At 41.1% G+C, this 72089-nt stretch overlaps 1 pseudogene; it reads right to left on the bottom strand.

Moving 5' to 3' along the window:
* Window positions 1–27151: 27151 nt before the first annotated feature.
* Window positions 27152–69625, bottom strand: LOC149258503 (uncharacterized; annotated as a pseudogene).
* Between the last annotated feature and the right edge of the window lie 2464 nt (window positions 69626–72089).

Raw genomic sequence — 72089 nt, 5'->3', positions numbered from 1 at the left:
GGCTTGGCTATTGAAGCCTAGGATAGCAGAGGTATTTGCGAGTTCCTGTTGATCGATGTTCCATCCAAAGACTTCACTTTTCCTTTCATTTATGGAGGCTCCCGTGGCCCTGCAGTAACTTTTTAGGACTTCATCAAAAGCTTTAGAAATTCTAGGAGAAGCTCCTCCGAGAAGGAGAGAGTTGTCTGCAAAGAGAGCATGATTCTGGGCAGGGGAGTGAATGGAAGGTTTAAGGCCTGGGAGAGAGCCTGCCTCTTTTTCTGCTGAGAGAGTCCACCATCAAAATGTAGAGGAAGGGAGAGAGAGGGCATCCCTGCCTAAGACCTCTCTGGGCTTGGATAAAGGAGGTGGGGCGGCCATTGACGAGGGGGGCAATCCAAGGGGAGTCAGTGCAGGCTTTGATGAGAGCAACAAAGAGGGGGGAGAAACCATAGGCAAGGAGAGCTTTGTAAAGAAAGGCCCGGTTGACTCGGTCAAAGGCGTTGGCCATGTCAATTTTGATCAGCATCCCCTTTTCTTTTCGTTTCTGGCTTGAATGAATGATCTCTTGAACTTGTATGACATTGTCCAGGATGTGCCTACCTTCAATGAATCTGCCTTGATTGCTGGAGATAAGTCTGTTTAAGAGAGGCTTGATCCTGTTTGCAAGGAGCTTTGCAAGGATTTTGTACGAGGCGTTGCACAACGAGATTGGCCTGAATCTGGCAAAGGTTTCAGGGTTTGATTCTTTTGGGATGAGGGCCAGATATGTCGACTTGGTTCCTCCCCCTACCTTGGCTTTATTCCTGAATCCTTTAATCATCTTTAGCAGATCTGCTTTAATAATGTCCCAGCACATTTTGTAGAAATGGATGGTAAATCCATCGGGCCCAGGGGCCTTATCTGGGTCCATAGACCAGATCACTTTTATGACTTCTTCCTCCGCAAAGGGCCTGTTGAGATCGAAGTTGTCTTCAGATCTGACCAGAGGGGGGATATTGGAGAGGAAGTCTGCCATGTCCTCCTCATTACCTTGGATTCCAGCAGTGAAAAGCTGACTATAGTGATTTACAGCTGCCTCTTTGATCTGACTGAACCCTTTGCAGGTCTGCCCTTCAGCTGTTGTTATTTTAGAGATGTGATTTCTACAGAGTCTTTCCCGATATTGGCGATGGAAGAAGGTGGTATTCCTATCACCCGCCTTCAACCAAAGGCTTCTAGATTTGATTCTCCAGTACTCCTCCTCCAGCCAAAAGGATTGAAAGGTCGATCGTTGGATTTTGACTTCTTTAACCAGCAGTGCTGGAGTGACATCTCTGTTTTCCATATCTGTTTGCAGCTCCTCAAGGGTCTGCACCATTTCTTTTCGGAGACTAGTTGGATTTGGAGCAGGTTTTTTGATCCACTCCTTCAGAGCGTGCTTTGTGGCTTTGAGTTTTTTCTCCCACACGTAGCTGGGGGACCCTGAGAAGGATTTGCTCCAAGCTGCTTTCACTGTGTCAAAGAAACCTTCTCTTTCTGTCCATAGAGGGCTGAAGCGAAAAGGGATGGGACCCAAATCTTCTTCGTCTTCTAGAGAGAGCTGGATGGGCTTATGATCTGAAGTAAGTTTGGGAAGGATTTTGGTATTGATGATCTTTTTGGTTGTCATCAGAGCACCCTGAACCAAGAATCTATCCAGTCGAGCAGAGATATGTTCCACTCCCACCCTGTTATTGGTCCAGGTGAAGAGCCCTTTCGCTGGAATGAAATCGATGAGGTCCCAATCCTGAATGAGTCCTTCGACCATAGGAAGGAACGGATCTCTGCTGTGAGTGCCTCCCCTTTTTTCCTTATATTTTAAAACGATGTTTAAATCCCCAGCCAAAATGATATTTTTGGGGGAGTGATGCTCAAGGAAGGCTATGAGGGAGGTCCAGCAATCTCTTTTTTCAGAGTATAAAACAGGGACATAAAGGTTGAAAAGGGAGAAGGATAACTTACTTGGACTGTGCATTAACTCTGTGTAGATCCAATGTTGAGTTTCTTGAGAATTTTTCAGCTGGAAGAGATCCTCTGACCAGAGAGTTGCGAGACCTCCAAAAGAGCCTCTTGAGCTGACTGCTTTTCCTACATTTTTCTTCCATTTCTTTTGGCTGATATCCAAGAGGGCTTTCCCCTCTATCTTTATCTCTTGGAGCAAGAGGATTTCTGTGGGCTCCATCTTGAGAAGATCTTTAATCGCTTCAGCTTTCGCGGGATTACCCAGTCCTCTGCAGTTCCAAGAGACGAGACGCATTATTTACCTGGGAAGTGGAGGGAGCCTCCCTTAGGAGACCTGTTCCTTGTATTTCTTCCGATAGACATCTCAATAGTAGGCTGGCTACCTTGAGTTTTTAGCCTTTCGGCCTCCTCTTCCCTTTCTTCTCTGCGAGATTTCCTGCCTACTTTTTTGATGGTTGCTCGAAGGTCTCATCCTCTGATGACCCTGAACTATCAATAGGCTTTTTCCTTGTGATATCTGCGTAAGTGGGGTTTGAAGGGCTTCCTTGGGTGGCCTCAGGAAGTGTCTTTTCCCCTCCCTCTTGTATATTGGTGGGAGATCCAGGCTGTTCCAGGGTTTCCTGGTTTGTTGTAGCTGCCGTTTTCTGACTGTTTTCTTTGCCATTTGGGTTATTGCCTTGGGTGTGTTAGTGTCAGTCTTTCCAGCCTTCCTACAGTGATCAAATATGCTCTTACAAAGTGGTCTCAGAGTGTCAAGGTCAAATTTTGTCATTTCAGTGAGTCTTCAAGCAAAATTTGGTCACTAGGCATTAGGCCTAGGGTTTGCCCAAATGTCAGTCTATGTCAACATTCAGCTGAGTGTATCATCATTCAGAGGGTTGTCATCGTCATGTCAGTATCTAATGGGTCATTTTACATCTTGTTCATGCTTCAGTTGTGCCTAGGCAAGCTCATTTCCCTCTCCTAGGGTTTTGAAAGCTAATTTTTCTTGGATGGTCAAACCACCGGAAAAACTTGTTTCCTGATGTTCATACACCTTCCCCTATCCTTAAAGTACCTTATCAAACACTTCCCATCCCTTAGATCCGCCAAATTCCTCATTTTTGCGCAAACCTTAGTTTCTAGCTACAACCTGGCAATTTTCTAGGTTGGGCCTGTGTTTTGTCCTTTTCGACCCCTTCCCCTCACTCAATCTCTGAGATTCCACTTTCCCCTACTTCCTAACATCCCTCCCCACTCCCAAAAATTTCCCCAAGAATTTAGAATCCCTCTATCCTCTTCATTTCGCTCCATTTCGACAAAATCCCTTGTTTCACACATCGGGACAAGTTTCACTCAAAAGCTGTTTCTGAGCAATCAAAGATGAATTTTGCAAAACTAAGAGAGGTTTTTGTCCACAACATGCCAAAGAATAAAAACCTCCTTCACTTTTTTCACAGGTGTGAGAGAAATGTCAAAAATACCGACGAGAACGAAGGTGCTCCAAGGACGGTTGGCCAAAGCACAAAAACGAAGGAAAACGCCCGATCCACTCCAAATTTTGGCCAAAGCCTCTTTGACTGAGCATGGTACTTGATTGGGGACTCTCAGCCCAAATTTCAAGAAATTTGGAGAAAATTTTGTCATTTGTGAATTTTTTGTACAATTTTACAGGTTTTGGCCATTGGAGTGGTCTCACCCCGCGCGCGACCACTCGTGGGGACAGCTCAGAACGGGGAAAACTCTACATTTTTGGAATTTTCATGCAAAAATACACTTGCCTATGCATGGGGTCAAATTTTTATGGAGATTTGGGCCTCCAAAAGCTCAAAATACATGCAAATTTTGACTTTCTGCCCACTTTTTGAGTTGCAGAAAGCTGTCTTGGGAGAAATGACTTTTGAGGGGTCAAATCAACTCCAAATTCAGAAATTCTAGTTGGGTTGGAAAGTAGACTCATAGACCTTTCCAACAAGCTATCTTGCACCTGATTTGGACACCAGGAAGGCCTTCAAACACAGCTGCCAATGTGCGCGACCACTCAGGGAAATTTTGCCAATTTGACCATTTCGGCCTGCAAAACTCAGTTTTTACTGTGGTTGACTCTTAATGCTTGTAAATGATGGATTTTTGGATAATTTTCATGGCACATGGATACATTTACTCTCCTTTAACCCTTCTAGAAGTTTCCTTGATGTAAATAGTGAATATTAAATGCATGGATGGGTTACCTAAGTTTTAGAGGCAAGTTGTTTTGACTGCCTATTATCTAGTGCTTAGTTTAGAATTAGTTCAAACTGCTCCTAGGAAGCTGAGCTCGACCCCTAGAGGTGGGGAAAGGAGTTAGATGATCTATATTATGCCTTCTCTTCCTCATTTTCATGGTTGGACTCTTGAGGGAGAAGCTCTATTGTATATTTTACTTGTATCTCTGCAATTTGAGGAAAAGGAAGGCCAAGGTTTTGCAGACATCATTGTGGATTCTTGTGGATTATTGTGTTGATGGTGTGTTTCCTACTTGTCATTGTAAGTGTGTTTATGTGTTCCATCTCTTATTCTATTGCTGCTAATTAAACAAAAGAAGTGATAAAGTTTGAATTCATGCATGCCATGCTCAACTTTCAATTTTGTTTAATATTTATGTTTTCCACTGTCTAAAGAGGATTCAAAGTCATTGTTTGCCCTCTTTAGTTCCCTCTCTTTCTTCCTTGATCATCCATCTCAGCTTAAGGCATCAGCACAAACTCCTACCTTGCCCCAAAGACCCACCTGCAAAAACTGAGCTCAATCCCCACACCCTGAATTGCACTCCCTCCAATTGCCACCAAAAACCCCAAAAACCCCCAAATCAACCTTTTAATCAGTTTACTAGCCTAATATCAGTGTTACCTTTGATTGGTCATCTCACCCCATTGAAAAATTTGCCGAGATAGACCGGAGAGAGCCTTCTCATACCCCGTAGGGCTAGCTACGAGGTGAAATGGTTTGATGTTGCCTTGAAGGTTTACCTTCCTCAGCCTAGGGTGAAATCTCGACCATATGGGGAGAACAAACTTGTATGTGGGTTGATGTGTTTGTTTTATAAGCTACAGACGGAGCCTGAAGTTATGCCAGGTAGCCTTCGAAACGCTTTTGCTTTGCATAAGCGGAAGTAGATAAACGCTGCTTCAGTCAATCTCCGGTCTAGCTTGTAAACGTGACATCTAACTTGTTAATTACCCCAGTACATGTATCAAGTTCAGATCTGATTGTTGATAGTGTACAACGATCAGACACTGACAAGGCTGAATCATTCACTGGCGACTCCTTCACTGAAAAATCCAGAGATCAATGCTTCATGGTGACTTCACTGCAGAGAGATCAGTAGCTTTGAGCTTTTCAAGATGGATCGGATTGCAAGAAGATATGCTCCCTTGAGCCGGGATCACATTCCAGGTTTTCCAAATAAAATTCCGAAGGTAGATTGGTCAAGGAATTTGCCTACATTCAATGATGATGGTAAGAAGGACGCTACTTTACATCTAGTTAGATTTCATATGCATATTCGCAAGTTGAAGGTGGATTTTCCTGAAGATTGCTTGATGAAGATATTCTTGGCCACTCTAGAAGGTAAAGCCCAATCATGGTATGAAAGTTTGCCGCCTGCTTGTATTTATTGTTTAAAGGATTTTCATGCTATGTTCATTGAAAGATATAAGGACTCTTATCCATCATTGAATTTAGTTCAAGACTGTTGCAAGCATGCCTATAGTTTTATTGAAAGCCTTGAGAAGTTTTATGAAGATGATAATTTCATGAATGAAGAGATCATGGAAGCCTTGTATGAAAATCCGTTTCAGCAGCACATAGAAATCTTAGAGGATACTTGTCAAGATCAGCAGGTTGAAGATAATATGGCTGAACATGATGAAAGGGAGAATGACATTTCAGATCTGCCCATAGAAGACAGCAGCATGCAAGTAAGTCCAGTGTTGATTGTAGATTGTGATAACCAAGCATATCTTGTGCTGAAGCCCATCAAAGAGAGCTCTACTGTTGAGATCATAGACAGAGTTTTGGATTCAGATGTTCATGAACAGAAAGGTGAGATCTTTGTGCAAGTAAGTGATGAATCTCCTTTCAATAACTCAGTAATAAATGATAGTTTGAATGCCTTGTCATATGAAGATAATTATTGTTTAAGCAGAAGAAAACAAAAGGCATTGTCTCCTTTGTCTGAAGAGGAGATAGATCAGCTTTTGAAAGGTCTGGTTACATCCCAAGCTACAGCAGATTTGCAATGTACACATAGTCAGGAAAGTGTTGGGGAAGCTTCTTCCTCTGTTGAAGAAGATGATTGTCTTGTAGATCAACAAACAGATAATATTTTCTTTCATGAAGATGATAAGGCTGTCATGTTTGATGATCTTGAGGATTGTTTTATGTTTGAGAATGACCTACCATATTGTCAGACTACCGAAGATCATAGCATTCAAGATTACCTTTCAGATTCTTCATATGTCTCATGTGCTGAAATGCTTTTTCAAGAGGAGATCTGCTCATCTACTTGTTCAGAATTTTTTGAAGCCCAGGAACATACTCTTTCTGAAGCACATGATGAAGGCATATCAGAATTTGAAGCAAAAGACACCTTGTTCTTTCAGCAGGAGGTGGCAGTGGCAAATCTTCATGTTTTTCACGATCCTCTAGCAAGTTTGTTGCAGCCAGCAGTGATAGTGTTTATTGCAGTGTTCAGTGATGAAGGAGATCATGGTCAGCTATGTTTTTGGATGCTCAGTTATAGGTTTGTACTGTTGACCAGAAGATCTGATAAGAAGAATCAATCAAGAAGGCATCTGCTTGATTGGTTGCATTGGCATTTTGATATAGTTTGATGTATATTGTCTTGTAAGAAACACAGGTGGTTGTCATCATGATTTCAAATCTTGATGGACTGCTGCCCTTCCATAAGCTTTGTAAGTTCTTGTTTTAGTTAAGTCAGTCATGAGTCATTTGTGTTTGGTCAATTGAGTGAGTTTTTTCAAGTTATTTCAGTTTTCCATCGAGTTGGTTTGAGTCAAGCTTCAGTTAAGTTTCAGTCAGTTTTCAGTCAAGTTTTCATTCAATAAATGTGTCAAAGTCTTGTGTCAAAGGTGTAAATAATGACTCCATTGCCCAATGACTATAAGGCACTGGTCTGCTCTCCCAGAGGTCTGCGGTTCTTGGCACCTCCAAGGAGCTACCATCCCCATTGGAGCCAATGTTAGTGTCAGTCTTTCCAGCCTTCCTACAGTGATCAAATATGCTCTTACAAAGTGGTCTCAGAGTGTCAAGGTCAAATTTTGTCATTTCAGTGAGTCTTCAAGCAAAATTTGGTCACTAGGCATTAGGCCTAGGGTTTGCCCAAATGTCAGTCTATGTCATCATTCAGCTGAGTGTATCATCATTCAGAGGGTTGTCATCGTCATGTCAGTATCTAATGGGTCATTTTACATCTTGTTCATGCTTCAGTTGTGCCTAGGCAAGCTCATTTCCCTCTCCTAGGGTTTTGAAAGCTAATTTTTCTTGGATGGTCAAATCACCGGCAAAACTTGTTTCCTGATGTTCATACACCTTCCCCTATCCTTAAAGTACCTTATCAAACACTTCCCATCCCTTAGATCCGCCAAATTCCTCATTTTTGCGCAAACCCTAGTTTCTAGCTACAACCTGGCAATTTTCTAGGTTGGGCCTGTGTTTTGTCCTTTTCGACCCCTTCCCCTCACTCAATCTCTGAGATTCCACTTTCCCCTGCTTCCTAACATCCCTCCCCACTCCCAAAAATTTCCCCAAGAATTTAGAAGCCCTCTATCCCCTTCATTTCGCTCCATTTCGACAAAATCCCTTGTTTCACACATCGGGACAAGTTTCACTCAAAAGCTGTTTCTGAGCAATCAAAGATGAATTTTGCAAAACTGAGAGAGGTTTTTGTCCACAACATGCCAAAGAAGAAAAACCTCCTTCACTTTTTTCACAGTGTGTGAGAGAAATGTCAAAAATACCGACGAGAACGAAGGTGCTCCAAGGACGGTTGGCCAAAGCACAAAAACGAAGGAAAACGCCCGATCCACTCCAAATTTTGGCCAAAGCCTCTTTGACTGAGCATGGTACTTGATTGGGGACTCCCAGCCCAAATTTCAAGAAATTTGGAGAAAATTTTGTCATTTGTGAATTTTTTGTACAATTTTACAGGTTTTGGCCATTGGAGTGGTCTCACCCCGCGCGCGACCACTCGTGGGGACAGCTCAGAACGGGGAAAACTCTACATTTTTGGAATTTTCATGCAAAAATACACTTGCCTATGCATGGGGTCAAATTTTTATGGAGATTTGGGCCTCCAAAAGCTCAAAATACATGCAAATTTTGACTTTCTGCCCACTTTTTGAGTTGCAGAAAGCTGTCTTGGGAGAAATGACTTTTGAGGGGTCAAATCAACTCCAAATTCAGAAATTCTAGTTGGGTTGGAAAGTAGACTCATAGACCTTTCCAACAAGCTATCTTGCACCTGATTTGGACACCATGAAGGCCTTCAAACACAGCTGCCAATGTGCGCGACCACTCCAAGGGAGGGGCGCGACCACTCAGGGAAATTTTGCCAGTTTGACCATTTCGGCCTGCAAAACTCAGTTTTTACTGTGGTTGACTCTTAATGCTTGTAAATGATGGATTTTTGGATAATTTTCATGGCACATGGATACATTTACTCTCCTTTAACCCTTCTAGAAGTTTCCTTGATGTAAATAGTGAATATTAAATGCATGGATGGGTTACCTAAGTTTTAGAGGCAAGTTGTTTTGATTGCCTATTATCTAGTGCTTAGTTTAGAATTAGTTCAAACTGCTCCTAGGAAGCTGAGCTCGACCCCTAGAGGTGGGGAAAGGAGTTAGATGATCTATATTATGCCTTCTCTTACTCATTTTCATGGTTGGACTCTTGAGGGAGAAGCTCTATTGTATATTTTACTTGTATCTCTGCAATTTGAGGAAAAGGAAGGCCAGGGTTTTGCAGACATCATTGTGGATTCTTGTGGATTATTGTGTTGATGGTGTGTTTCCTACTTGTCATTGTAAGTGTGTTTATGTGTTCCATCTCTTATTCTATTGCTGCTAATTAAACAAAAGAAGTGATAAAGTTTGAATTCATGCATGCCATGCTCAGCTTTCAATTTTGTTTAATATTTATGTTTTCCACTGTCTAAAGAGGATTCAAAGTCATTGTTTTCCCTCTTTAGTTCCCTCTCTTTCTTCCTTGATCATCCATCTCAGCTTAAGGCATCAGCACAAACTCCTACCTTGCCCCAAAGACCCACCTGCAAAAACTGAGCTCAATCCCCACACCCTGAATTGCACTCCCTCCAATTGCCACCAAAAACCCCAAAAACCCCCAAATCAACCTTTTAATCAGTTTACTAGCCTAATATCAGTGTTACCTTTGATTGGTCATCTCACCCCATTGAAAAATTTGTCGAGATAGACCAGAGAGAGCCTTCTCATACCCCGTAGGGCTAGCTACGAGGTGAAATGGTTTGATGTTGCCTTGAAGGTTTACCTTCCTCAGCCTAGGGTGAAATCTCAAGCGCTAACAGGGTGTAATTGGAACTGCTTGGAGCCTCTTTCAGGGGGCCTTTCCCGGTACCCTTCCTATTGGGTTTTTGGATTAGAGTCCACTGCTCTCCGTTTTGTTTCTCTGGAAGATCTTCTTCCTTTTTCTTGCAGTGTTTTGCAAAATGCCCGTAGCCGTGGCAGTGTCTGCATTTGAATGGGATCTGTTCGTAATCGAGCTCTTGGACATGGGTCCATCCTGCTACTGTGGGATTGATGGCTTCCGGTAAGCCCTCCTCTAGGTCTACTTCGACGCAAATACGGGCACAGGAGTATTGATCTTTCCTCGGGGCTTGGTCGATATAATTGCCTAAGGCGTTGCCGATGATCTGGAGGGACTTGGGATTCCAGCAATGGAGAGGAAGGTGGGGGAGGCGTACCAGACCGGGACGGCCGTAGGAACGTCCTGAGTTGGATCAAAATCGGGCGACCATTTATTGAGGTATAGACCTTGCGGCCCCATGAAGTAAGGGTCGTTCCTGAATATCAAGTTTCTGTCCTCTGCACTTTCGAAGACAAAGACGAAGAAACCTTTGCCCACGAAATAGCTTTTGAATCCCTCTTTGATAAGCGGCTTCCAGTTCCTTTGAGTCCACTCCTCCACCGATTTGGGAGAGGGCCAGAGGCCCGTGAACTGGCCAATGAGGCCACGCTCAGCCGGGTTTAGAGCGGCTTTACAGGTTTCTTCCTCGGGGAGGGCGACAGAGGGGATGGTGTCCATCTTCTTCACAAATTTCTGCTGGCTCACAGAAGAAGGGCGCTTATTGCATTGTGCAATCATTTCTTTGAAGGCTGAAACCTCCGGGGGGGAGGCAGATCCGAGCCCCCAGAGGGCTCCATGGCTGCGCGCAGTAGCTGCAGATCAGGGACGAGGCGCGGCGGCCCAAGGGGCGCGCGAATGCTCGAAAGCCCTAGCCCGATTTCTCGTTCACGGGCAGAGCTCTCAGTCCGCAGCGAAAAAAAATTCAAATAAGTCATAGCTATAGGAGAAAGAAAAAGCCTAAAAATAAAAATATATAAATTAATTAATTAATTAGTTAATCAAAATAGAGTCATACAAATAATAATTTAATTAAAATAATGAAAAGAAACCATAAACCATTTTAATTAATTAAATCTAAAATAAGAATAGTATTAAATGTTGGATATTGGATAAACTAACACTCATGTGTTTCGCGACATGGACTAACGCCCCTGGTGGATCCTTATCTCTTGTGATGTGACCGTTGACTAACATTCGCAGGTTTTGGTATAATGACAATCGTGATTCCCAACAAGTGTATCAGAGCGTAGGTCATGAGTTCGGTACACACCTGGCTCGTTCTAGGGGGAGATTGTTGGACATTGGATAAACCAACGCTCCCCATGTGTTTCGAGATATGGACTAATCGCCTCTCATGGATCCTTATCTCTGGCGATGTGATCGTTGACTAACACCTGCGGGTGTGTTTCGAGATATGGACTAACCGCCTCTCATGGATCCTTATCTTTGGCGATGTGATCGTTGACTAACACCTCCGGGTTTTCGTGGAACGACAATCATGATTCCCAACATTAAAAATATACTGAAGGAAAATAGAAAGATATAAGTTAAATAAGTTAAAATAAGGTAAATAACATCAAACAAATAACAATAATAAGAAAAATATTAATAATAATTATTTAGTTAATAAAAAATAAAGGAATAAAATTATAATAACATTAGAACATATAATAATCAATTAATATACAATGGAAAAAAGGAATAAAAGATAAAAGATGAAAAAGGCAAAATATGCGGAAAATAATAATAAGTGGTTAGTTTAATAACTATTAATAACTATAAGGGATTACGATGAATTAATAAGTAAAATTTAACCAATAAAAAATTAATATGAGATATACCAAAATAAGGTAAAAAAATAAAATAATAATAATATTAATATTTAAGAAGAAATGGTAGAAACACAACTTTTACTAATCTTCCACCCTTTATCTCTATTCAAATTGCCAACATGCTTCTCAATTTCTACAACTTCCCTGAACTTCCTATGATGGAAGTGATCAATCCTAGTAATGACTTGGGACTTCTCAATACAAATGTGATGCTTATTCTTTTCAACATGCTTAGCTAACACAAAAGAGTGGGTTCTATTATGCTTGATGTTTGCTGCATGGTCTTGGATTCTCTGCTTAATGGATCGTCCAGTCTATCCAATGTAGGGCATTTTGCACGAGCAGAGGATTAAATAAACACCCTTCATATCCTTAGGGTCCACCTAGTCCTTGACTCATCTAAGGGAGCTACAGAGGGTGAAAAGGGGCTTACAGGTAGTATGAACATTATTCTTTCTAAGAATACAAACAATCTTGTCTCTGGTACCTAGAATGAACAAGGGATGAACACAACCAACCAAATCGAAATGATCCTTCCTTTATCTAGGTCCTATACTTGCCTTATGGAATTGTTGTGGCCATAACCACCACCCTATTAAAACATGCTCTGATAGCAAATTTGAATGGGTCCCCTAGAAGTTTGATCTTTCACTTCTACGAATGATCTGTTTTTATCTCCGGGATTTTAACTCTGTGCCGAGTCAAATCTTCAATTCTTAATGGTCAAGACCCCCCTTGAATAAATCTTTGCTGCATGGTTCATTCATGACCCAGCCTAGCCCTTCATTCATTTCCTTCATCGAAACTTTTCAATCCCCATAAAGCTTCATGGTGCTCTATGCTTACGCATATCGGGTATATGCTTACAGTACATAAAGTATATGGGAATGCTCTCACTGTGCAATTTTGCATTAGACAACGCTTATACGGATTGGGCCTCCACGTACTTTCGGGTATATATGGTAGGACAACACTAGGTTGCATCCATCCTTAGGTAACCGAGTCGGCTGCCTTGTACACTGTGATACACCGAACAAAACATTCAGGGAGATTGCCTGCCCATACTTCTTGGTTTGCCAAGAGGTATTATACAGTTCACAATTGCTTGGTAAACCTTTTGCCTAGCTTACCCCTTTTTGTTTATTTCTTTTTTGTAATAAAATTAATCAGCAATCATGGAGGAACATCAACCCTTACCTCGTCGTTCACAAAGAACAGTGAGTAAACCGCCTTTGCCACCCGAAGCTACACCTATGTAGTCAAAGCGGTCTCTTTTAACTGAGTCAAGTAAATCAAGAACTCTTGGTTATTCATCTGAATTACCAGAATCATCCATTTCGATAAGTATTGAGATTCCATTTACTCCAACTATTTCTAGTACATTCGTTTCTGAAGAAGAAGTTTCACAATTACCTGAGGACATTATTACTGATATTAGTGAAACAGTAACCGAAGTTGTTTAACAACATGTTGATCCACAACTTGAAGTTTCTCAACAAGAAATCACTTTTGAACTTGAATCAGTTCAACCGGAAGTTAATCCAGAACCTATCATAGTTCAAACCAAAGTTACTTCTGAACCTGAATTTGTTCAGGAACCTTTCTCTGAAACTGTTTTTCTTTTACCGCAACATCTGGACTTCGAATTTGAACATTTAAAAGTGTAGAAATTTTGAATGATATAACACTTATTCACAAAGATTATCCTGATTATACACTATTTGTGGAATGCATGCATAATACATAACCTCCTCTATGTTGATCATCAATTTGTGGAATCAAAAACAATCGCATGCGCACATTGAAACATCAATCACACATATCAACACAGTATGTACTGGGGAAACCATACAGATGAAAACCCCCAACTATCTGTATATTATAATGATAGAGAACATGTAACAATACATAGTACAATACTCCTCACAAGTACTCAGTACTATCTCCACCTGCTACACACAAACTAGCTCATATCTGAACAAGTCACGGGTTCAAATCTCCTCCACTGTTTTCCTGCCTCTACTGCGCAATCCAAGTTGAGAATAGATCTGATCCAAGCTCGTTTTCCCTTGGCTTGTACTGCGCAATCCTCATTGGAAATCTCAATCAATGATTGTGCAAATCTCATGCACAACTATAGTCACAACTGATAGTAGTCTCACTCTTTCACCCACCTCTAACACTTGTCTCCATTGAACTGTCCATGCACTGAGTTAAGTGATGTATTCTTTAGTTACTTTATGAGTTAATAATTAGTGAATTAATTAATAATTAATTCACATCACTCATCACTAGTGTATTTGGCAGTTAGACTAAATACAACTAGTTCAACTAAGTCAAACTGAACACAACTCCATCAACTCCTCACTCAACTCCACCAAACTCAATCACTTGAGTTCTAACTGAAGTCCATCATGCAATAGCTCAACAAACCCATAAGAAAAGTGTATTTCCTTCTGGCAGTTGCATGTGCCACATCCGTAGCTCGAACTGAAGTGCTGCAAGAGGATAAGATAATGTTTATAGTCCAAATATTATTAAGAGCTAATAATATTCCACTGTTCTATTTGTAGCCTCGTAGTCTAAAAATAGACTCCGCCCATATGTCTAAAAATAGAAGTCCATCTATTTTTACCAACATGACCAATCATCCACAAATAGCATCCTGCAACTCATAGACCATGATCCATATGTCTAAAAATAGACTTTGCGCCAAAAATAGCATGCGGGCCCACTTAGTGAAGGTGACTTCTTTTCACTAAGCTCCATCATCTTGTTGCATTTTCAACAAAAAGTTGTTACTTTACCAGAATATGATCAACCAGTTAACCCTCAAACATCAGTAACTACAGAAACTTCCACTTTATCAACACCAAAAGTCTATTACGGACCAGACGGTGAAGTTCTTCTACTTGGTTTAATTGTTGTTGAGGAAGAATTAGAAGAAGATACTATACCTGGAACCCCATTCCATTTTTGAACTGGGCTTTATCCCTATCCTTATACTCCCCATTTTACTACTCCTTTTGATCTTGCTTCTTTTCAAGTACCCGTCGATTCTTTAGGACATCTATTGGGTCAGTTAACTATGGTTGAACAACCGTCAACATCCCAGACTAGATCATTTGATGCAACTGTAGTAGAATCTTCTGTTGCAACCTCTTCGATGTTTTCTACTACACCTGAGTCTCACCTATATGTTGAATCGTCCGTTTGGTTTGGTTACCAATCTTTATCTGGAACCCACTCAGGGGTTGCTTCTAAACCATGGTCATCACCCATGTCCTCAACCGGAATTTTACCTGGTTCTTCTTTAACGGGAACTCAATAGTTTGATCCTGCATATCAATATTAAATTGGGCAATCTAGTCAACAATGACCTATGTATCCATTACATACTGGATTGTCGCCATATGGAGAGAAATATGCTTATTCACCTTATCCTCCATATCCTGGAGGACCATCATATGGTAGTATCCCGCAATATTCAGGTCAGCCTAGAATTCAAGTCTGTCAATGGCAACAAACAATGCTAGTTCAAGTATGGGGGATTTACGCAGTGCATTATATTAGATATCATTTTTGGGATTCAACTGCGTTAAGTAAGTCATTCAAACGTATGACCATTTCCATGAGAGGTAGTTGTAACTGACTAATTTCTCATGATTTTTGAATAGTTCACTTAGCACTCATTGCATCGGGTGATGCTCACAGGGGTGAAGAAGTGGGATTGAAACTAGTGAAATGTGGAGAACGAATCACATAGCATGAGGCACAATACTTGCTAAGGTTTTGCAAATGGGGTAGCAAGCTAAGTGGGCTTGATTGTGGGAAAAACTCCACAGTTAAGCGCGCTTGAGCCAGAGGAGTTCTGGGATGGGTGACCTCCTGGGAAGTCCTGGTTACCGGGTGCAAGCCCCGGAAGTGATGATTGATGCTATGTGATTCGTTCTCCACATTTCACTAGTTTCAATCCCACTTCTTCACCCCTGTGAGCATCACCCGATGCAATGAGTGCTAAGTGAACTATTCAAAAATCATGAGAAATTAGTCAGTTACGACTACCTCTCATGGAAATGGTCATACGTTTGAATGACTTACTTAACGCAGTTGAATCCCAAAAATGATATCTAATGCTAGTTCAACCAAGGCTTGTGTACCCAACACGACCAATGCAAACTGTGTCAGCTATTCCTACTACACCTGTTGTTACCATTGTACCACATTCACAAGTTCAAACAGGTATATCTCAACCTATACAAATTGGTCCTTCTACCTCGGAACCACAGGTTTCAGGTCAAGAAGTCCAAGTTTCTCAAGTTGTTATACAACAACTGCTTATGCCTGGGGTCCAACAACCTCAGGTTAGTATACCCTTATCTAGAGTGACTCAGGCTTACATTGGTATAGTTTATTCAAAACCTGGCCAACCTTTCATTGTTGGGCAACAACTACAGTTAAATCAACAATAGTCGTACTAACAAAAACAACAATTGATTCAACAACCATGGCAGCCCCAATATCAACAGCCTCAATTCCAACAATTCCAACCCCAATTTGGACCTACCCAACAGGCTCAACCTGGGTTTGGGCAGTATCAAGCTTACCAAGGTCCTGGTCAACAAGGCTTTGCTGGTTATGGACAACCGCAAATTCAACCTAGTTATCAACAACCGCCTTATGTCGGATTTGTTCAACAACCACCTTATCAAGGTTACCAAGTGCAGATGCCCTATGTTGGTATGCAAAGACCTCTTTCTCAGGCAATTCCATCATATCATGGATATGCTCAACTGACTTGAATTGACAGTTGCCATTCGTAGAAACTCTTGAATTACCATATTTAAACTGGCTCAGTAATGATCCAATATTATATGCACCTTAGTGGTCGGTAATTCCGCATAAGTTACCTTCTAACATTCTGAAATTTAATGGAAATCCTGGAGAAGACCCATCAAATCATGTCATGACCTTTCATTTGTGGTGTTCATCAAACTCCTTAGATGATGACTTGGCTAGACTCCGTCTTTTCCAAAGAACGCTTACTGGTCCAGCTGTGAAGTGGTACATTGAGTTACCACGAGCTTCTTTCGACAACTTTACGACTTTAGCCACCACATTTCTGACCCACTTCTAATTACCCATCAGTCAATACTGGAATGGAACTCCTAACCAACTTTAAACAGACTGCTGCTACTCATATATCAGATCATATTCTTGAGTGGCATCGTCGTCGTCGAATGGTTAAGACATATGTTCCTGATCAGATTTTGGCTGAGTGGTTCATAAAATCCTTGTTGCCATCAATCACTGAGGATGTGGCGAAAGGTGGAGTTGTCATAAAAGAGCAAGTAATTGCTCATGCCCAATATTTGGATTTGATTTATACATAATCCAGCATGCTCTATGACAAGATTCCGAATGCACCCCGACCAACTTTCATTGTTCCTCCTCCTCCACCATTGAGTAAGGACTCTCATTCTAGTGACGGTGTGATTGGTTCTTCGAGCACACAAACGGCAGGGAGACCATCTGGTCAAACTCTTGCCATTTCCAATCAAACTACCAATGCATCAGAAAACACTCTTGCTTCCGAAGTCAATGTCGTCTCATCTAACAAAGGCAAGAATCCAAAACAACCAGGAGGCAAGAAGAAGGGGAAAAACAAGAAAAAACGAGATAATCCCCCTCAAGAGAAATCATCTGATTCCTCTACTTCAGCACGGAAACCTCGTTATCCATGTCTAATCTATAATGACGAGCATTTTAAAAGAGATTGTCCACACCACTTAGAAGTCTCTAAGCTTCTAAAGACTTCTAACACATCTGCAGTGTTGACTAATCCGTTCCCAAACCTAGAGACACATTTGGTTGCGACAAACTATTTTTACACATCCCAAGTACTTATGTTATCCATTAAAAAGCGTCAAAACGAAGTTTTGGTGTCAACGAGAAATAAAGATTATGGAAATCCACCGTCATCGTCGAATAATCAAGCCACTGATCAACCTAATCCTTCGACTTCGACTTCATCTGAAAATATTCCACCACCTATTGTGCCAGAATTGACAATAAAACCACCAAAGGGAGTTGTGCATAAATCAACATTTAACCCTCGAGCTTGAGTAGCTCAGAATTATAACATAGTAGAAGATCTTGCTCAATCACCTTCTGCTATGTCGACACTTGAGGTGTTACAAAATTGTCCCTCCCAGAAGTAGGATTTACTATCAACAATTGGTGGAATAGACCCTACAGATTCCAATCTTGTGGTTTTTAACTGTGCGGGATATACACCACAGTTTCCAGCAAAATTAGCTTTCCTAATTCAAGTAAAGGCTATCACTAAGAATGTTCATCGAACTATTATTGATGAGGGGGCATCTACTTGCATTATGTCAATGAGCTGCTGGAAAACACTTGGTTCACCGCCGTTGTCACAATCACCAACAACATTAAAAGCTTTCGACGGACAAACGTATACGCCTTGTGGGATTTTGAGTAACCTACAAATTGAACTAGGGAGAAAAACAGTTACTGTTGAAGTTGAGGTAGTTGACGAACCCCTCGACTACAACCTTTTACTGGGAAGGCCATGGTTATATGCTATGGCTGCTATGGTTTGCATGTACTTTCGTACAATTATATTCCCTCATAAGGTTGGAATCACAATTATCGATCATCTTGCCTTCTTTGCATCTAGTTCTCAGACTACAGGAAGCGTTCCGTTGGTACATGGACCCCCACTATCACTTCAAAGTGTTGGTGTAGGTATCTTTAAATATCCTTCCCTAATCGGTACTTTTACGCTACTGTCACCATCTGATTTGGCGGAAGTGGCAAGAGTAGAGACTTGCAACATGATTTCCTCCACCTCATCTGATTTAAGGAGGATTACCAACAACTCTGAAGTTGATAGTAATACTAAAGTTATGTCGCTAAGCCCCATTGATCTTGCATAAAAATCAATTTTTCTGGCTTGTGCAACAAACCCAAATCCACTTTCACCAATTGTATGGGTAGACCGTTCATTAGAATATGGTACTTCTCCGGGTCCTTTTTCACGTATATTTTCTACGGATGAGGGAATCGTTCAATCGATGATGATAGGAGAAGAACCTTGGGAATATTATCATCATCGTTCCCATCTTCCAGATGATGTTGAAGATTATTCAAATGAACTTAACCACCCTTCAGTTGTTGATTTCCTTTCAAATTCTGTTTTCATAGACATGATAGATTCCGAGCGAAACCTGTCAAATATTGAAGAAACGATTTCCATTAATATTTCGACCAAACCTGATGTTGTATAAAAAATTCATGTCGGAAAATCATGTTCTCCATCAGAACTTGATAGTTACCATACTCTCTTTCGTGAATTTCAAGATATATTTGAATGGTCATACGAGGAGATGCCAGGTATTGACTCTAGTATTGTTGAACATGAAATCAAAATGTATCCTGATGTCAAACTAGTACGACAGTGGCTTCGACCTGTTCATTCAAAGAAAGCCGCTGCCATTAAAGGAGAAGTTGAAAATATTATGCGTGCCGGATTCATTTACCCTGTACCTCTTACTGACTGGCTTTCCAACATTGTTCCTGTCATGAAGAAACAAGGGAAAATTCGAGTGTGCATCGATTAACACGTTGTAAATCAGGCATGTCCAAAAGACAATTATCCTACTCCTTTTATTGACCATATTATTGATGAATGTGCCGGATGCGAAATATTCTCATTTATGGATGGTTTTTCTGGCTATAACCAAACCATTATCCACCCAAACCAATCTAAAACAACTTTTATTTGTCCATGGGTCACATTCGCATATAGGAAACTCCCATTCGGTTTGAAGAATGCAGGGGCTACATTTCATAGGGCAATGAACTATGCCTTCCATGACATCAAACACATTGTCCAACCTTACCTTGACGATTTACCTGCTCATTCACGAAAGCGGACTAATCACCCGCAACATTTGAGAGCAATATTTTTATGGTGCCGACACTACAAGATACGACTCAATCTGCACAAATGTGTGTTTTGTGTTGGTTCTGGTCGATTGCTTGGATTCATAGTGTCTAGAGATGGAATTTGACTCGATCCATTAAAGGTTCAGGCAATTATTGATTTGCCTCCATCTTCAAATCTTTTATAGTTACAGAGACTCCAATGGAAGGCTAACTTTTTGAGGACGTTCATTCCTAATTACGCTAAAATGGCTAAAGGTTTTACACGTCTTTTGAAAAAGGGGATACCCTTCCATTGGGATCAGGTTGCACAAGCTTCCTTTGATGCTCTTAAAGATACCTTGATTAGAGCGTCATTAATGTATTCTCCAAATTATCAAAATGACTATTACCTGTATCTCGTCACTGTAGATACAACCATTGGCATGGTTTTATTCCAAGAGGAAAATGGGATTGAACACCCGATATATTATTTGAGTCGTAATCTCAATGATACAGAAAGTAAGTACTCTTATGTCGAGAAACTAGCCTTGGTAGCTGTGCAAGATGTTCAGATATTTCGCCACTACATCCTACTCCGGAAGACCATCGTCATTTCAAATTGCAGCCCTATGACATACATTTTGTCACGTCAATTGCTGGGGGGAAAGTACTCAAAATGGATAAAAATTTTGCAGGAGTTTGATCTGGAATTCATCCAAGTCCAAATCAAAGGAATCTCTCGTTTTCGCTGAGCTACTTTGCGACCTTCCCTCGACGTCCATTGATTCAACATCTGAACCATCGATTTTGGATGAGTCTCTGTTTCTAATATCGTCATCTAACTCGTGGTATGGAGATATATTGATCTATCTTTAGACCCAAACTTTTTGGCCTAATACCTCTTGCTCGCAACAGCGACGTATCTGATACCAAGCCAAAGATTATCTAATCATTGGCGAAAACCTTTACTGTCGTGGTATCGATACAATTTTACGAAGGTGCCTCACACATGAGGAAGCCGAGAAAGCTTTAAATGATTGCCATTCAGGTGCCTGTGGTGGACACTTATCTGGATATGCTATCGCATAGAGAATTCTCTGTGCCGGTTACTTCTAGCCAACTATATTCAAAGATTGTATTATTGTTGTCAGAAGTTGTCACGCATGCTAGATCTATGACTGCAAAACTAGATTACCACCTGCACCATTGCATCCAGTCATTGTTGTTGGACCATTTACCAAATGGGGTATTGAATTCATGACATGTAACCCCACCTCAGTCGGGGGGGGGCATGGGTATATTATAGTCGTCATTGACTATTTTACCAAATGAGCCGAGGCGATGCCAACATTAAACAACAGTGGTGAAACGACTGCTCTTCTCTTTTTTAACCATGTGGTTGCTCAGTTTGGTGTACCACAAGCCATAGTTACAGATCATGGGTCACATTTTCGCAATGACATGATGGCTGAGATGACTACTAAGTTAGGACCATCGCATGATAGTTCTACCCCTTATTACCCGCAAGCGAATGGACAAGTTGAGGCCATCAACGAAGTCCTGAAGTGGACGTTGCAAAGAATGATAGGGGTTCATAGACAAAACTGGAATTTAATCCTATACTCTGCCTTGTGGGCATATCGAACCTCGGTGAGAAATGAAACTGGATTCACACCCTTTCAGTTGGTGTATGGTTTGGAAGCAATCTTACCGATATAATGTGAAATTTCATCTCTCAAACTCGCGATTGACCTGTTACCCGACACTTCTGAAGAAGAAACGTGTTTCTTAGAACTAATCCATCTGGATGAAACCCATTGTGATGCCACATTGGCTAACGAAGCACATAAGAAATGAATCAAGGTGCAATATGATAGCAATGTCAAGCCTCGTATCTTCTCGGAAGGAGACCTGGTCTTGCTTTACGATCAGGAAGCCGATAAACTTGAAGCAGGAAAATTTGAACCAATGTGGATGGGTCCTTATATTGTCAAGTGTGTTTTGGCAAAAGGTGCATACGAGTTAGTAGATTATGATGGGATTCCGTTGTTGCAGCCTCGAAATGGGTTGTACCTCAAACGTTACTATGCTTAATTGAGTGTAGTAAAACTCACTATATATATGCTTTCATTGCATGTGTGTATGTTAGTGTGTGTCTTTTAGAGTTTTTATTTGGATAGTAATCCACTTTGCATTTGTTGCAGATGTTGAAATCTTTGGAACCATTTGTTGGTCATGCCGATGGTGCTACTCGTAGTACGTAGAACATATCTTCTGCAACATGGGCTATTTTCGCTCCAAGTGGCGAGTTAGTGAGTTTTCAAGGGATTTGTATCGATCGATCGACGAACAACATCGCTGAGTATAGTGCATTGATCGAACTTCTCTCTGATGCCATTTCACTTGGCGTTCGCTGAATAATTGTTAGGCTAGACTCACAACTCGTCGTACTACAACTTACAAGTGTGTATACTGTCCGAAACCCAACAATTATTCGTATGTTCCTTAGAGTTCATATTTTGGAAAGACATTTTGAATATATTCAATATCAACATATTTCCAAAAACTTTAACACATTAATTGATTCTCTAGTTAATTATGTGTTAAATAGACATTTTCGACACATGTAAAAGTAACATTTTAAATTCACATAATCAGTTGAATAGGATTGCACATAGCCATAGAAAACTATGAAAGTAACATAGATAGGTGTTTTAAATTCTTTTACAAAATTTTTGTCCAGGACATGTTTGGTCATCTGACGCAAAAACTCAAAATGCAGGCAAAAATATCCTAAGTAGACCTAGTGATGCTCATGATAACAAGTCACAACCTGTGCTATCATGCTCAAAAGCCTCATCCAGTGGCTAGGAACACCAATAGTGTGGCACTGCAGCCTCATAGGTAACTCCTCGATCTGGACATCCGGAATACCAAGGGTTAATCCCTCTATGTGATCCTGCAACTCTGCCAAGGTCTCGGCCAAATCTAAGTCCTGGAGAACTGCTCTCCCAATGTTTCTTCGTGTTGGCCCACCTGCACCTTGTTGGTGTCCCATAGGTCGAACAATACCCACATATGCATGCATGAGAATGATTTTAGTTTAGTCTTGGAAACATTAAAAAAACAAAAACATGTAGAAACTTGAAAAATCAAAAAATACTTTGGTCAAACAATTTACCTATAGCACCCCATTGTGCTCCAACTGGTAGAATCAAGTCTAGATCTCCACAGAAATACATCCCTGAGTATGGGTGCTCCTCAATGACAATGTGTTGTCGATTAATCCAACTGAAGAATGCAGTGGAAAAAATGATTATTGACTGACCTGCATGTTGAGCCATCAATTCAACCCACCTCTGCATACGTGGATCTCTAGGACCAACTACACCTAGTGATACATGTTGCGGTTGCATCAATGGAATTCGCTCTAAGGTAAAAACGACTAAGATTGAACCATAGCAGAAATTCTTCGTATTACCACTTTTTACCTTGGTTAGTTGTTATTCCAGTGAAGAAAGCACGTGTTGGGTGAAACTATGTTCGTTTAATCCCGTTGTAGTACTTACCCAACTGTTTAATTTGTCAATCCGAGGTCCGTAGACTTACGAGACACATGCACTATATATGCAGGACTGAAGTGGAACTAATCTAATCTAATCTAAATTACTGAAATCAAATTAAAGCATTGAAACACTAACTAGGAAAGCAGGAAATTGCATAAAGGAAAATAAATACAACATGTGAAGAAGTGAATGGCAAACAACAGATATGAGCTCATAACAATAAAACTATGTCAAATTATATTACAATAACTAAATCACAAATCATGAAAGCATAACAATGAATCAATGTTAATCTCCATTCTCTATTATTCATTCCTCCTTCCAATGAAGAGAGAGCACTCTCTTATATACATGAGGAAGAAAAACTTTCCATAATTACATATCAAATATTCTCTCAAGCACTCTCAACTAGTTTCCCATTATTACAAGATATCATCGCACAAATCTCTCAAACATGATCCCACAAATCTCTCACATATCTTGGATAAGATATGTCTCCATGATTTTCTCCTTAGGATAAGATATGCCTCCATGATTTTCTCGATATGCCTCCATGATCTTCTTCTTAGGATAAGATATGCCTCTATGATTTTCTCGATATGCCTCCATGATTTTCTCCGTAGAAAAAGGCTTGCATAATTATCTCCATGATATGGTGGAGGAGATATTAATTCTTCACATATTTCCTACATCACAAAACTCACATATTCTTGAGATATATATATAAAAATATGCACATTTTCTAATAATTAATCATAAATTCACTTATAATACAAAAATGAATAAAATGGAAAATAAGAAGGTGAAACCCAAGTGTATGTAGGAAAGTGATATGATAACAGGTTAATGGGATGATGAAATGTAAGGAAAAAGGTGGATGAAAATATGACATTTCTGAGTCCCAACATCCTCCCCAACTGAACTTGTTGCATGTCCTCATGCAACCATGCATGGGTATCTTTTAAGAACATTTGGCATATTGAACTTTGGCTTTACATGATGATGTCTTAAATGTTTCCAGGATATGTGAGAGACATCGGTAACAATTTACATTTTCTTATGGTTGGTTCTTGTGTGACAACCATGAATACAAAGAATGTTGGTTCTTGTGTTAACAACATTCATTTCATTTTCTGTTCTCTTTTCTTCAATAATGTAAACATTCACTGGAAATCATAATGTGCATAAGAAAGCCCTTTTTGTAATATTAATAAAGCATGCCAATATTGCGTATGAAACAAAGTGCAACAAAGTATCATTGGAAAATAAATGTTGGTGAATGGTAAATGGAGTGATAGTGGTGAAGAAATGGAATCATGGAAGTGAATATGTAGTGAATGTAGTTCTCCCCCCCCCTCAACTGAATTGGTTGCATGTCCGTATGCAACTTAACATGGCGCATGAAAAGAAATGTAGCATGGTGAGGGAATTTTCCAAAATATTCAAGTTAGCATATAAGGAATTGCATGATTAAAGATTAGACAACAACATACCTCTACTTACCCAAGAATGATGAAGTATGCAATAGGAATGTAGCTGCTGCTGCTGCTGGATCGGGAAAATGTGACTGATGTAACTGGATCCTGGAGAATGAAGGAATCTGAACTGCTGATGCTGAATCATGGAAAAGATAAATGCTGAAAGTGGTACTGTGGTACTCTCATAGATCAGAATGCATGTTGCTGTAATTGCTGAGGGAGTCATGAAAAAGTGTATAGTCTTCACCCGCTACAAACCCGATGGTATAATTCTAAACATGCGAATGAATGTGTCGATGTCAAGCATGAATAGAAATCATTGGATTACCGGCCATTGATGTATGTCGTTAACCAATGCGAGGCAACTCACCATTGATGTCAATGAGTGCCAAGGTACCGGAGTACATCTTGCGAAGTGCGAATGGATGTGTCGAGGTCGAGCCACTTGCAAGATCTGAAGATCAAGGGACATTGATGTATTCCCATGATCGCCAGCGAGAGAGCTTGACATTAAGGCATGCAAGCCTCTAGGTACTCAAAATGAACTCTAGTCTATTTCCCAGATAAGGTGCTGATGTCGATGGGGCAAGACTTGTTGAAAGGTGGGCCTTAAGGAATCCCACATCAGTCAACGCGAGTTTGTACAAAAAGATTTGGTAGGACTATAGATAGAAAGAACTCACGGACAAGCAGTGTGGATCAGCATGGCTAGGAAATCAAGGTAATGTGATCATGGAAAGGGAATGAGTTTTATTCAAAAGGCAAACTAAAAGGTAAAACTAAACTGAAAAGGATAAATGGATGTATGCGATTCAGAAAAATAGGCGTGCATGAAATTGTGAAAGATAAGGAAATGGAAGATGCGCTGCAACACAAGGATGGTCTAGGTATGTGGAAGGAAAAAGGGAAGTAATCATGACGCAAAAGGTGTGTAGTGGAAAATGTCATGATATGTGCAGTGAAGAATTTGTTCCTTCAAGCGTCCAATGATGCATGTTTCATTGTGATTTGGAAAAATCACTTTGCATACTCTGAAAAACTTAGCACCATTCCTGCATAAAAATTGTCATCTTCGTGTGCCATCTCCATCGATCATTCCTGTATGAAGTGACTCAAAAACAAATTAGCGCATTTTCAAGAATTTACAAAATGTCCATTTTTTTTGTTTTTAATTATTTTTCGAAGTTACACTAATTGTGGATGAAAAGGGTGTTGCATTGGAATGTTGAGCTTTCTGCATAAGCTTCTCGTTGACCTACACATAACACCAATCTCATTTCACTTGTTAGTATGTGCATCCTAACTCTTGCCCAAAAATTCACAAAAATATCCAACATACTTTTATTTCCCCCCAACTAAAATTATTGCATGTCCTCATGCAATTTACTCATTGATTGCACAACACGTTTTCAAAATGTTTTTATTGATGTGTAGGAAAGTTGATTGAAAACATTTGAAAAAGCGTTGTATTTGTTAGGGAACAAGTAGTGAGTGTGACAAGTTTTTATTTTTATTTTTTTTATTTTTTATTTTTTTTTATTTTTTTTTTAAGTTTGCCAACTATATACATAACAAACAAAATATAGTGGGAAGATTACATGGGCTATGAAAAACGCTGCCCTTCACTCTCAAGTTCATAGCTATCATCCTTGTATAAACACTATGAATAGGCATAGGCATGGTTGTGACTTTGACAAATAACAAAAAGCCAGCACATAAAAACAAACATACACCAAGTCTTTAGGCAGTTAAGACTAAACTTGGAACCAATCACTTGATTCATAGTATTGAGATAGGTCAAGTTTCATTGATATAAGTCCATCAATTGCTCTCAACAATATTACAAACCTTTCCTAACAAACAAAATGACTTAGTGTGTTGTCCAGCTCTGCGCCACAAGTTCACGAACCCTTCTGTTATATTCCTGCTTATTTTCACCGAACATTCGGGCAGCCTCTGAATGTGCTAGAGAGTTTGGATTTGGTTGCCCATAAGAGTTTGGCTGAGCGTAAGAAGTGCAGGATCCTTTTCAACATCAGGGCCTGCGCTGTGTGGGATTTCAGTTGAGGGACAAAGCGCATTCTTTCTGGTTTTACACTGGGGTGTCTTGGGGGCATTCCAAGAAACTGTCGTTTGAAGGCATGTACTTGCCTGGGAGGCCCCAGAGCAGCGTGAAATTGAGTGCATGAGAAAAATGTAGAGGTTGGGCAGCCATCTCTACACAAAAGAGCTAAAACTGCAGGATCAAATTTGAGACACGAAATATTCAAACTGCTCTTCTTGCCTCTCAGTCAGGTTCTTATTATGATTTATGGGTAGATGGAGAGAAAATAATGTCAGCAGATCCACCAGATGTTGAAAAATTGCTATAAAACCATCAACAATCGACCACCCCTAATTCTCTGTACATTGATTTGAAAACCGTTTTTTACGCAGTTACCAAAACAAGGTCTCGAAGAATCGCGATTCCCTCTCAAACCGTTAGGAATTCAAGCAAACAATTTCTGGGTTTTATAATTCATTCTATTAGGGAAAAAACCCATGTCTTCTTTTTTCTAAATTTGTCCTGGTTTGATCACAAACCGCTTTTGAAAACTGACGTTTGCAGGGATTGCGTATGGATGGCCTGTCAAATCCAACAAAATTCAATTGGCTTTGCCAAGCCTGTGACTTGACTAATCAGAATCAGAAGGTTTTCATTGCCATAAGATTCATGCATTTAACTGGAAAACCCCCCCGATTGGATCCCTGGCATCTTGGGCTTGGGTTCTGGGTGAGGATGATGTGTATTCTTTGGACTTGGTGGATGAGAACTAAATTTAAGAACCAAGAACTTAAAGCAGGGAATAAAAACAAAATACAGTACAACCAAGATGAAGGGCGCTGCAACCAGCCAGCCAAGCATCACGTGAGAGACACTAAGAAGAACATCATGAGAAGCTTGACCAGTTATGACCATCCTTAGTGCATCTGAAGTCAAAGCAAAATGATCCCCGCCAGTAATGACTTCACCAAGACGCAAGAAAGGCACCACCAAACTCAGTTCTATGGGTATGGCAACAAAGTTGGCAAGCATCGGGGTGGGTGTGTGAATATTGGATCCAAGCAAATCAGCAGCAATCCCACATAGTATCACTGTTGTACCGCAATTGGGAAAAATACCCAAGGTAATGCCCACAGTTGAAGACAGGGCTAGTTCTTTGGTTCTGCACCCCTTTTGAGAATTACGAGAAGAGGATCTAGCTTACGATGAGCCCAACCAGATCCCCGGCAACGGCGCCAAAATGTTGGGTGAAACTATGTTCGTTTAATCCCGTTGTAGTACTTACCCAACTGTTTAATTTGTCAATCCGAGGTTCGTAGACTTACGAGACACATGCACTATATATGCAGGACTGAAGTGGAACTAATCTAATCTAATCTAAATTACTGAAATCAAATTAAAGCATTGAAACACTAACTAGGAAAGCAGGAAATTGCATAAAGGAAAATAAATACAACATGTGAAGAAGTGAATGGCAAACAACAGATATGAGCTCATAACAATAAAACTATGTCAAATTATATTACAATAACTAAATCACAAATCATGAAAGCATAACAATGAATCAATGTTAATCTCCATTCTCTATTATTCATTCCTCCTTCCAGTGAAGAGAGAGCACTCTCTTATATACATGAGGAAGATAACCTTTCCATAATTGCATATCAAATATTCTCTCAAGCACTCTCAACTAGTTTCCCATTATTACAAGATATCATCGCACAAATCTCTCAAACATGATCCCACAAATCTCTCACATATCTTGGATAAGATATGTCTCCATGATTTTCTCCTTAGGATAAGATATGCCTCCATGATTTTCTCGATATGCCTCCATGATCTTCTTCTTAGGATAAGATATGCCTCCATGATTTTCTCGATATGCCTCCATGATTTTCTCCGTAGAAAAAGGCTTGCATAATTATCTCCTTGATATGGTGGAGGAGATATTAATTCTTCACATATTTCCTACATCACAAAACTCGCATATTCTTGAGATATATATATAAAAATATGTACATTTTCTAATAATTAATCATAAATTCACTTATAATACAAAAATGAATAAAATGGAAAATAAGAAGGTGAAACCCAAGTGTATGTAGGAAAGTGATATGATAACAGGTTAATGGGATGATGAAATGTAAGGAAAAAGGTGGATGAAAATATGACATTTCTGAGTCCCAACAGCACGTCCTCACACCAGTTGAATATTTTTGGCTCTAGACACTCAAGTGCATATTGCATATATGATCTGTTCGTCAGATGTAGTGTCACACTGCCATCCAACTTTGTGATTGTGAAGAGGATCATTCTCAAAGGAAAATCACCTACATCCCTGATGTTTATTTTCCCATCCTTGCTAGGTTGTGTACCTGGCCGACAAAACTGTCGAATGTAATCTCTCACCGATTCACCTCCACGGGAAAATCCAAAAAGTGAGATGGGGGCACCTCGCCTCGACAGTCCTGTAAGAAAGTAAATATCATCAATGGTAATAGGGACCATCTTGTCCCTTATGTGAAATGTCTGATATGTCGAATCCCATGCATGAACAAGGAACTTCAATAGTTCTTTTTGTTGCCTCATTCTGGACAACTTGAAGTATTTGAGTAACCCACAGTTTTTTAGGGCCTCAACTGTACTCGGATTGTTCAGGGAAACCATATCTTGTTCTTCATGCTCTCTTTCTCGCCATGTAATCGACATTCTGATCCGATGAAAGCTTGAAATACAATCATAAGCTTAGTTAGGATCCTTTCCATGCAAAAAACATGACAAATTTTGGTGCAAACAGCTAAAACAAATTGGGGAAACTCGCCCAGTGCAGCCCAGGCACAAAGAAAATGCGCTGCAGAGCATGCAGCCTTCTATTAGGGTGCTCTTCAGTGTAGTTTTCGATGTGAAAGCGTGCACTGATCCCAGGGAAAAAATCAAATCCTGGAGGCCCCAAAAAACCCTAAAACTTGCTTGAAATAGCAAAAGAATGATCTGAAAAGAAAGAGGAGGTGTAAATCTCCTACCTAGTCCAGACGGCACGAGAAATGGTCCACAGAATCTCTCGCAATCAGCTGGTTAAGTTCGAGGTAAAAAAACTAGCCCAAAGCACAAAACTGAATGGTAAGTCTCAAATGGTAAAAATGTCACAGTAAAAACTTGTTTTATGTTTATTTCATGTTCATTAATTGAGTAAACATTTGTATTTGCCTATTTTTACCTATGAAATAGGTATTTTTAATCCGTTTGGTGGTGTTTTAAGCAGGTTTTATGGCTGACTTACAGAATTTGACGTGCTCGATTGTAAATTGTACCTTTGACCACAGAGCATACTTTTATCTCTTTTTCGAGCTCTGTTAAAAAAAGAAAAAGGAACTCCCCCAGAGTCCTCTTTAAGCCCTTTTCAGACTCTCTAAACATGAAAATATGGCCGAGCGCTTGTCTTTTTCAGCTCATTAACGGATTGGAAATGACATCTACTTAGTATGAGTTTAACCCTTTTTCCGGCTGAGATAGATTAACTATGAAAAAGGAGTTCATTGACCGAACATGGTCAATAGGTTCTCTCTCGTATTGTTTTATGCTTTTTCGGGCTTGAGAGACAAATCAATGAAAAATAACTTGTGGAGTTTTCTTTTTGTCCCTTTTCAAACTCGCTAACATGAAAAGGACTGATTTATCTTTGTCGTTAAACTCGTTAAAACATCTAATAGCGACAAACTTGTCCATCTAGACAAGATCAAGTTTCACCTTCACTAGACTCGTTAAAAAATCACATAGCGATGGATTCACCCAAAGGGTGGAATTATAAAACAAGCATATGTTATCCTCCTCAAGCTTGATAAAAAGTAAAGAGGTACTGGTCAACAATGACGGGGAAAATAAGAAAAAGGGGAAAACCACTTTATGGTAGCAGGTTGCTCTTGAACATGACACTTTCACTCCATCACCATGACTATTTGGGTTGGGTTATCAGCTTGATGGTTATCATACCATTGGTCTCTCATACCATCCATCACTTTGTTTTGGGTCAATGCTACCAATTCATTTAAGTGTCGCCGACATGTTCAAGAGAAGTCATCCAGTCAAAATTCATCCTTTGCAATACCATAAACCTTCATTTTCATGACCACCATTCCTGAACCTTGTGTCATCAGTCAATTTCCATCTCCAAAATCATCACGCTCGTTTCGTGTCATTGATGTGGGATACATCAAGGCCCTCCTATGACGAGTCGCTTCTTGTCGACATCAACATATTATCCAAGAAGTTGACATAGAAACACCCTTCCAGTACCTTGAGGCTTGCATACATCAATGGCGGGTTTCTCGCTTCCGGCGATAGGTTGACATCATTGGCCTTCGACCGAAAGACTTTTTATGGTGTTCAACATCAAAACATCTATTCACACCATGCAGAATGTACTGCAGTACCTTAAGGATCATTATCATTATCGGTGATTTCTCTCGGGTTTGTTAACATCTTACATCATTGGATGGTAATCAGACGATGTCTTCCCATGTTCGACTTTAGATCATATATTCACATGGTTAGACTCGTACTTGAGCGAATGATTGAACGAGATAGAAGACCCTAGATCTAGTTTCATCCATCTGGGCTGCGATTTCAGGAGTACTAAATCATATGTACAATGGCTTTATATTGACGGTCATTCCAACCATGGGTCTATGTCTGTAGACGACTGTCTATGTACATGTAATGAAAGTTTATAAGCTGAGCATGGGTATGCCTTCCCTCAAAAATTCATGTAAAAATAAAAAAATCATGATATATGTATTGGAATTGATGCAGGTCACCTTCCACTTCGAAACCTCCTCATCGCATCGTAAAGCATTTCATTCGACATTTGCATTTTTTGACTTCATGCTTTAGGCAGCAGCTGTTACAAATCCATTTGGGCACATCACTTCCATCATCCAGATCAGTGTTTTAGGGCTCATCAAACCCTAATTTTCGTTGCTACATTCCCTAAACAAGTCACCCTTTTGAATGCCTCCTTCCCAGATAGTTTCATGACTTGAAGGCATCCTGAAATGACCTCTAGAGGGACCAGCGCAGGTAGGCCCATGTAAGGGTGCGATGCAGAGCAGTTGAGTCCATGATAGGGTGCTCTTCAAAGCACTTAGGCCCTCTTTCACCTGTGCTAGGCGAGATTGAGTGGAATTCACATAGGGTTTGGAGAATATTCTTATCTCTTGGAGTCATCTAGAAGTTTCCCTCACTTATCAAATCCTATGAGCTCGAAAATGGATGAGGAATGAGTTAAGATGCATCTTATCCTCTCATCCCTTCCTCCATGGAACTAATTCTAAGTATGGAAGGCCATTCAATAACCCCATTTATGACATAACCTCTTTCATCCTCCTATAAATTGAACACTCATCTAAGTGATCAGGGGCTGGAATATGCTGAATTGTAAGGAGATAATGTTGTTATGAGAATTGACTTTGAGACAAGTATTGTTATGCTACAAGTTTGTCTTGCTTTTGATGTGATGTGGATGGGATCCAAGCTGGAGGAATGACTTTGAATCAGACACGATGGTTGTAATTCCTTCTTCTATTTAATATAGTATTTGAACCTTTTCCCCATATGTTTGTATTGTTATATGATGCTTATATGTGTGAAATGTATCTGATTCCATTCATTTGTATTCAATAGATCTTTTGCTTTGATTGGTTCTTTGTCTTTTGTTGATGTTTATAGGTACTTCTCAAGTGTGTTAAGTACAAGGAGTGACAGGATCGATACAAAGGAGACAAGAGGAAAGCAGAACTACAAGTAGGTCTTCTCATCTTCTTTGTCTTATCTATTGATTATAGGAAAAGGCGAAAGTGCTTTAAACTGTTGTTCTAGATATGGCTACTTATCTAGGGAATTAGTATTTATCCGTAGATACCAAATTCTCCAAAACACTTGGTCTATGACTAGCTCTCTAGGGTACCCAAATTTGTAGAATACATCTCCCATAGCAACTCAACCACCTTCTCTTCTGTTGCTGCCTTAATTGCCTTGGTTTCTGCCCACTTAGTCAAATAATAAGTGCACACAATAATGTATTGTTTTTGCTTTGAAGGAGGGTTGATAGGCCCAATGAATTCCATGCCCCACTTTTTAAATAGCTCGAAAGTCACTTGAGGTTGTAGGGGCATTTCATCTCTTAAAGTAGGATTCCATCCTCTGGCACCGATCACACTGACTAGTGTACTTTTTCACATCTAGATGGAGAGTGGGCCAATAATAGCCTGCTTGTAACACTTTGAATGTTGTCCTCCTTGCTGCAAAGTGACCTCCACAAGGCCCATCATGATAGGTCAGAAGGATGTCAAAAACTTCCTTTTCCTTTACATGTTAGGATATTCCGACACATAGGATATAGTTAAGTTCAACTTGGTCTAGTGTAGAGTTAGGTATAGAGTTAGGTAAAGTGTGTTTCTTTACCGTTGTACATTTTGTAACTTACAATCCGACGGTCACGATATGTAGTGATCCGACGGTTCACTCTCTCATCGGTATTACCGACACTTGATCCGTGGCTTGACACCCGATTGGTCCATGAGTTCTATTTAAAGCGCATGGAGGGTCATTGTTCGGGTAATCCGTGCATGAGAGAAGCTTATGTAAATTTTCATTCTTTGATTAATAAATTGCCTGTAGTAGCCACGTTGGCGCAGGCCGTGGACTGTTTCCCTCTTTGAGGGTTTTAACCACGTCAAAAATACTGGTGTATTGATCTGTGATCTGGTTGTGAGCGGTGTCCTTTTGGTGTTCTTTCTGAGGAACTTACCCTGTAAATTCCTACATGGTATCAGAGCTATTTGAGGGCCGCGTCCGTTGGTGATCCAAATCTGAAGCCGGTAGAACTGCATGCGGCTGTCGTTTCCTAGATCTGTTGTTTCTGACTACTTTCGGGCCGAGAGGACTGGTCTGTTGCGTTCAGAGCATCTGTTCCAGTGAGGAACCCATTTCGTTTCACGCGAAAAGGTTTCCGGTAGCCCTAGCTGCGTCATTTTTCAGATCGGGAGGTATACAGTGTTTTTGCAGTTTACTGTTATTTTCTCTCTGCTTATTTCAGTTTCGGTTTATTTAGCCCTTTTTTTTAACCGGATCTATACCTTTCATTTCTGTGTATGCTCTTTGCCCTGCGACTCTGTGCGATCTGGGCAAATCAGAAACAGAAAGGAAGGATTTTTCTCATGCGTATGCTCTTTTCCCTGCACCTTAGTGTGATCTCGGAAAATCAGAAACATTGAGAAAAATATTTAGTTTTCCGGCTAAAGCTAACTTCGAGCCGCAAGGTTCATTTTTTTAAAATATCTAGTTTTTTGGCTAAAGCTAACTTCGAGCCGAAAGGTTCGTTTTTCTTTGCATATTCGTGTTGGGTTTTGTGTTTTGTGTTTTGTAGGGAAAAAGAGCTTTCTCAAGGCAAGCACGCAAACCAAGGCCCCCCCTCTCTCTCTCTCTCTCTCTCTCTCTCTCTCTCTCTCAATTTTTTTGTATAGATCAATTGGTTCAAAGCTATTTTAAGAGAGTAGAGGTCTTGGGTTCAAGTCTCCATTTTGTGGGGGCGGATTTTTTCATTCCTGCACATTCGCGCACTTTGTCGGCAACTTCAACAAATTTTTTTCAAAAAGCCATAACTTCTTCATCCGGAAGCCTTTTTCAGAGCCGTTTTTTTTAAAACTGCCTATTTTTCGAGATCTATCCATTGGAACACTTACTTTCAGCATCTTCAGCTTCAGTTTTTTTAAAATGGAAAGTCCATGCCAAGTCATTCTTGACAGCACTAACTACTTCCAATGGATATCCTACATCGAAGATTTACTTAGAAGTAAAGGTCTCTACAGAATAGCCACAGACCAAGAGAAGAAACCAAAAGATGAAGACAAGGCTGCAAAATGGGAAAATAGACAAGATCAAGCACGTGGTTTGATAGGGATGTCTATTTCTCCTGATCTTAGATTCCATATTGCAGAACTTGAGACTCCTTATGAAGCATTGGAACAACTCACTAAAGTTTTTGGGATTAAAAATGAAATTAGAGCCCATCAACTTGAAAATGAGTTGCTTACATTGGATCCTAATAATTTTTCTTGCATTGAAGATTTCTTGTCCAAATTCAAGACCCTTAGATATCTCTTGGAAGGTGTTAAGGTTAAGAAAGAAGATAGTAACCTTATTTATTCCATCCTTAATAAGTTGGGACCAGCCTACTCTGTATTTGTTTCCACCTTCCATTCTACAAGGGAAGCTTTCATTTGTTAGGGAAAAGACTACAAGGCCCCTTCCTTTGACTCTTTTTGTGATTCTTTAATAAGAGAACAAGAAAAACTCTTACACCTTGGTCTTCTTAATCTTGGAAACTCTTCCAAGAAAGCGTTAGCCGCCCAGCAGCAACCAAATTCAAAGAATCCTAAGAAGTCATTTCCTAAAAAGAATGGTCCTAAACCAAACAAGGGTCCTAAGCAAACTCGGCCTCAAAATGAAAGATCATTTCAGCAAAATGATAGGACCAATAAAAACAAATGGAAGAAGACTGATAGACATTGTAACTTTTGTAATCGAGATGGCCACTTAGAATCTAAATGCTTTAAGAAGATGGAAGCCTTGGAAGCCGCAATGAAGAAACATAACATCCATGTGGAGCATTCTTCAACTTCAACTTCAACTTCATCTTCAGGAATGGCACTTTCTGCATGTCGTTGTCAATCATCTCAATCTGGTTATGCATTAAATGTATCTTCTTCTTCTCATTCTCATGAGTGGCTCATTGATTCTGGAGCCTCTTATCACATGGCCAAAAACCAAGCCATGTTTTCTTCTTTAAATGATTGTAACACCAAAAATATATATGTTGGTGATGATAGATCTCTTAATGTTGTAGGGACTGGAACTGTTCATCTAGACAATGGTCTGTTTAATGATGTACTATGTGTTCCAACCTTATCCTGCAACCTTCTATCTGTATATCAGATAACTCATTCAGGTGAAGGTAAAATTGTTGAATTTTCACCTCATGATGTTGTAATCAAGGATCTGAAAGATCCTAAACAGATTCTAGCTACTGGTCTTGCTGATGATTCCACAAGGTTGTATAAGTTTCACAACTTTGGGTCATCAAATCTTCCCTCAGTATTTGTTGCTCATAATGATGAAGTGAGCAAACTTTGGCATGAGCGATTTGGTCACTTAAACTATCGCTCCCTTCAGAATCTATGTAAGGAAAATATGGTGACAGGTCTTCTTATGGTATCTTGCAGAGATGGTGTTTGTTCCGGATGTGTACTCGGAAAACATCATCGGGACAATTTTGAAAAACGTGCCTCTTGGCACGCCTCAGCCCCTTTACAGCTTGTGCACAGTGATCTATGTGGTCCACTTCCTGTTGCTTCATTCTCTGGCTGCAAGTATTTCTTAACTTTCATTGATGATTTCTCCAGACGCACTTGGGTATACTTCTTAAAACTCAAGAGCGAAGTATTTAAAACTTTTTTGGCCTTCAAAGCCTTTGTTGAAAAACAATCTGGACATCAAATTCTTAAGCTAAGAACTGATAATGGTGGAGAATATGTTCAAAACACATTCATCAACTTTTGCACCGAAAATGGAATTCAAATGCAACATACTGTTCCATACACTCCACAACAAAATGGTGTAGCTGAAAGGAAAAATCGCACCTTAAAGGAAATGGCTAATTGTATGCTGCAATCTAAAGGACTCAGTATTAGTTTTTGGGCCGAAGCAATTAATTGTGCAAATTATATAATAAATCGCACTCCTACTAAGGTTCTAAAGAATATCACTCCAGAAGAAGCTTGGAGTTCCATTAAACCAGATGTAAGTCACTTTCGTGTTTTTGGAAGTGAAGCATGGGCCCATATTCCAGATGAAAAGCATAAAGCTTTAGAACCTAAGAGTGAGAAATGTACTTTTGTTGGATATTCTGAAGATGTAAAAGGTTATAGACTTATTCCATTTAAGTCCAAAAATGTTATCATTAGAAGAGATGTAAAATTTGATGAAAATAAATCGGCCTGCGAGCCTACTCCGGCGGATGTGCCACCTCTTCCTATCTCTTCTACTTTTGAAAACATTTCTTCTTCAGATGATGAAAGTGAGGATGACAATCCTCCCCCACCTTCTCAGGATCCTCAACTTCCAAGATGGGTCCGTGCTACTCGGGATGCAGCAGGTGATCTTGCCGGTGATCCTACAGATCAGCGACGTACACGTTCTCAGTTTGAAAGAGCCTCTTCTTTACTGGCTCAAGCTCCAGTAAATCATGATCCTGACACTTTTGCAGAAGCTTCAGGCCATCCACATTGGGAAGCAGCTATGAATGAAGAATATCATTCATTGTTAACAAATTATACATGGGATCTTGTTCCTCTACCAAAGGGACGCAAACTTGTTAGATGTAAATGGGTTTACAGAACCAAGTATGGACCAGATGGAAAAGTTGATAAACATAAAGCTCGTCTTGTTGCTAAGGGCTTTTCACAGGTTGAAGGCATTGACTACACTGAAACCTTCTCCCCTGTTGCCAAAATGAACTCTATCCGCCTTGTTCTTTCCCTTGCTGCCTCTTTAAAATGGGAAGTCCATCAGATGGATGTTAAATCTGCCTTCTTGAATGGGGACTTGCATGAAGAAATCTATATGGAACAACCCATTGGCTTCATCCAAACAGACTCCAGCCTTGTATGTCGACTTAAAAAATCTCTTTATGGTCTCAAGCAAGCTCCTCGGGCTTGGTATGCCAAAATGGATAGCTTCCTTTTAGAATCTGGCTTTTCTAGGTGTTATTCTGACAATACTGTCTACACCAAGAAAGTGGGCAGCTCTCTTATCATTCTTGTTCTTTATGTTGATGATCTTATTCTTACTAGTAGTGATCCCAACCTTATAAACCATGTGAAGTCCAGCCTTAAAAAGAAATTTGAAATGACAGACTTAGGACACTTACACTATTTTCTCGGTCTTCAAGTCTTGCAATCCAAGGAGGGTATTTCCCTTTCCCACTCCAAGTATGCTTGTGATATTATTCGTCATTTTCACATGGAAGACTGTAAGCCAGCCCCTTCTCCCTTTCAGTCTGGAGTCAAACTTTCAGTCTCTTGTACTTCTCCTGAAGTTGATGCTACCTTATACCGTCAACTTGTAGGAAAACTCTTGTATTTAACCCATACTCGTCCTGACCTTTCCTTTGTTGTTGGCCTTGTTGCTCGTTTTATGCAAAACCCCCGTGAAAGTCATTGGAAAGCAGCTAAAAGAATACTTCGTTATGTTCGAGGTACAGTACAGTTTGGGATTCATTACAGTGCCAAAGCAGCTCCTCTATTAGTTGGTTTCACTGATTCTAATTGGGCTGGTGACCCTGATGATCGGAAGTCTACTGTCGGTTATGTCTTCACTCTTGGTTCAGGACCTATTATATGGGCTTGTAAGAAACAGGCTGCCATTTCTCTTTCGTCAGCAGAAGCAGAGTATCGTGGTGCCGTGGAAGCTAGTAAGGAAGCCTTGTGGCTTCGTCAGATCCTATCAGAGTTTGGCTTTGAGCAGCAGCATCCAACCACACTTTGGTGTGATAATCAAAGTGCCATTCAGCTATGCAAAGATCCAGTCCAGCATCAGCGCAGCAAACACATTGAACTACACATGCACTTCATCAGAAATCTCATTCATGACCATGTTCTTGAAGTGCAATATTGTTCAACAGATGATCAGGTTGCAGACATCTTCACAAAGGCTCTCACAGAGGCGAAGTTCACTAAACTTCGATATATGCTTGGAGTTCAGGAAGTTGTCACTAAGGGGGGATAGGCTCTAGTGCCTCCTTCCTTCTCCTATTGTGTCATACTTGTAAATCCTTCAATCCTATCCCAAGTTGTTCTTAAGGGGGGATGTTAGGATATTCCGACACATAGGATATAGTTAAGTTCAACTTGGTCTAGTGTAGAGTTAGGTATAGAGTTAGGTAAAGTGTGTTTCTTTACCGTTGTACATTTTGTAACTTACAATCCGACGGTCACGATATGTAGTGATCCGACGGTTCACTCTCTCCTTGGTATTACCGACACTTGATCCGTGGCTTGACACCCGATTGGTCCATGAGTTCTATTTAAAGCGCATGGAGGTTCATTGTTCGGGTAATCCGTGCATGAGAGAAGCTTATGTAAATTTTCATTCTTTGATTAATAAATTGCCTGTAGTAGCCACGTTGGCGCAGGTCGTGGACTGTTTCCCTCTTTGAGGGTTTTAACCACGTCAAAAATACTGGTGTATTGATCTGTGATCTGGTTGTGAGCGGTGTCCTTTTGGTGTTCTTTCTGAGGAACTTACCCTGTAAATTCCTACATTACACACCTTCTCAAGATTTGATTTGGGCCAAGTTTGAAAAGATTGCCCCAATCCAAGTGAAGGGGGCGCTTTTCCTGACTATCTTGCTTTTTTCTTTGAAGGGCAAGTTTGGTGGGAAATGTGATGATACCAAATAGTTTGCTATATCAGCAAACCATGGAGAGAGAACTGAAATAACAAACAAGCGCTCATTTGGTAACTGGTCATCCACCATTGCTTCTTCACCTGCAGGCAGATTCACCCTAGATAAAAAGTCTGCAACAACATTTTCCTTACTAGGCTTATCAACAATGGTTAGATCAAACTGATGTAATAAAAGAAACCATCTTATAATTCGAGCATTCACATCTAGTTTGTTCATTAAATATTTGATTGCAGCATGGTTAATATGCACAAATTTTTGATAGCCTGTAATGTAATCCCTAAATTTTTTTAATGAATGCACAACAGCCAGGAGTTCCTTTTCGGTCACTATATAATTTAGCTCAACCTTTGATAAGTTCTTACTGATAAAATAGATGGCATAAGTAAATTTTTACTCTACCTAACCTAACGCTGCTCCTATGGATTTGTGTGAGGCATCAACATGAATATGAAAGGGGAGGGCCCAGTTCAGACCTTGGAGAATTGGAGCAGTGGTTAACTTACCCTTCAGAATGTCTAAGGCCTCTTGACAACTTTTTGACCATATAAACTCAGAATCTTTGGCCAACAACCCAAAAAAAGGAGAGGCCAAATTGTTGAAGTCCTTTATGAACCTTCGGTAGTATCCATCTAACCCTAAGAAACTCTTGACATATCTTTGCTTTTGTGGAGGTGGGACCCTTTGGATGATCTCTATTTTGTTCGGGTCCACCTGCAGTCCTTGTTGAGATATTGAATGACCTAGCATGGTCCCTTTAGTCATTTCTTCACATTTTTCAAGACTGAGAGACAGGTTCATTTCAATGCATTTGTGTAGTACTTTGCCTAGATTAGTCACGGCTTCTTGAAAATCATAGCCATAAGGTGTAAAATTATCCATATAATTTTCCACCACATCATGTACTAATTCGGCGAAAATACTCAAGACTGCTGCCTGGAAAGTGGTAGGAGCATTGCATAGGCCAAAAGGAAGGACCCTATAGGAAAAAGTACCCCAAGGATAGGTGAATGTGGTCTTATCCTGGTCTTCTGGGTAGATTTTGATTTGGTTGTACCCACTGAATCCATCTAGGAAAGAAAAAAACTTTTTCCCTGCCAGGCCATCTAGCACTTGGTCAATGAAGGGTAGGGGAAAATGATCCTTCTTTGTGGCTTTGTTCAACTCCCTGTAATCGACACAAATCCTCCACTTACCATTTTTCTTGGGAACTAACACTAAAGGAGAGACCCACTCACTGTCAAAGATAGGGTAAATGAATCCTGCATCTAGTAGTTCTTGCAGTTCTTCTTTGACTATACCTTTAAGAGTTGGATTCATCCTCCTTTGTGGTTTTCGGACTGGTTTGCAACCTTCTTTGATGTATATGTGGTGAGTAAACACTAAGGGGAGTACTCCCTTCATTTCCTTATAACTCCAAGTGAAGGATTCTAGGTTTTCTTTTAACGTGTTGCATAGATTTTGATCTTCGAGAGCAGAATGGGATGGATTAATTTTTAAGGTTTTCTCTGGGCTGAATTCTATGGTTTTGACACGGAGTGGGTTGGAATCAGCCAAGCATAAGTCAATTGGATGATTGTTCTAGGTTTCCTTTACTTCTTCTTCTAATGGTGACGAACCAAGAGTTGGACTCTGGAGCAGGTGTTCAATCAAGTCATCCTCATCTTGCTGTCCTCCTCCCATGGTTGCTTCTAAAGCATAAATTTGGGCGGAATAAACCTCATCTTCTTCCTCCTCCTCCAACCATAAGGGTAAATCATGCTATAGAGAAGGTTGAGTAGGAGGGTATAGGACTAATTTCTTGGACATATGCCCATTCTTGATGTTCATATTCCCAGCTCTGCAGCTAATGTAAGCATCGGATGTGGCCAACCATGGCCTCCCAAGGATGAGAGAGTAACCAGTAAGCTTAGCCTTAGGCTGGAGAACTAGAAAATCTGTAGGATACTCCCAGGAGTCAACGGAGGCCATCACATCCTCCACAATTCCCTCGGGGGTGACTGTGGAACAGTCTGCAAGTTGCGGAAATATTTTTGTCTTCCTCAACGACCCTTGGAGGTTGAGCTTGAGCATGGTGTCCTTGGTCATCACATTAATGGCATCCCCAAGATCGGTCAGAGTGTGTGGGACAATGGTGCCATTGATGTGCACATCTACTACAGGGCTTCCAGGGTCCAAATATTTCAGACAGATTACCTGCCCCAACATTAATTCGGACAGCTGCCCAATGACATTAATGGCAGGGGCATCCCTTTTTCTTCTTCCTAGATGCTTGAATCATTTCTCCTTAATCAACTTATTGTAAATGGGAACATCTTTTATTTCCTGGAGAAGGGGGATCTTTACACATATATTTTTCAATTCTCCCAGAAGTTTAGTTTCTTCTAGGGTAGGATGGAGTGGTTGGGCTAATCTCTCAAGAAAGGGTGGATTTACTTTATGGTTTATTTCCTCTCTTTCTTCCTCAACCTCCCTATGTGGAGGGGGAGGTTGGTTATCCGGGAGGACTCTCCCATATCTTAGGTTAATCTCCTGGATTTCCATAACATAAGTTGTATATCATGTCTCTCCACTATATACTTGTTGAGCCTGCCTATTGTTCAGGTTCAGATTTGGCTGGGCAGGCATCTGGGGTTTCTTGGGTGGATCAGAGTGTAGGAGTTGTGGTTGGGCAGGTGGTGGAGGAAATAGAGCTGGAGCATTGTTGTATTGGGCCTCCACCCCTGGAGTGGTGTATTCCACTGAGGTTGTGGTGGAGCGTAAGGTTGAAATGACTGGCTGGCTGGCTAGGAATGATACTGAGATGCATAGGACCAAGGAGGGGGTGTAGACTAGGAAGGATGAGTAGGGGGTCCCCAAGAAGGTATAGTTGTGTTTTGGTTGGGGTTGTAATATGCATGGGATGACCCTTGCATGCCCTGCTGGTATGGTCTAGGCCCAGGAGGCCTCCTTTGGTTAATGTAGCAAAGCTACTCAGTGACCCCTTCAGCTCCTTGATATACAACTTTGAGTCCGGGTAACGAAGGGCACTTATCTGTGGAGTGGTTCTCTTCATAGATTAAGCAAATTTCAATACAGTTCAATGGAAATTCGTTCCTAGGATGCCTCCTGGTGCATCTAGGACAAAAGATGGCCAGGGATCTCTCTACTTCATCTTGCTTTCTTTTGATGTTCATGGTGTCCAATTGAAAGGCAAGGGTTTGCAACATCTCACTCTTGAAATCTTCTAGCATATTTCCAATTTCACCCTTGATGGATTAGTTTGAAGATGATGTACTAGCCATAGGTTGGCTACCCCTACCCTATTTCCTGGCTGCCCTAGAATGGTTTCTAAAGATAGTCTTGATATCCTCAAAGGGTAATTGGTAGATATCTCCTCATGAAAAAAGATGTAAGGTATACAGAAGATCTTCCCTTACTCCTCTGAGCAGGACCAGCTTTAGTGACTCGAGGTCAAGTGTGCAACCGGCCCTTTTGTAACTGAGCTGCAATGTTTCTTCATAGTTTTCTAAGAATTCATCCTGGCCCATGGTCATCCTGAAAGTTTATTCTTTAGTATCCTTTGACCTACAGTAGTCCCAATATTTGTTTTTAAAAGCCTGTTGCATTTGGGCCCAAGTTGTGATGCTATCTCCAGGTAAACCCATGAACCAGTGCAATGCTTCATCCTTGAGGGTAGATGGAAATAATTTTAACTTTTATTCATCATCTCTATAGTCATAGGTTCGAGATATAACATCAAACTCAAATAGGAAAGTGTCGGGGTCCTCTGTAGTCAGGCCATGGAAATGAGGTAGGGAAGAGGGGCTTATATTCTTCATCTTAGTGTCCCCGTTGGTTCCCTGATGGGGAAGGCACCCTCAACTCTCTCTCTATTCCCTCTGTCATTTCAGTTTTTAGCCATTAGTTCAGTAGGAATGGGTTCCACTTCTTCTTCTTCCCCTGTAGTTTCTTCAAATATGTCAGGTTGCTCACCTAAAGGTTCCTCCAATTCACAACCACTGAAGAAGAGAGAAGGTTTGTCGTTGGATGCAATGGTGGTATTTGGCAAAAATTTCCCTAAATTGTCCCTATTCCTACGAGGCATGAAAGGAAATGTCTTTGGGTTGGTTTTTGTAAAATTTTTAAGCTAGAAAGTACTTTGCAGAAATGAAATTAATGATTGAATGAAAATCATTGATAGAATGAAAAAGCTACTTGCTGAATTGAAATTCTACTTGCAGAATGGAAAGGAAAGCAGATAATGACAAATGAAAGAGAGGAAGCTACTAGATTATTTTTGCAGAAATAAACTAAGGGCAGAAAATTGAAGACAAGAAGTAGAAGAAAAGAAAGCAGTAATCACATTCTACTTAGACACCTCCCCGGCAACGGCACCAAAAAGTGATGAATGCCAGTATTGTAGAAAGGATGCTGCAACTCCCGGTCTATCAGCTTTACTTATCAACCCGGGGTTCCTACAAACTTGGAGGTGACAGTGTTATATGCATAAGTAAAAGTGAAGACCCTGCTTGTTGTCACTGTTCATCTGGCTAGAGACCCCAGGGGTTCCAAGCCAGACTTCTACAGAGTCAGAAGAAGCTTGATTCTTTGATGGAAGAAGAGTAAATCTATTCTAAGAGAGCTACACTACTACAATAATGAATAAAACAACACGTAATGCTAAATCACACTAGATCCTAATTAACCAATTAAACAACTGTGCTAAGAAAAATTGCTAAATCATCACTAACCTAATGCTGCTATCTATGCTACATAAGTAAAGAGCATCAAACCATACTAAGGTGTAAGGAAGAAAACTAAACTAAATCTGTTTTCACTTTTTTGGTTTTTTAAGCAAAATCAAGTATGCAAATTAATTGTTCTTGTGGATGTGACAGGTGGATAGAAGGTGATTGAGGATGGCTAAAAGTATTATGGAGTGGTTGGATGGTGTGGAAGGGTCCTAGGAGGCTTTTTGTGACTTCCTAGAGGTTCCCCATCAATTCGGCCTCGAAACAGGCAGTTTCAGGAAAATCTACAAGATGTACTAGAAACTTGAGGAATTACAAGAAACCTACAAGATATGACAAAGAGCTAATTTTGAGGTGTTGGAGGTGTTGGGAATCTTGGAAAAGGTGTGTGATGAGTGGGATGGGGTGTTAGAAGGTCTAGGAACACTTAAGAGTCAATATCCAAGATGAGATATGGCTAGATTCGCTCAATGTATCTAGGGGATTTTTAATGAAAAATGACAAAAAAATAGTGAGGGTGATGGTGGAACAAGAGATGGATAAGGTGGATGAGGTGGAAGGTGGTTGCTGGTGAAGAAGTCTGGATCTCCTCCTGAAGTACCTGCTATGCTTAAAACATGTATGTCTTCCAAGAACTATGCAACAAGATACATCTTCATAAACTAGGAAAGCATGAATCAATTGCCTATATTATGCTTGAAAAAAGTGTTGAAGGGAATGAAAGCATGAGTGAGATATTATTACATAAATAGAGTAATGGAAAAAGATGACAATGAAATGAACAAAATGTTGAATCAAGACAACAAACTCCAAAGCTCATGCAAGAACTAGAAATCTGTGTTTTTGGGGCTGTTGAAGGGTTTGTTCCTCAAGTCATGGTCCTAGAGGAAGGAAGTGAGGCCGAGATAGCTATTGACAAGCTTATGGTGATCCTTTTTCTCCTCGCTAACCTGCTAATTGAAATAAGGCACAAATGGAAGAAAACTAACATACAACCAATCTAATCTACATTGTTGTAATGGAAATGTAACTAATAGTCAAATGAACAATTAAACTATGAATATATTCTAGCATGTATGTAAAATAAAGAGGAGCCTTTGCTGCTAGGGTTGGACCCTAACCCAAGAGCTTCAGCCCTCTAAGTTAACTCAGTGTTGGCTCAAAACAAAACTCATTCTTATTATCAAAACAATGGATTACATAAAAAACTGTCACAAGTCTTGCAGCTCGAAAATAGAATAGAGTTTTACAATAAAAAATCTGAATCTTACTGAGGTCCTAGGCCTCTCTATTTATACATATGAAGTCTCTAGCGGCTTCCTTAAAATTAGGGAGGCTTTGCTCCCAAACTCAAGATAAACGGGTGCTTTGTCTTTCACTTGCTCGACTGCCTTCTAGTACTCATGATTTGGTTGTTTGCACTCTGAGATGATGGAGGAATATTCGAATGGAAGGGTAGTAAATGAGGAGGATTTTCCTCCTAGAATTCCTCTCCCTTGTCCCATTCGAGTTTTGACCAATATCTTTGCCAAAATTCCTTGCTTTTGTCCTTTAATACTACATTAAATGCACATTAGACCACAAAGAAACTCATCTCATAAACAAAATATAATCAAAAGTATGCAATAAGTTGTGAGAATAGTTGGTTTGACTAAGCTCAGAGGTGAATTAAGGCCCATATAATTACCCAATGATGAGGCTCATCATCACCCCCCTACTGAAAGTGTTGCTCATCCTCTGAGCAACTTAGTCAATGTCCATGCTCTTCATGGCTCTGGTAGCCTCTTTGACATCCCATGCCTCTACTGTGGTCTCTTCTTCTTGTTCATAAAAGCCTGCTTTCTTTTCTACCACTTCCCACTACCTCTTTTTTTCTTCTTACTTTTTCCCTTCTAGCATCCCTAGGAGTAGTGGTGGACTGAGTTTTCGGCCTATCCAATTGACCTGCAACCTTTGCATTAATTTCTTATACATAGGCATCCTGTTGAGTGCCTCTCTCAAACTTTGACGGGAGTGATATTCTCTTATCTTCAAGCTGTGTGGTAGTGTGTTCCATCTCCTTACGCGGGCTTGTATACTATCATCTCCTAGCAGTTTAAAAATATCCTCAAAAAGTGAAATTGATTGCTCTTGGGCAACAAGATATCTAGGTGCAAGTTGAGGATCATTTGCAATCAAATTATGGGTGTTTATTAGGGCCATGGGATTTGATTGTTTAGCCCTGATGAAAAGAGGTCCATTTTGCTCTCTGGCCAATATTCTTTCCATCTCTGCAGCTCTTGACTCCTCATGGTTCATCCATGATGCCAAAGCCATTAATTGTAGATCTCCTAGCTTGGCATTAGGGTCCCAAACATTCATGACTGTCAGAGCCACGTTGTGCAAATAAAACTCAACCATTTTGGCCTTATCCTCTAGTATACTTTGATCACAAAGATCAATAAACTGCTTGTAGTCCTAAAATGGCATGGTGCCCCTTTGTTCTAGTGTTTTAATCTGAAACTAAAGCCATTGTTCTTTGAGGTAAAGAGCATAGGATTTAGCTAGAATCCTGCACTGGATGGCCTCCAAGGAGAGGCTGGCCATACATGCTAGTTGGTTCTCCCTTTCTTGCATCTGTCCCCTCAGCCATGCATTTTCCCTCTCAAGTTGATCTCTCATTATTGCTTCTCTGTCCATTAAGCCACTTAGCTCTTTTCCCATTTCTTTGAGCTTCTCTTCCATGTGCCCAATGTCTTCCACCCCTTTTGACTAGGTGATTTACATCCATCAATGGGTTCTGGCCCTCTCATTCTCAAGTTCAAAAAACAATGGGATGGCAAATTTTTGAGGTATTGCCCTGCCTCCTTCAATAAACCGATAATAGGAGTCTAAGTTAGGTTGGGGGATTGGTTCCTTTGTCTCTGGGTCTTCTTCTTTTGTTTCTTACTACTCCCCTACCTCGCTTTCCAATTTATGTGCTTCCTGTAGTTTCAGCAGAGTATCCTGTAGGACTGTTTTTGCTTCCTGTAGGTTTTGTTGTGGATCCTGTAGGATTGCCTTACCCTTTGAGGAAGTTGATTTAGTATTAGGACCCCTTATATATGTGATTGGTGACTTAGGGGAAGGAATTTTGTGTCTTTGTGTAGGGGAATATTGAATCTCAATAGGAATTTTTGTTGATATTTGTGGTTTCCCTTGTTTGATTCTTGTGCTCTTTCTTGTTCTAAAATATAGTGGGGTTTTCCTCCTTTTTTTTCCTTTTTTCTTGACTGGGGTGCTGAGAGCAGTGAGGGCACCTGTTGCCTCTCTCTCAGTGGCCTTTTGAGACACCCTAGTTGACTCCTTCTTGTGTTCTTTCCCTTCTGTTTCAATGCCTTCTTCCTCTTTGTTTTTCTTGTATTCTTCCTCTTTGTTTTGCTTGTTTTCATCCTCTTCTAGTTCTTCCTCATATCCATCAGTGTCTTCCTTAGTTTCCTCCTCTATTTCATCATCATCCTCCTTCTCTTCTCCCTCTTCTTCTTTTGCTTCATCATGTTCCTCTGTGTCAACTTCTTCTTCATCCATCTTATCCTTATCTAGCTCTGTATCTTCTTCTTCCTGTTTTGCCTCCTCCTCACTGAAAGGAGGACTAACATCATAAGTGAGGGTTTTGATGTCATCCTCTACTGGCAAGTCTCTAAAGATTGACCATGTTATATGGATTCTGAGGTTATGGAAGGCATCCTCAATGAGGATCCTAATCAACCCATGGTGAGCCAATTGTTGGGAATTCCCTTCTCTTACTTTGTTGCTGGAGTCTATGAGTGATTGCATCAAGAAATAAGGTATGCTAAATCTTTGGTGAACTGGTGTTTCTACCCCAAATCTTAATTCTTTAAGGATCCTAAAATGATAGCCATAAACAACATTATATCTACCCTCACATGAGATATACTTGATGAGTTGGTAGCCTACCTCACTCCACGGGTATGGCAGACTGTCCCTCCTTACTCCATTTTTGCCCTCAGTGGGTTCTTCACCTTCTAAAAAGAATTTCCTTTTTGCCATCTGACTGTCTCCTTTGTCTTCTTTCTCCATGGAATTCCTAGGGGAAGTGTGGTGACCCTATTGATGAGATTTGGGTGAGATCTTTAATGAGGCCTCTAACTAAAACCGTGGCATGGATTCTGTTGTGTGGAGTGAGGGAATGAGAAAATTCTTGAGGCACCTCATCATCATACCTTGTGAATTTTTCCAAAAACCCCATCCAGTTGTGTCTTGTAAAGATTTCAAACACTTGGGGGTGTTTTTGTATCCTCACAGTGTTTGTGGGCTCTCTCTTATTGAACCCTCCTGTCATCTTGCTTGTGTAGCTTGAGGAAAAAAATGAGAGGGTTGATAATTTTTTATTTATTTATTTTTAATTATTATTATTATTATTTATTTTTATGCAAGAGCAAAACAGAGTTGATTGTGTATGGAATTCACCTCTCACAGTTGCTAAATTCACTAGATCTTAGAGTATTTCGGGTTCATTTTTTTGTAAATGGGGATGGAATTTTAGAGCCTACCTCTTTAGAATGGTGGCGGTGGAAAACTCCCGTGATATCCCTTCTTGAACTCTTCTCTGCCTATCCTGTACACTGCCTCTATGTACCCTGTAGACTGTATCCTGTAGGAATTCCTGTGCATTCTCCTGTAGAAATTCCTGTGTAGAACGATGGATCCTTGCTTCCGGTGGGTGGCCAGAGTTATGAGAGCAACTTGAGTGAGGGATTTTCGAGGAGGTGGAATGCACTAATGCATGTGAATGATGTTTTATTTCCCTTTATGGTGTTTCAGGGTGAGGTGGTGTGCTGAAAACAGAGGTATGTTGCCATTTTTGGACCGTTGGTCCCCACTAGCACCTCATCATTTCCGACTCCTCGTATTCATATCCTCCCTCATAGATCCGTAGTTTAACCACTTCTTGTCCTACTCCTCCTCTGTCTTTGAGTTGACTGCAGCCACGTGTGAGAGGACACCTGGTTTTTCATGTGCTGACTAAATGAAGGTGGCCAAGTTAACTGACCACCTTTTCACTTATAAACCAACTATCTCGTAACCCTTACAACTTTTGATTAAATGATGCATATGAGTGAGTGAGTGAGATACTTACCTGTGGTTTCGATGCCATGCTGTAGTTCTCGAAGATGAGAGGTGTTGCATTGTTTATTTGCTGCATGCCATTCTTCTTCCTCCTTTTGTTTTCTGCTAATGGTTTCTTGGATTTTGCAGGTATCTGTGACTGAAGATCTGATGTTGCTGCTACTATTGAGCTCCTGGATCATCCTAGTGAAGACCTATAGTTGTTGATTGACATTCTGTGGGATAGGCTACTACATGATTTCCTATAGGATGTCCTGTAGCTGCTTCTCCCTCAGAATTCCTTAATCATGTTGCTAGCTGGGGCTGTGAGAATGGTGCAATGAATGCACAGAGCAAGTAGGAGTGTGTGTAGAGCTAAGGACACTCAGGTAATGCTCTTACTCCTCTCTGTTTTTCTTTTTTTTCTTATTTCTATGACTGGTAGAAACTGTTAAAACTGATCTTTTGTTGTTTTGAATGGTGAGTGCAGGGATGATGATGGTGGATGAGGTGAGGTGTTAGATCATGCCTAGGATGAATTTTAGGGACCCAACAAACTTACCATGTGCCTAAAATTTTGAAGCGCGTATACCATAGTCAATCCTTAGCGCTCTATCCTTGAGTAATTCTTCTCAGCCTTTGATAACTCCCTGCTTGTGAAGGCTATAGGGTGGTCCATCTCTCCCTCACCAGCCTATGTTAGCACTACTCCCAATGCAATGCAAGAGGCATTGACATGTACATGGAATTCCTTCTTCCAATCTAGGAAGACCAAAATCAGCACGGTGACCATATTCTCCTTTAAAACATCTAAATTGCGCTGACATTCTTCATCCCAACAGAATGTAGTGTCCTTCTTCAGCAGTTTCTCCATGGGCGTGGTAATCTGAGCATAAGTCTTGATGAAATTTCTGTAATCTCCTTTATGCCCGAGCGTTGCACGCAGTTGTTTGACACTTCTTGGAGCCTCCAAATTCACTATGACCATGATCTTGGCAGGGTCCACCATCAACCCTTGCTTACATACCACATGACCCAACAAGATCCCAAAGGGGACACAGAATAGACACTTCTTTAGGTTTAGCACGATCTAGTATCTGCAGCATGTATCCAACATTAGGCACAAACTTTCTACATGGAGCTTTACTAAACCGAATACCGTCTAGTCATCAAAATACAGCTGTAAGAACTTATGAATAAAGTCCTTAAATTTTGCTATAACTACACGAGAGAATATGGAAGGCACATTCTTAAGTAAAAAAAGCGTGATATTATACTAAAAACAACCCCATTACATCATGAAGGTTGTTTTTCTCCTATACTCTGAGGCGATCTCTATCTGATGGTACCCAAAAAATCCATCAGTGAATGAGTAGGCCTCCTTCCCTCTAACGTTGTCCAATACCTCATCAGTAAACGGTGTCGGAAAAGGATCGTGGATACAAGTATCATTGAACTTCCTTAGGTCTACACAAATCCTTATTTCTCTCTTTTGTTTCTTCTCTTGAACCACCATCGGACTCACCCAATCAGATTCTTCCACAGGTTCGATGATGCCTTCTTTGAGCATCTTATCCAACTCCAAGCAGACCTTTTTCCTTGTATTTGGGATTAAGGCGATATGACCTTTTCTTAATAGGCTTCGCATCTGGTTTCAAAGTGATTTTCATCACACCCAAGTCCCCTATGATGCCCTTCAGATCCGAAAACTTGGTGGGAAAAAGATCTTGGTATTGCGGAGTAGCTCAAAAACTTTATCCATTGTGGCATCATCCCAGTAATCTCCAATCTTCGCAAATTTTGGATCTGCTTCAGTACCAATGTTTACTTGTTTGGTTATCAACAACGCGGTGACGTCGAGGGTTTTCTAATTGCGGTCCTTTGACTTTGCGATGGCCTTCTGCCTCTAGAATATTGATATTTCTTAGATCTTCATCCTCCCCCTTAGCGATCACATTATAGGATTCCAACGCATAGCGCAACTGGGTGCTCCAATCTCGCTTAATCAACTCCAAAGGATCCTGCGATATTCTGAAGATCGATGCCTTAATAACCTGCAGAGCTTCATCAATGCATTCAATCCCATCTTCAAAATTGAAGGTAATTAGGAAGCCTTCCCTTAATATATCCCACTCTGTGGTGCCATGGTGGAGCTCCATTTTCAGATACCAATTCATAGGAATTGTATCTAAAGTATGACATAATAAGTGCACCCACTCTGGCTACGGCTTTGTTCCATAAGCTTTAGTCCACTTTTCTAAATGATCGCGTGGATCATTTCTCCCATCGTACTTCTTAGTCAATCGAATTTTAGGACAACCAAATCGCAACCTCATCATCCTTCTATAATCTCGCCATTCATCGAAGTTGTCCTTGTGCATACCCCACCATCGTATGGGCGTAGTGCGTAGAACCAAATCCAGTGCTTGGAAGCGATGATCCTCAGAGAATTCTCATTCAAAGGCATCCAAAAACTTATCCACATCAGTTAAGCCATCATAAGAGGGTAAATTTCTTACCTACGATGACACACAATGCATCAATTTAGTCATCATGTTACAACGCAACGTAGATACTTCATGCAAACAATTCTGCCAATGCTACAATTCTTCATCTGAATCCGAGGTAGAGGAACTTTCCCAGTCCCATGAAATCCATCCATTAGCTATTGGATTAATCTAGTCATGATATCGCGTAGTTATTTTGTAGATCTAATCCAATTCATCATCAATTTCTTCGTAGTCACGGACCGGTTCAGTCTAGCGCTGTCCTTCTGCAGGGTCTAATGGTACTAAAACCTGAAGTGGTTTCCTCTCAAATGACATCGACCTCTTATTTAAGTTGATGAATCCATTCATATCAATGGCCCAGTAAATTATAAGGAGTGTGGGGTATGGGTTGCTTTCGTCAATAATCTCGATTACTTCAAAATCAACCAGTGTGCTCTCACCTTCTATATCTATGGTGACTCCATGTAGTCATCGCAAAGGGATAATCTTATGTTGGTTTGTCATTCTAAGCTAGATTGGAGACCATTGCAATGTAGGTCTCCCCATTCTCTCCCATGTTTGTTTAGGCAAAACGTTCACGTCACCCTAGATCCAAAATAAGTTGGTCCATCTCATAATCTCTTATCCGCGATGTGAGCCTCATCTCGCGACCTGTTCTTTCCTTATGTTTGCCAATTGTTCTTACTATAAGAACATTTTATTTACCAGCACACTTGTTTATCAATTCTTGCAGACCTTTCATAACCTTGCTATTGCATAGAAGTTTTATGCAGGTTTCCAGGAACGTGGTAAGTACAGAGGGGTCAACCTCTGTAGACACAGTGGTTTCTCGTACTTTGCTCTGGCTTCCTGAGGCAGATGCCTCAGCAAATCTTTTATTGGCTTCCATAAACGTTTCCTTTGTGCACTTTGATCGAACCCAACTTCCTTCTCTGGGGCCTTGTGGACCCATCCATCCTCTTCAGGTTGTTTTCCCTTATCATCCCCAGTTGTTATTCCGCTTCTCAGCACGATATTCACATTTGGATCTTCCTCACGCGGCTCAACTCTCATAATTTGTAAGTTCTACGTAGGTTGCTAAGGTTGCACCTTCTTCTCCTACATCATAGCTATCAGCACAGGGCATTCTTCTATAGTGTGGTCAAACTAGCTACAGTATTGACATGACAGGCGTGTCTGATTTTGACACTCCCGCGCGTAGTGCCCTAGTGTTCCATACTTATAGCAAATAACTTCACCGTGACCTCTCCCAGGTCCTCCTCCTCCACAGCCTTGTCCTCGTCCCTGATATCCTTGGCACGCTCCTCTGGCACCCTGATCCTAAGGCCGAGTCTCTGCTTGCATTCAATAGGTAGGTGTTCTTTCCATCATTAGTTCATAGCTGCGACAGTGGCACTCATCATGGCCCACTGATTTGAAGAAGTTGCAGAACAGTTGTTGTGGAATCTAAACAAACTTTTGAAGTAAATGGAAATTATTCTTTGCGTGTTTTCCATCCACCTGAAAAATAGCGCACCATAGCGTGGGTCTCGCACTTGGTCCTGCTGGAGCTTCCAACCTCAGAGGAATCACCTCCCCCCGTGTAATATAGTTTGTGAAGATAGGAAAGTGGTCTTTATCATGCCCCTAGCTCTTACACTTGAGGCACAAGACTTCCTTGCACACATCTGGCCTAGCCTCCTTCTCTTTTTTCAAGCTCTACAATTCCAAGCAAAGGTTCTGCAACTGTGAGTGAATTCGTTGAACTCCCAAAGTCACGTATTTAATAGGTTGTCTCATGCAGTCTCATGGTGATTTCCAGGGCTTCTTCCTGAGTTCCTATCTTCGGCTACGACAAAGAAATCCTCAGGTGGGGCAGAAGCGACGCTATAAAAAACTCGCGGTGCTGACCATCGGTGAGTTGGATATTAGCTTCGCGGATCACACATTTCAAAATTTGATCTAACTCCCAAGGCGTCTCACCAACCCTCATCGTGATTTCCTTAAATCCAACGACTGACTGCGAATTAGAATTAGGCTTACTAAACTCCTTGTTTAAAGCATCCTTAGTTTCTTATAGCGTTACTAAAGGATTATCAACACAATACTTAATATACCACATCAGCACGTGATCCTGCAAAGCAATAACCAATTGCACCTTCTTTATGTTGTCATCAGTGATCTGCAGCGTAGTCCATACAGCATTCACCACAAACCAGAATTGATCTGTATATTTTCTCCATATACCCTTGAAAATTGGCATCTTTATTGAGTTCGATGTGTTGAGCTACAATGGTGGTGGCGGCGGTGTGGTTGAAGGTGTATGTTGTGGAGGTGAGGGTGGAGATAGAGTGGATGGATGATTTATCTGTGGAAAACCCTATCTTATCAGCTGGACCGCACTCTACGGTGAGGCCTGTGTCGTTCCCTCATCGTCACTCGAAGGAGGTCTAATCAACGGGCTATATTCGGGACCTGTTTTCTCTCGATTTCTGAAGATCTGTCCACTTTGCGTAGATCCAAGCATCAAGGAAACAACATAAACCATTTCTCACACAAGACCATCTTAATCCAGGTATTCAAAGATCTCAAATACTTACCGCGCGGTCCCTTGAAGAAGCGTCGCTCTGCTTCGTTGTAGCTGACTAAGGTATCAACAACGAACTCTGTAACAAATCCTCCTATAATTGAATCGAGCCAGTGGTCAACAATGCATGTGATCTCATCTTTAGAGGCTTCCAACCTTCGCACTAGCTCTGGAGTCCACACTATTGGACTGTCAAGCCTCCACCTTCCTTTGTCGTCTGTCAACTTAGCTATCCACTCATATAGTTCAATCGGGAAGGTGTATAAGAAGATTTCATGTATTTTTGTATATAAATATCTGTCCAACCATTGTTCCTTCGACATGTGTGGATTCCTGCTCTCTTGCACCACAAATTCGTGAATCTTCCTATCCAACCACTTCTCAGTTTCCTTCCTGTTCGGATTCCAGTGATGCGACATCACACATCCCTTTATGTAGATCTTGGTCCTAGTAACATAACCATTTGTTCGCTTAATGGGTCCTGGCCCAGGTTCAGAGTTAATTGCGCCAAACAAAACCCTACACTATTGGCCCTTTCGGCATCAGGCCACGTAGTGCAGACTGAAGTCTCACCTGAAGTAGTATGGGGGGATGTTGGAACCAAGTTTTCGCATCCAGAGATCAATGTGATGTCATGTGTTGACCTAGATTTGCCTTCGCATGGATTTATAATCCCCTAGGTCTTAGTAATGCAAATTCCTTTAAACGGCCTCTAGATCGTCGTGAAGGTCTCTGATAGGTCTTTGCATACCCTTAACAAATGAATCAGACACTTATGTGCACCATAAAGTAACCCTAGATCTGAGTTCACGCAGATCTACTTAAGTACTCAATAAACATAACAAAATGTATTATAATCTTTGCGGAAGTACTTAACAAGCATTGCGTACAGTTAATAAGACTTATCCAATAGGGTCGCGCATCAATAAATCAATATTTCATAAAGACATTATTCCATCACAACATATATCACAAACATAAATAACAGAAGTAAACAGATAAACACATGAATTTCTTCAACAGTCTTCTTTATTGATCTTCAATATGAGGTTACAGACTCAAACTGCCCTGCACACTCAACTGCAGAGGTTCGCGCACTGAGCTGCGGACTCTACTCTAGGCCTCCATGTACTCAGTTGTGGACTCTACTCTAGGCCTCCATGCACTCATCTGCGGAGCCTTTTCCCTTCTATCTACCCGCTGCTTACTTGCCCTTTTTTCTTCTCTCGAACATAGACATATATCTCTACCTTAGACTCTCTAAGACACACCTATTTATAGCTTTTTACATACAATCCCATGGTCTGCAGACTGTGGGTGGATGTCAAAACTGACTCGACTTTCCATAGACATGGGGTTAAACCATCTTTTGACTCCTAATTGGCTATGTGCTCCGCATCCACAAATTATGGAGACTTTACATCTTTTTATGAAAATTTACATCAAAACTTGGGTTTTTAACCCAAAAACTGACGTAGTGGACCCCATCCCAACAATCGGATGCTAAAGATCTGGCCGAACGGAAAAAGTGTGTGGCAAAGATGAGGCGGATAATCCTTGAGGTAGTTCAAGACCACATTGTCTTGAGTCTCCATGGGAAGGAAACTTTGTATGTTATGTGGAAAGAATTGACAGACCTTTTCCAGAACAACATTGACCATAAGAGGTTGGCACTAAAAGATTAACTTCGAAAAATAAATATGGAGAAAGGCGAGACCATTCCAAAATACTTGAACAAGTTCATGACCTATCGTGATGAGCTTGGAAGTGTTGGAATCACTGTTGTCGAGGATGATATGGTGATCCTAGATCTCCTGGGCCTTTTAGGATGTGTTGTGCTCTACAACAACCCCCCATTTCATATCATCTTTACTTATAAATATTAACGTATGAAATGGGTCCCTTAAGAATTTAATTTGGTATCAATGCTATTATAATCCAAAAAAGTCCAATAAATGAATAAATTCACTTTATAAAACTTTTTTGGATAAACCCTTAAAAAGAAATCATGTAATGATTTGTCATTGCGATAAAGCGATCGCAAGATTGCATATCGCAATGACACATGAATTATAATTAAGCACCCCAAAGCTTTCCGCCGATGCGCATTCGGCGCATTCGGCGATCGACGATATTCCATGTACATGTTATAATGCCCCATGCCAATAGTCCCGACGCGATATGCATTCGGCGAATTCGGCGACACGCTACAACAGTTGTGATGTTCCCAAAGACTTGTCCCGATGCGATGCGCAATCGGGAATCGGGTATCGGCGACAATCTCACCCAAGTCTTATTGCGCTCAAAGCTTTTCGCCGATGCGATATCGCATTCGGCGATCGGTGATATCCAATACACACCATTAAAGCGCACTAATCATACCCCCGATTGCGATCCGATAAAGCGCGGTTTTCAACAAAGAGCCGTTAAGTGATGGGATGGCACAATTCATTTGTAATAAAAGCTTGATCGCTCACGCAATCCTTCATCTATGCTCAACCGCCAAAACGTCCATTACATGCTTAAGTGAATCGTTCACCCAAATAACGATATAATGGGCATTTAAGGAATGACAGATTGAAAACGGCTAATTAATAAGATCATGTCCTAAAATCTTTTTACGGATTGTATCCGCGCTCATTTTAAAAGCTAAATCCTTCAGTTACGCATCTATTCATATGTGTTGTATCACTTAAGAGTTTTTAATCGCTATCTCTGTGTATTACGCCCAATTGCCTCTTTGTGCAGAATTCATTCATAGAAGCTAGGCCTGAGAAGATGGGAAAGAAGTCCAAGAAGACTGCAAGTGCTTCCGCAACACCAATTGCAGGACAAGCGGCCGCAAACAAGAAGAAGGGCCTAATATCCGATACTACATGCACGGGGCTCACTAGAGTTACTTGGCAAGGCACTTATAACCTAATTGAAGCTGAGCAACCAGAAAAGACAGTGACAGAAGCTAGTGTGGACTTACTCAAGAAGTCTGATGCAACTCTCAAAGATTTGGCCGACTCTTTCCTTCACAAGATAGCGGCCAGAGAACAGATTCTTCCCTATACAGACGTTGTGCGATGGGCGATTGAAGAAATCCCCATCTTGGACAGAACTTTTAATACCAGAGATGGGAGGATTTTCGGATCATTCAAGCCAGATGACCTAAGGCAAATGTATCATTTGCCCGAGCCAGAGAAAATATATAACAAGGCCTTCCTGGAGAAATTTGCAAGCGAGAATGAGATCGAATCTGAACCTATCAAGGATTGGAGGCAAAATCCCAACAAGCACAAGCACGAATCCTCCGGTAAGTACTCGGTCGATTCTTTGGCTTCCCCTTATTGTTATGCGGGGATTATGATGTGTAGGCTGTGGGGATTGCATGATTCTGCCAATTTTACCATTGAAATGGTTCCTTTAATGGAGGCAGCAGTAAACAGTTGGATTATGGATTGGGCTACTATTCTTTCGGATAAATTAGCAGTAGCTGTTCGTGATTTTAGATCTCAGACTGTTGTTTCAGAAAGGAAAATGCCCCCGTTCTACTATAGTGCATATATCTTAGACACCCTTTGTTTCAATTCCGAATTTCCAATTCTCGGGTGGAGGTGGACTGCACAGGACCCTTCAGCCATTCATATATATCATCAAAAATTGTGGAAGTCTTCTTATAAACACCACCTGTATCAAATCTGTAATGGTTTTATGGTGCCCATTTACTATTCCATTTTTGATAAACCCATTCCAAAAATTTCCTATCAAGCTTCCTTTGATTTACCATCAGTAGCAAGTTGGTTTGGAGAAGAAAATTTCACCTATATCAGAGTTTTCGGCAGTGAAGCCGACCCACATGTTCTTCCTCTATATGTTCTAGATAAGCTGCTAGCAAGGGAAATTGCATATCAAATCATGGCTGAGAGTACTACACAGACTCTCAAAAGAGAAAAGAAGAAGGGATGGCCATCTTTTCCCTTCAGATGTGGTGTTTATACTCTGCATGATCTTAAACACGCAGAAAAGGAAGCCACGAAGCTTCAGTCTTTAACTCTGGCCACGATCCCAAACAGACCATACGACCCAAAAAAGACTGCTTACACTGCATTAGAACAGGCCAAATTAACAAGGTTTGAGCATCAGGAAGATATGTTTGATGACCTATTCATTGCCTCCGAATCAATAGGTCATGCTAAAGAACTCGCTAGGATGCGATATAATGATGAGGGATTAACTGAGTTCAATAAACTCAGAGAACAAAGGTTGCAAACTCTGCCTCTGGATTTACTGGCAACAACCCCAGCGACATCATCAAGCGGACCTGTTCAGGAACAGTTCAAGGAATAGGAGGAGAGGCAGAAAAAACAACAGGCAGAAAGACAGAGAAAAGAACAGGCGGAGAGGCTAAAGAAAGAACAAGTCGAGAAACAGCAGAGAACACAAAGGGAACAAGAAGAGGAACATAAAAAAGAACTGGCAGATAGGCAGAAAAGGGAACAAGAGGAACAACAGAAAAGAGAACAAGAAGAACAGCAGAGGAAAGAGCAGGAGAAAGAGCATCAGAAGCAAACCACCGATGTCAATGTAGACACTACCATAGACCCCAAATTATTTCAAGAATGGCAGCAATTTCATTCCATCATCAGTGGATTGGAATGTTCAAAAGATGGGGACACTTCTAAGACAAATGATACGCAGGACATCACTTCTCCTCAGGTTCTAAGTGGAACCAGCGGCCCACCAAGTTCTAAGGAAGTTGAAGTTATTCCAAAAGACCCCTCTGACCAGATTATTTTACAGATAGAAGATATTCCGCCATTGGATGTTTTCTACAGCCCAAGACACAGGGCAGTTGTAAAGCGATCAAGGAAGAGACGAAGGATTGATCAACCTTCTATCTTCCCAGAACAAACGGTCACGGGTAATGTAGTATGGAAGGAGGAATTGGATCCCTCCGATGACTTAACAAAGCTATCACAGTATGCGGGCGCTTATTCGGTGGCAACAATTGACAAAGCATCGAAGGTGAGCCTTCTATTGAAAAATAAGGACCAAGAAATCTTTGCGTTACAGGCAAAATTGGTTGAATCAAAGCAAAGGGCAGCACAAGCAGAAGAACAGTTGCTGGCGCAACAGCAAGAGAACAATCAGTTGACTCAGCAATTGCAAGCGGAAAGGCAAAGGATTGATCAGGGTGCGATCCAGAAACAAAAAGAATTGTCGGAGGCATTGGAAAATTTGAGAGCGGCGAATGAGCAAATGATAAAGACCAAAGATGAGAAAATTGCTCAAATATCATCGCAGCTGGAAAAGATGAAGGGCGCGTCGCAGGTAAAAGAGTTTAAATCAGAGGCATTATTGATAAACAATGCGTTGATAGCTCAGATCAGACTCTTATGTCAACAGATCGCTCAAGATGAGCCACTGTGTGAGCTAACTACAGCAATAAATCAGCAGGTAGAAAAGGCCAGGACTGAACTAGATCAAGCGGACGAGGCCATTACTGCATATCTTGACTGGCAAGATACTGATTTGGGAAAAGTAGCAAATTTGCCCAGGATCATAGAAACACATAAAGATATACTTTTCACAGAATGGCACACTCAAGTGATGAAAGCAGAAAGGGAGGCTTCAAGATGTAAATCAACCGCCAGCAATCTAGTGGATCTAGTCAATAACACTCTTTACCTAGCCAATATGATTTCTCAATGTACACCGGGAAAGATGACAAATACAAATACATTAGAGCAAACATGCTACCCTGAATTAGAGGAAAAAGGAAGATTAATCGCTGGAGTTAAAAGCTTAACCTCAGATGCATATTGGCTCTTTTTAATCAAGCCACATACACAGAGATCTGCCCTAAAGTGCCTTACAGACGCAATCAGGTGTATAATTCCCGATATCCAAGATGCCACCTACGCTGCACAGCTCAGTTCATGCCTCAACAAACCCCCGGAAGTTGAGCCAATGCTTGCAATAAATCAGCTCAGATTCAAAGGAAAGCAGCCGACTTAATGAGTCACCCTCCCGCTTGCCAGATCGCCAACCAAAACAGGATCAAGAGTTATTGATACCAGCTTAGTAGGATTTCTGTTTAGTAGATATTTAAATTAGATTAGTATTTATAGACCCTTTCATTGTTTTGGAAAGGGTCGTAAAATTTTGTAACAGACTTAATAGGCTGAAGTTTGCACTACTGTGCTTCAGTCGCTATTCTTTTATGAAATTGGACCAGTTGTTCTGAATTTGACATCAAATTTTTTAATGCAATTGTGCACTATTGCCTTTGTTGAGGACGATTTCTGTGTTGGAGGAAGAACTGCTAATAGCGATTGATATTTGGGAATGTCCCGCAGCTCATATGGTACTTTTATCTACGTCTGAAGTCATTCCTTTTATATGAATTGTTATGTTATATATTCTTGCTATTGTTGAATACATGTATGCGCTGTAACAGCAAATCTCTATCTCAGCCCACTATTGGATGTTTTGCGATTTGCATTTTCCTTTAATCATGCATGTAACAATGATATAAATGATAAAGTGTAGTAATTTCGCTGTTATCGCTTTGTGTAACTATTTATGCACATCAATCTTGAATAATTTAATATCTATCTTTAAAGACAGATTCATCTATATGCCTGTCTAAAAACTCAGATCATCAAACGCTACACTTTAGAGATCGATAAAACCCCGGGGTAGATTATAGTTGTTATATTCCTGCTGATAGTTCTAGTTATTTGCTTATCACTAGCATAATCTATAAGTCGCTCATCCATCCCATTTTATCCATTTCTGGGAAACTGGTCCCATTATCCCCAGTCGGAGCCACTATTCCAAACGGAAAAGGAGTTGTACTAAGGTCCGGACCGGGTGGTTTCCCCTATGTTGTTGCAGCGATTTTCGAGGCATCAACAGGATGATATGGTGATCCTAGATCCCCATTCAGTTTCAGTTAAGTCCAGTTTAGTCGAGTTTGACTCTAGTCATTTATTAATGATGTTTCCAATGTAATGTTTGTTGGAGAGATTTTATCACGCAAGTTCCTAATTGCAAATTAAACGTGGATTATAAGAGCCTACTTGTATTCCAACGCTAGAGTTGTAGAAGAGTTGACACTCCCGTTCCTTTGCTCCGGCCGGTCACGATCCTCACGATCTCCGTGAATGGACACCTGCACATGCAAAGAACGACAAGAATACAAGCATAAAATCCAATAGATGCAATTATATATCGGTCAGAAAAGATATAACTCAAACATCACCACAATGAACAACAAGAATGGAACCATAATGATAGTCATCTATTATTGATAATCAACAAAGGAGAATACAACCATAGTTCTGACGTCAAATCCTCCTTTGGCTGGGTGATCAGCTACATATGCCCTTCAAAGCTTGTCGGGATTGGGAACAAGCCTCTCTCTCTTTGATCATGAATGCAAAGAAGACTCTTACAGCAATCTCTCAGACTTCTGACAGTATAATTCTCCCTATGCTCAAAAACTAGCTTGTCAAATGCAACAGAACAAGCTTTTATAGATGGAGGAGGAGGAAGAGATACAATGAATCCAGACATCCATGGGATTGGCATTATCCTTGAAAAGCTATTATGGATAAAGATACGATGAATCTCGACATCCATGAGATTGGCATTATCCTTGAAAAGCTTCATGAGTCGAAAGGAAAAAACTTTCGGGCGTGCGTTTGTTAAAAAGCTTTCCCAAACTTCGTTGGCGCAGGTAAGACTCTGAGACAGAGCGCCAACTGGCGCGCCCTCTTTGGAGAATTTCCCCCATTGGTGCGGGTGATACACTGTGGATCCGTGCTAATGGAAAAAGGGGACTTTTTAAGGATATTCTGCAGGAGATGTCTTCAAGGCATATGAAGTCCATACTTAGGGGAACATAATGCAAGTGTTTTCAAGTTATGTCACTTCTCACAGGTCCCGGAATGAGTCCTCCAAAGTGCGGGAAAGGGATAACAGGGACGGTGACAAATGGTGACAAATTACTGTGTAACAGTCTTCTTTGTTTCTCTGTCTTCTGTCTTCGGTTCTTCCTCTCCGTGTGTCTTATGTTCTCTATTCATGGCTTTAAGGCCATTCGAGCTCATGGTTGTTCGGTTCCTCTTCCACCTCCGTCGGATCGCCTACTGCAGCTGTGCTTGGAGTTCCCTATTGGGCGTCATCATCACGCTCAAAAGGAGCAGCCACATGTCCTCCTGTAAACTGCGCCAGCCTGCTTCGTCAATTCAATTCTTTGGCTATGTCGTGGAATGAGTCTTCTGCCACCGTGGCGATCAAAGAAGACCTCAAATTCTTCTAGATCACGGCCTATTCCCTCGTTAAATCCGGTCTTGCCATCGGGCACGGTGTCAACCGTCAGATCTGGATCCCCTAGATCCAACGCCATCCGCTCATTTCGCACGATTGACTTGCTCAACCGTTAGCGCGCGATGAGCGGCGGTTTTCTCTCTCCTCCGCTCGCCACGCATCGGGCGCTGAGTGGAATCCCTCCACTTTCACCAAAACTGCTTATCGCTCAAGGATGCCCCCGATCAATACTGCCGGTTTCGGAGTGGGTCTCGCCTTTTAGATTTCCGCCTTTTCCCCACAGTTTTCCCGGCTCTCCATGCGACTGAGCGCTTGGGACCTTCCCATTTCGAGGGTTTTCGCCCAGCGATGCGCTAATCGCGCATCAAAAACTCCCTCTGTTTCTCAATCTAGGCCTCCCAGGGGTTAATTTGCCTCCTGTGCAGTCTCCATGGGCCTCGGTCAGCGCGCTTTGACCGAGGTCCTCGTCGTTCCATGCTGGCTGCCAACTGCCACTGGTGTAGAGGTTTTTTTATCGATGTTCTCTCAATTCTTTGATGTCTGTCCCGACCTGATGCAGTCAAGGTCCTTTTAACAATTCTTCATGGATCCAATTCGGATCATGGCCTTCCCAATAAAAGCTTTTGGACCACCAAAAGTTGGTTTTTAAGCATCGACTAAGTGAGGATATTATTTTCTCACTTGCCCAATCTCAATCCAATTTTCACTACTTGGCTTTGAACCTTTGAGTCCAATCCTGAGGTACTTCACATCTCCCCCGCGCGTCATCCCCACCTTCCTATCCAGTACGGTGTTTTCCTGCAATTCATTAAGATATTTAGGTAGCAGGTCATCGATAGAAGGCAATTGACTTTGCTCTTCAGGATCCTCAATCATTGAAGGTTCAAACAATCTCAAGCAATTTGCATTTACGACTGAGTAGATGTGCATGTAAGCTAGTAGATCAAGGTGAAAATCATTTTCACCAATCTTCTCAAGTATTTTGAAAGGTCCATACCTTATGGGCTTGAGATTTTTACCTTCACCTTGCATCCTGTCCTTGCTGATATACAACCAGACCTGGTCACCAACTTGAAAATTATGCTCCATCCGATGCTTCTCATTCCTAGCCTTGTATTTGGCTTGACTCTTTTCCAGCTATTCCTGTACTGCGTGGTGGATCTCCTGGATCTGTTCAATGAACTCAGTTGCCCTGTCCACATCACTGTGTCCATCAACCATGGTATCTTTACCAAAGACAAAATCCAAAGGAGACCTTGGTGTGAAACCAAAACAGGTCTCAAAAGGAGATCTCTGTGTAGAAGAATGTTTTTCTGTGTTGTAAGCATGCTACACATAACATAAATGTTCATCCCAAAGCTTAGGATGTTTGTTGCAATACCCTCTCAATAACTGGATAACTGTCATGTTAACTACCTCTGTTTGGCCATTAGTTTGTGGGTGAAAAGCTGTGCTTTTCTTCAATTTGGTGTCCATCAGTTCCCACAGACTTGACCAAAACTTCCCCATAAATCGGGTGTCTCGATTAGATACAATAGAAGTGGGTAATCCAAAATGAACCCATACATGTTCAAAGAACAATTTTGCAGTCCGTTCAGTTGTAATCTGTTTATTGCAAGGTATCAAAATACACATTTTGCTGAACCTATCCACAAAAACATGTAGATAATCATGACCTTTCCTAGATTTAGGTAGTCCTCCAACAAAATCCATGGAAACACTTTCCCAAGGGTGAGAAGGTACTGGTAAAGGAGTGTACAAGCCTAGTTTTCTATTACTGGGTTTGCTTTTAGCACACATAGTACATCCTCTTACATATCTAGAAACGGTCTCATTCATTTCTGGCCAATAACAAAACCTTTGCAGTTGTGCAACTGTTTTACTTACCCCAAAGTGACCTGATATTGGAGAAGTTTGTGCTTCCCTAATTATCTTTATTCTCTCAGTTTGTGGAATGCAGAGTTTCCCACAATGATATAAGAGTCGGTCCTTCACATGATAGTCCAATTCTTCTACTCTTTTTCCTTGACTCAAAGTTGCATATACATCTTTAAAGTCTATATCTTGAGCATATTGTTCAATGTAGCTTTCATGTAGTACATAATTATGCTTAAGTATAGTAGATGCATTTACAATGGGTGTAGATAACATGTCTGCAACTTTTTTATGTATGTCCTTTTTATATCTGATGACTAAATGAAACTGTTGTAGAAAACCCATCCATCTGTAATGTCTTGATTGTTGCAACTTAGTTTGGGAGTGTAAATATTGAAGTGGTTGATGATCAATATGTATTACTGTCTCTTTGCCCATTAAATAATGTTTCCACTTTTTGACACTCTGAACTAATGCATACAATTCTCTATCATATGTAGGATAATTAACTACTACAGGATTAAAAGTCTCAGAATGATAACATATGGGTTTACCGTGCTATGTCAACACTGCTCCCATGGCATAGTCACTGGCATCAGTTTGGATCTCAAATGGTCTTTGCAGATCAGACAGTGCTAGTACAGGGGCTATACTAATCTTTTCTTTCAAGGTGTCAAAGGCTTTTTGATGTTTGCCTCCCCACTGAAACACCTTGTTTAATCCTATTAAAGCATGTAAGGGAGCTGCAATTATGGAAAAGTTAGAAATGAACTTCCTCCAATATTGTGCTGCTCCTCAGAAGCTTCTCACTTTTGTAGCAGACTTGGGTTTAGGACAGTTTACAATGATTGCCACTTTAGAGGGATCTATCTTTAATTCACCAACCCCTACTATATGTCCCAAGTAGTTTAGAGATGTCTTGCCAAATTCACAATTTGGGAGTTTAACATTAAGTCTTTCTCTTTTCAAAACATCTAGTGTTTGCTTAATATGCTTTAAATGTTCTTCCCACGTTTTACTAAAAATCAGAATGTCATCCAGATACACAATAACAAAATCATCAAGAAAAGGTCTGAGTACATCATTCATTAATCTCATGAAAGTAGCAGGAGCATTAGTTAAGCCAAAAGGCATAACCAACCACTCATATAATCAGTCTTCCATGCATCTTGCTCTGCAACTTTGACCTGATGGTATCCACTATGCAAATCCAGTTTGGTGAAATAAACAGCTTCCTTTAATTGATCTAAAAGATCATCTATGCGAGGAAGGGGATAACGATTTTTTATTGTTATCTTATTTAGTGCTCGGTAGTCAATGCACATTCTCCACGAGCCATCTTTCTTTCTCACCAAAACGATTGGTGACCCACATGGTGATGTGCTAGGCCTGATGAACCCCTTCTCGAGCAACTCCTACACCTGCTTCTTGATTTCAACATTCTCTAAAGCTGACAACCTGTACACCCCAATGTTAGGCAATGGCACATCTTGTTGCAAAATAATATCATGTATTATTCCCCTTTTGGGTGGCAGACCTTTAGGTTCTTGAAATAAGACATCATACTCTGAAACGACCTTTTCTATATCAGCTTGTTGTTCAGCATTACAGCCCTCAAATACATTGGTTTTATCAGGTTTCTTTTCCTTTACAACCATCAGTAAGCATTGTTTGCATGAATTTATCATTCTTTTCATCTGCCCTGACTTTATGAGAGTATAATTATTCTTGAGCTTATGATCTCTTACAAAGTATTCGATTCCATCTTTAACAAGCAGATACTTGTTCTCAGCTCTATAGAAAATAGCCTTTCTATCATACAAGTAAGGACTTCCTAAAACAATTCCACATATATCCAAAGGAATTATGTCTAACTCCACCTCATCTACAAATGATGACCCAAAAGAAAACTTGAGTTTGCACTGTTTAGTCACTTGTAGTTGTGCTTTATCATTCAACCATCCTAACGGGTATGGTTTCTTATGAGGTGTAGTTGCTAATCCCAATTTCTTTACAATTGCTTCATAAATTAAATTTACTTGTGAGCCACTATCAAATAGAGTATCAATATTTTGATGTTTGTAAATAACTCGAATATGAAAAAGCTCATGTCTTTTTCTCTCATTTTCTTCATCAATAACAAATTGAGCAGGATCACTAGTAGATGCTTCAGAATTCTTACCTTTTATACCTGTGGCTGCAATAGTTGTTTCATATCCCGAGTCTGACCCCAAATCTTTTTGAATAGCTGCATCAGTCTTCTTTTTCTTGCCCTCGAACTTCTTAGGTCTCAGCTTTGGATGCAAAACCAACAGTGCTCATCATCATGCCCATCCTTTTTACAGTGAGTGCATGAAACTTTGCTTTTCTGTGCAGTGTTAGCCTTCCTTGCTTTCCACTTCTGCTTTCTTTTCTCCTTGCTCTTGCTTGCAGTGGGTTGGGATGGTCCCCCAACTTCTGGATTTCCATTCTTTCCTCTAGCTTCTAGGTGAGTAGCTTGTACAGATACCTCATCTATACTAGTGGGATTGAACATGAGGATGGTATGCCTCATGTAGTTGTGTAGACCACCAATGTACTTCAAAAGAGTTTCTGGTGAGTCTAGTGAGATTCCTAGAATCAATGCTCTCTTTTTAAATTCTTGAGTGTACCCTTGCACATTTTGCCCTTTCAATTGTCGAAGAGTTTGCCAACTCATCATGGCTTGTTGCATGTAGGCCAATGGATAGAACTGCATTTTAATTGCAGAAACAAATTCACTCTAAGCAGAGATGGTCTTACCATGTATTTTCATGTTAGCTTGAGCTCTACCTTCCCACCAAACCAATGCAGTGCCTCCTAGGCATAGGCTTGCTAGCTGAATCTTTCTCTTGTCTGAGTCTATGTTCTGTACCCTACAATAAACATCAATTTGTTTAATCCAATTTTCCAACTTTTCAGCATTTAGCTCTCCATCACATATAGGCAAATCAAATTTAATATCTAGCTTGATCAAAGATGCCTTCTTGTTGTGCACAGGGCTATTAGAAGGTGTGATAAAGCTTTCCTCTTTCCCTTTTCCTTTAGAGTGGTCATGGGAATGAGACTCATATTCTTCTTTGTGTTGTTTAGATTCTGATGAATCCTCATCCTTATGCTTTCTAAAGTCCCTATACATTTCTTCTACCATAGACTTTATAGCTAGGAAACTTTCTAGGAATTGAGGGTCTGGCCCTACAGGACCTTCTTCTGACATTGTCTTCCGAGGATAGACTCTCCCAATTTCAGGATTAGTTTAGACCAACTCTCCTTCTCCTAATTTAAGCTTTGATCTAGTGAGCATTCAACAGCTAAACTAACACAAGCTTGTCTAACCTTACAACCTAAGCTCTGATACCACTTGATCTGATAATCACCCTATGAGTGACCTCAGTTAAAGATTTAATAAATGAAGGTATTACAGACTCATGTGCTGGTGTGTGTCCATGTTATTTAGGCAAAGGATCGATCAGATTGCAAATACACAGACACTTGAAATGGAAAAAGAATAGAGAAATACAGTAAGTAAATACAAGAACACAAGAAATTATTAAGGAGTTCACCCTATCCTCCAGGGCTACATCTCCGGTCTAGCTCTTAGTGGTGGCCTTATTTTATTGTGTCTTAAGCAGAGAATTACAATGCAGGAGCTCAATATGAGTCTCCTGAAACAGGTTTGCTTGGCAGGGTGGTCCTTGGATTCCCCAAGCCACTAAAGTGCACAGACTCTTTTCCTACTTGCCCTTTGACCTCTTTGGTTTGACAGATCCTCTAAGGGATGGCTTGAATCTCTCAAGCTCTCTGGTGCTTGACGCTGCCTATGGTCAGCTCGTCCCTCTGTCTTCTTTTTGCTTTTCTTTGCTTCACTGTCTTCTTTGCTTCTCTGTCTTCTGTCTTCGGTTCTTCCTCTCCGTGTGTCTTTTGTTCTCTATTCATGGATTTAAGGCCATTCATTCGAGCTCATGGCTATTCAGTTCCTCTTCCACCTCTATCGGATTGCCTACTGCAGCTGCGCTTGGAGGTCCCTGTTTAGCGTCATCATCAGGCTCACAGGGAGTAGCCACATGTCCTCCTATAAACTGCGCCAACCTGCTTCGTTGGTTCAATTCTTCGACTACGTCATGGAATGAGTCTTCCGCCACCGTGGCGGTCAAAGCGGACCTCAAATTCTTCTAGATCGCGGCTTATTACCTCATTAAATCATGTCTTGCCATCGGGCGCGATGTCAACCGTCAAATTTGGATCCCCCAAATCCAACGCCATCTGCTCATTTCGCACGGTTGACTTACTCGACTGTTAGCGCGCGATGAGCGGTAGTTTTCTCTCTCCTCCACTCGCCATGCGTCGAGCGCTGAGTGGAATCTCTCCGCTTTCACCAAAATTGCTTACCGCTCAAGGATGCCCCCGATCAATACCGCCGGTTTCGGAGCAGGTCCCGCCTTTTAGCTTTTCGCCTTTTCCCCACGGTTTTCCCGGCTCTCCATGTGACCGAGCGCTTGGGGCCTTCCCATTTCGAGGGTTTTTTCCCAGCCTGGGCCTCCCAGGGGCTAATTTCGCCTCCCGCGTAGTCTCCATGGGCCTCGATCAACGCACTTTGACCGAGGTCCTTGTCGTTCCACGTTGGCTGCCAACTGCCACTAGTGTAGAGGTGTTTTTTATCATTGTTCTCTCAATTCTTTGATGTCTGTCCCAACTTGATACAGTCAAGGTCATTTCAACAATTCTTCATGGATCCAATTTAGATCAGATGCGGTGAATTAAGTTTTCCGTGATGGGGATGGGCTCCTCTAGCCATACACACCCACCATGCACCAGGTAGAGCAGTTGCCTCATGATGAAAATTGTTATTGGGGCGCAGTGGAAATGCGACACCCAAAGCAGGTTTAGTAGCCCTGCCTTTTCCACTCTGCGCAACCACTTTCGCGGCTCTAATTCAGTAACCCCCACCGCGATGTTTTGCTTAGGCTTCATGAGTTGTGCAATCTCTAGGTGAGGGAACTTCTCGTGGTCAGCGAGGTCCTAATCTTGAAATTTTAAGTTAGGCACCCATCCCAGGTGCGTGCCCTCAAAAATGATGTTGTCTGGGAGGAGTAGGGCTTGTAGAGAGCTCTTGCTCTCGTCAAGATCCTTGGGTACTTTAGCCTTCCCCTTCCGCGAGGAGATATCGGCAGGCAGCTTTATTGGAGGGTGCCCAGGCTCAGTTTCCTCCTCCATGCCTTCGTCCTCGTCTTCTTCAATGATAAGGTCCTCCAGGTCTTCCTCCTCTTTGTCAGTTTCTATGTTAACGACTTTCCCCTTCTCCTCCATTGTCAGCTTGGTGCGCAACGAGTTTCGCGGGGACACACGTACGGGAACCATTGCCTGTTTGTATTTCTGTGTTCTTGGCGTACATGATGATTTAGGGATTTCTGCCACAATCCCGGCACCTTCAGGGGCATCTCCCATAATTAGGGCTTGCGCGGCCTCTTCGGCAATCATCTTTGTGATATCCTTAACTTCCTCAGATGTTGCCATTGTGTTCAACCAGAAATATATCACTCGCGTATTCAGGGGCTCAATGAACGTTCTACACAAGTCAAACACGGCTCTACTCAGGCTACGTGAGGTATACAACTACTCAAATCGCAAATGACCAAGTGTGGTTTGCTGGGAAGCCCTTTGTAATTTATAGCACCTTTTGAATTTGAATTCAACCATTCCCCTCAAATCCGGTTCATTAATGCCCCCTTCGCAGTATATTTTCCCAAATCTTGCCCATAAATCGCGTCTTAAATGCCTACCGCCCGCTCCATTTGGTCTCAAGTCGAGCATCACATCGTGAATAGTGACTTTAACGGTCACTTTTTGGCTAACCCACGTGGCAACGCAGCCCCCCGCGCGGCCACAGACCCTATGACTCTTTGCTTCTACACGCAGCTCCAACATCACGCAATTCCCATGCATAGTAGTTTATAGTCCCGTGCCTCCTTTCAACTGCCAAGAGCACTAATATTGTACTTTCCACGACTAGTGAGGTGGTCGCGCCACCTGTATAGGGTGTCATTCGGTCATCCATCACTTTTTCTAGAAAATACCCACCTTTTATTGTTACTAGCGACGTCGCACACTTTATCATCTGTAGTGCGCCACCTTGGTTGATTCGCTTAGTAATATGTGGTCCAAGCCAAGGCATCAAACTGATCAATTCGCGACAATAGTCCTCAAACTTGTCAGCATGATCATGCACACCTTGTTTTATCACCCTGTTCTTCTTATCGAGAAAATCTTCCTTTATCTCATCCTCCAGCTTCTTGACTTCTGCTTTTATTAGAGAGCTTTTCTTCCTTAATCACATCCTTTCTTTCTCAAGTTCTTGGAGCCTAAAATTGCCCTGTTGGATTTCTTCTTCCAAGGTTCTGCGAACTATCGTATCTATCGGTGTTGTCATGCACGGACTAAGCATTTCATGCTCTATGGGGATTATAGCATTCGCTTCATACTCCAGCCTTGGAGATGCCTGCGTCGTCAGTTTCTTGCACCCAGTCCTATAAGCCCATAGAACCGTTAGTATGCGTCAGTCCGCTTCACATTGTGGGCCTTGTTCAGCGCTTCACACACTTTGTTAAAGGCTTCTACGTGGATAACATTCTGTGCACTTGGTCTTTCCATACTTCATGGTTCCAATCGGAGGGGTTGTTCGCGCCATTTCCCTGCCAGCACCTGCTTACTGACTATATCTCCTAACACGAATATTGTGTGCTTCTACACAGGTTTCGCACCATACACCTACATCCATCTAGATAGGTGGGTGCGTGGACCATTTTGTCTTGAAATCTTATCTATCAATCACATCTGAGGCTTCCCAAACTGCATGCGCATCATCCTTTTGCATTCGCGCCAATCCTCAAAACTTCTTTGGTGTGTACCCCACCACCTCGCGGGCGTAGCGTGCATTACCCATTTCAAAGCTTCGAAACGTTGTTGTTCTGGCACTTCTCTTCCAAATCTATTCAGGAAGTCATCTACTTCACTTAACCCATCATTCATAGGTAGATCCCTCACCTCCGTCAATACGCAGCAGATCGATCTCGTTATCAATACGCAAAGGCTCCGTGTAGCCCATTCCTTCTGTAGGGCCCAACGGTACAACCACACGCAGAGACTTTTTCTCAAACATCATGTTGCGTTTCTTCAAATTTATCATCCCATTCATTTCCATGGCCTAATCTATTCCTAATAGCACAAGGTAGGGATTATTGTCATCAACAATCTCTATCACTTCGAAATCTACTAGCGTGCTTGCTCCTTCGATATCCACTGTGATTCCCTGCAATCTCCCCATCGGTAGGATATTTTACTGGTTCACCATTCGCAGTTGGATAGGAGACCATTGTAGTGTAGGCCTTCCCATGTGCTCCCATGTCTGCTTCGGTAGGACGTTCGTGTCCGATCCTAGATCCAGAATCACTTGGTCCATCTCATATTCTCCAATTTGCGCGGTCAATCTCATGTCTCTTCCCGTTCACGTCGTGTGCTTTCCGAGCTTCTGGACCATGCGCGGTTCTCCTTGCACGGTCCCAGCGCATCTATTTATGAGTTCCTACAACCCCTTTACAGCCTTACTGTCGTGCATCAACTTCATGCATGTTTCCAGGAACGTTGTCAGCATTGATGGGTCTATTTCCGGCGTTGGTCTGTCTTTACTTCGTGAAGTGGAGGCATCAGCGAAGCTCTTCTTCACTTACATGAAGGTTTCCTTAGTGCGCTCCAAATAAAACTTTGGCTCCTTCGTTGGAGCCTTGCGAATCCAAGTACTTTCTTCAAGTTGCTTGCCTTTGTCATCTCCTATCGTAATTCCACTTCGAAGCAGAATATTTACATTAGGGTCTTCCTCGCACGGCTCAGACCTCATCATTTGCAGGTTTTGAGTCGGGGGAGGTTGGAGTGCTCCTTTATCATGCAATCATGCTATTAGCGTGGGACAATCCTTTGTCTCGTG

The sequence above is a fragment of the Pinus tabuliformis genome, chromosome 6 (genome assembly GCF_031772625.1).
Source record: "Pinus tabuliformis cultivar Carrire ecotype Pingquan chromosome 6, CPIR1, whole genome shotgun sequence".
In the NCBI taxonomy this organism is placed as follows: domain Eukaryota; kingdom Viridiplantae; phylum Streptophyta; class Pinopsida; order Pinales; family Pinaceae; genus Pinus; species Pinus tabuliformis.
The sequence above is the reverse complement of the archived record's forward strand: the minus strand, read 5'-3'. Positions and strand labels throughout refer to the sequence as shown.